This window comes from Micromys minutus, assembly GCF_963924665.1.
Source record: "Micromys minutus genome assembly, chromosome: 3".
NCBI lineage: Eukaryota > Metazoa > Chordata > Mammalia > Rodentia > Muridae > Micromys > Micromys minutus.
The window spans coordinates 80,445,778-80,516,940 of NC_137972.1; the positions used below are offsets into that span (position 1 = coordinate 80,445,778).

General features: G+C 45.4%; 3 protein-coding genes across 6 annotated transcripts in view; 1 reads left to right on the plus strand and 2 right to left on the minus strand.

Annotated features, from left to right (window-relative positions):
* Nucleotides 1-3,757: 3,757 nt before the first annotated feature.
* Nucleotides 3,758-42,449, plus strand: TICRR (TOPBP1 interacting checkpoint and replication regulator; the record flags this gene model as incomplete). Its single annotated transcript, XM_080914288.1, has 22 exons — nt 3,758-4,420; nt 7,880-8,156; nt 10,323-10,561; nt 11,682-11,916; nt 14,199-14,328; nt 18,419-18,558; nt 19,893-20,111; nt 21,676-21,827; nt 24,254-24,354; nt 24,892-24,985; nt 25,073-25,152; nt 25,321-25,548; nt 26,010-26,106; nt 30,810-30,867; nt 32,492-32,653; nt 35,122-35,212; nt 36,616-36,674; nt 37,222-37,353; nt 37,477-37,634; nt 39,342-41,454; nt 41,567-41,689; nt 42,340-42,449. The coding sequence occupies 22 exons, from the start codon at nt 3,758-3,760 to the stop codon at nt 42,447-42,449; spliced, it is 5,661 nt and encodes a 1,886-aa protein (XP_080770414.1).
* A 1,548-nt stretch (nt 42,450-43,997) lies between these two features.
* KIF7 (kinesin family member 7) lies at nt 43,998-58,271 on the minus strand (the record flags this gene model as incomplete). 3 transcript variants are annotated; one of them, XM_080914954.1, is made up of 18 exons in its annotated part: nt 43,998-44,608; nt 44,853-44,999; nt 45,092-45,290; nt 45,899-46,105; nt 46,596-46,811; nt 47,373-47,549; nt 47,699-47,824; nt 48,013-48,210; nt 49,794-49,996; nt 51,307-51,456; nt 51,563-51,672; nt 52,066-52,205; nt 52,950-53,168; nt 53,669-53,785; nt 54,514-55,033; nt 55,176-55,569; nt 55,902-56,102; nt 57,944-58,271. In XM_080914954.1, 18 exons carry the CDS (start codon nt 58,269-58,271, stop codon nt 44,238-44,240), a joined length of 4,023 nt encoding a protein of 1,340 aa, XP_080771080.1. In that variant the 3' UTR covers nt 43,998-44,237. The 3 variants fall into 3 exon arrangements, with proteins under 3 accessions (XP_080771080.1, XP_080771079.1, XP_080771078.1); XM_080914953.1 differs by having other exon boundaries at nt 47,373-47,546; nt 51,307-51,462; nt 52,066-52,208; XM_080914952.1 differs by having other exon boundaries at nt 51,307-51,462; nt 52,066-52,208.
* A 7,085-nt stretch (nt 58,272-65,356) lies between these two features.
* PLIN1 (perilipin 1) overlaps nt 65,357-71,163 on the minus strand; it is a 12,161-nt gene continuing 6,354 nt past the window's right edge. For both annotated transcript variants that reach the window (XM_080915028.1, XM_080915029.1), the window contains exons 5-9: nt 70,851-71,115; nt 70,112-70,284; nt 68,190-68,393; nt 67,493-67,738; nt 65,357-66,800 (exon numbers count right to left, since the gene is read on the minus strand). In XM_080915028.1, the coding sequence (XP_080771154.1) occupies nt 66,462-66,800; nt 67,493-67,738; nt 68,190-68,393; nt 70,112-70,284; nt 70,851-71,115 (1,227 nt within the window). In that variant the 3' untranslated portion in view covers nt 65,357-66,461. The remainder of the gene's footprint in view (nt 66,801-67,492; nt 67,739-68,189; nt 68,394-70,111; nt 70,285-70,850; nt 71,116-71,163) is intronic.

Consider the following 71,163-nt stretch of genomic DNA (forward strand, 5'->3'; position numbering starts at 1 on the left):
AGAAGTTATCACTGTATTCTGCAATCTGTTGGCAAGTGCTGTCAGCTCCACACCTGGAATATATTCTTGGATCGCCATGGCTGACACCAACCATGGGTCACTCTAGTAGCTATTCCTGGTTGTCAACTTGACTATATCTGGAATTAACTAGCAAATGCTACATCCTTGGACTTCCATTCACAGCTGCTGCTGACCATTATTGGGGAGCTGAACTACAGACTGTAAGTCATCAACAAATTCTCCTACTATATAGAGACAACACATAAGTTCTGTGACTCTAGAGAACCCTAATACAGTCACAACTCCCACCATAGGTCCAAAGCCACTGCCATAAAGTGTGGTCCAGTAGTCTCCACATTTACTTGAAATTTCCCCTTAAGAACACAGACTTAGGGGCTGAAGAGATGGCTTGGTGGTTAAGAGCACTGACTGATCTTCTGGAGGTCCTGAGTTCAATTCCCAGCAACCACATAGTGGCTGTAATGGGATCATGTGCTCTCTTCTGGTGTATCTGACGACAGGTATAATGTACTCATATACATAAATCTAAAAAAAACCCCACAGACTTATATTTTATATAATTTAAAGTGCATATAGAGGGGCTGAAGAGATGACTCTATGGTTAAGAGCACTTGTTATTCTCCAGAGAACCAGAGCTTGATTTCCAGCACAATATCAGACAGCTCACAACTGTAGTTCCCAGCTCCAGGGGATCTGAAGCCTCTAGACTCCGTGGGCACCTACACTCATGTGCATACACCCACAGGCAAGCATACACACCTACTTGTGATTAAACATAATAAAATAGATCTTTAAAAAACACATACAGAAAGGTGTTAAACCTGAATTCCCCCCCCCAAAATGAATACTTCACCAGCAAATTATGTATAGTTACTTTAAAAATATTTCATGTATACAAATTCTTCATACACATATGTATATGCACCCCACACATGCCTGGTACTGAGGTCAGAAAATGGCATCAGACTTTCTGGAATTGTAGTTGTGGTTGATTGTGAGCCACCAATGGGTACGAGGAACAACTGATCTTAACCACTGAATCATCTCTCCAGCCCCACCACCCACCTTTTTGAGACAGTCTCACTGTGTAGCCCTGGATGGCCTGGCACTCACTGTGTAGACCTAGTTCGCTTTGAACTCACAGAGATCTGCCTGTCTCTGCCTCTTGAGTGCTGGGATTAAAGGCAAAGAACAACATGCCCAGTTCTTTTCCATTACTACTTGCACATTTAGCTAAGTAAAAAAGAGGAACTTAGAGACAATGACTTAAACAGGTAGTAAGAAGGTTTCCAATGCTTAACTAATTGTTACTTTTTTTTTTTTTAAAGGCACAGTTTTGCAATGTGGCTCAAGAACTGTGGGCCCTCCTGTCTTGGACCGACTCATATGAACATCCCAATGTGACCAGCTTTTATATTATCACTTAAGCTAATATTTAAAGTACAACACACATTTAGGTTAAGGTCCATGGTCTTTATCCTTATTTTTTAAAAAAAATCTGTTTCAAATAACCTCGCCTGGCATGGTGGCACATGCTGTAATCCCAACACTTTAAAGTTTGAGGCAGGAGGACCTAGGAGAGTTTGAGACCAATCTGGGAAACATATTAAGGCTCTGTATTAAAACTAAAACAATGACAGAAATCTAATAATTCTCATTAATTTCAAGATTTATCCAGACAACTTAAGTATAAGATTTGGTCAAAGTGTTCTTTTTATTTCAAAATATGGCTAACAAGGGATCATCCTAGAAATAGTGTCATCTTCCTTATTTTTATGTGTTATTTGTGATTACATTATTAACATTAATAATATGTCACCTTATTACAGGTATTTTGTAAGGCCCCATGCCCCCCCTTTTTTAAAAGATTTATTTATTATATATAAGTACAATACACTGTAGCTGTCTTCAAACACACCACAAGAGGGCATCATATCTTATGACAGATGGCTGTGAGCCTCCATGTGGTTTCTGGGATTTGAACTCAGGACTTCTGGAAGAGCAGTCAGTGCTCTTAACTACTGAGCCATCTCTCCAGCCCACCACATGCCCTTTTTAAAAAGTCACTTAAATTAAAACTCAATCAGATAATCCAAAATCCCCTTAAGCCGGTTCAAATAAGAAACACATATGAGGAGCTGAAGAGATGGCTCAGTGGCTTAAAGCACTTGTTCCCCTTGCTGAAGATCTGGGTTCAATTCCCATGATCCAGTGCTGCAACTCCAGTTCCAGGGGATCCAACACCCTGTTGTGATCTCTGAGCACAGGCATGCACATTTGTGCAAAACACTCATACACACAAACTTAAAAAAAAATCCACTGGTCAGAGATGTGACTAAGAGGAAGCATGCTTGCCAAGAACATGCTAGGCTGGGAGTTCCATCCCCAGCAACACCTCCTCGACCCCACATACAATAAAGTTAAAAAGAAAGCCGTGAGGGGGAAAGGGGGGGGGGGTACATGAGTGTTGAAGTTGTTGGTTCAGTGCTTTGTTGTCCAGCATTCAGGAAGCCTTGGGCTCGATCCTCAACACCCCCATAAACCGGGTTGGGGGGAGTGGGCATGTCTACAGTCCCAGCACTACGGAGATGAAATCAAGGTGATCAGAAGTTCAAGATACAGTTTGAGACCAATTGGAATATAAGAGGAAGTCACAAAACAAACGTGCAACGAAAACAAGTTAAAAAGAAAAGTCATAAAACACCAAGCTGTAAGAAGGCAGGTGCTGGGAATCAGACGCTCTAGTGTAATTTTTTTGCACCATTGAACTGGCTTGGGAACTCTCTGGTGTGTTCCTTCCTTAGTTTGTAAAACAGCCTCCCAGGTGCTCTCACTGCTTCTGTTTTGACTTCTTTAGGTATCTTTAACATTACATTTTCCCCACCTAGGACCCACAGCGCTCTTCTTAAAACAAGAGATCTGTTACTTCCCCCTTTCCCCCTAAAACACGTCCATGCCTTCTGGTCCTTTACAATAGAATATCCGAGGTTCTTGCACTGTCTCCTGACTTGCTAAGTAGCCCCGGCTGGCCTGGAACCCGCGACCCTCACCTCTGCCTCACGAGTTTGGGGATTATGAAATGTTCTTTTCGATTTACAGGGGGGGGGGAATTAAGCCTTCTGTCATAGGACTCTGTTCCCTAAAAGGCTTAAGAGTAGTCTAAAGAGAGTTTGACTCAACCATCCCAAACCCCTTCCTGTGCACGTCCCAGGCTTCAGGGTTCTAGTAAGCGCCCTCCGGCAGGCGACATATACTCACCTACACCCCCCCCCCCCCCACACACACACCGGCTCATCCGCATACACCCCCATTCACACACTCATACTAGTCTCAGCATAGTCGCGTAAACACTGCCTTCTACGCCCACCGCCACGCCCCCGAAGTACCGCCTCTTTAAATTTTAAAACGAAGGCTCAGGCCAATGAGAACTAAATTTCTCCCGGAACTCAGTGCCCCGCCCACCGTCACACCCTCCACCAATCAAGAGGAGGTTTTCCACACGCCTTCCAGTTAGGGTTAAAATTGGAAGTGCTTACGTAACTTACGTTCAGCCCGTAGCCAATAGGAGCCGAGATTGGGAACCAGCTCCTCCAATAGCAGCAGCTGTCTGAGAGCGCGGGAGCCTTCGGAGCAGGGCCACAGAGAAGCGGGCAATGGCGTCGGTTCTCTGAAGAGAGTGCTTTACCCCAAGAAGGGCAACGCGCGGCCGGGCTGAGGGAGTCCCGTGGCGGCCAAGATGGCCTGCTGTCACAAAGTGATGCTGCTGGTGGACACTGCGGGCGACGCTGCTCGCCACAGCCCGGCCCGGCGCGCCGCCCTCCGTCTCCTCACTTACCTGAGCTGCCGCTTCGGCCTGGCCAGGGTCCATTGGACCTTCAAGTTCTTCGACTCTCAGGGGGCACGAAGCCGGCCCTCCCGCGTATCCGACTTCCGAGAACTGGGGAGCCGCTCCTGGGAGGACTTCGAGGAGGAGCTGGAGGCCAGGCTCGGGGATCGCCCTGCCGGAGCCCACCTGCCCGGCCCGACGCCCAGGGCCACCCACACGCACGGTGCCCTGATGGAGACGCTGCTCGACTACCAGTGGGACCGGCCGGAGATCACGTCGCCCACCAAGCCGATCTTACGGAGTAGCGGGAGGAGGCTGCTAGACGCCGACAGCGAGGCCAAGGAGGCCCAGGCCGCGCTCGGGGGCTTTGGGAACGCCGTCTTCCTCCTGGCGCCCTGTCCGCACTCGCAGAGGGAGCTGCTTCAGTTCGTGTCGGGGTGCGAGGCCCAGGCTCAACGCGTGCCGCTCTCCCCCAAGCAGCTGATGGAGAAGGTGTTGCCCAAGAGAGTCCAGGAGGTCATGATCGCCCGAAATATAACCTTGTACTGGGTGGATACCACAGAGCGATCTAAGGTATGGTGAGAGTAGTCTGGATCCTCCAGAGAACTTGTCAGGTTCTGTGAAGTGCCATAAACCCAGAATGAACCGCGAATGCCTTCCGAAGGAGAAGGGTCACAAAGATGGACAGATTTTCCCCCGCCAAAATGGGTAGATTCTGGGTATCCACGAAATATAAGTGTGGAAGAGCTTCTATGCCTTGGTACCTGTGTGTTTTTGCGTTCTTAGCTTTGCTACACAGCACTTGTATTCATTCCAGAATGTGGGATGAAGTCCTAGTTGAACCAGGCTACACGGTTTTGTATTGTGCTGCAGTGTCTTCCTAGATCTCTAATCCTCGCTCTAAAGCAGTAGAAACCTCTCTTAGCTGTTGGCCCGCCCTGATCTTTAATCCCAGCACTCAGGAGGCAGAGAGAGGCAGGTATATCTCTCTAGTTTGAGCCCCCAGGTCTGTGCAGAGAGACCCTGTCTCTAAAACAAAAACCAACCCCCTTTGTTGTTGTGGCACACGCTCTTTATTATGTTCCAGTTGGTCACACCTGTCATTTTCCATTTATTCTATAAATACCACCTCAGTGATGGTGGACCATGGAAAGCCGAGGCAGAAGGATTGCCACAGTTCAAGACTAGCTAGGACTGCTAGATCTTGTCTCAATAAAAGCAAACAACAAAAAGCATCTCAAAGCCGGTTTACCAGGTCTTAACTCTGTTTTGTATTTCCTCACAACTGAACATTAACTTAACTGGGAGACATCCCTCCAGCTCTAATAAAATACAATGTTAAAGCTGGTTGTATGATCCAGGTTTATAATCCCAGCATTTAGGCAGAAACCAGTGGATCTCGAGTTCAAGGCCAGCCTGATCTACATATTGAGTTCCAGGACAGTGAGACCCTGACTTGAAAAAAACAAACTTTAGATACTTAGTATTAAGTGTTAGGGCTGGAGAGATGGGTAAGGTTAGAAGCACTGATTGCTCTTCCAGAAGTCCTGGATTCAATTCCTAGCACCAATGTGGTGGCTTACAACCTTTTGTAAATTCTGGGGGATTGACACCCTCTTTTGGCCTCCAAGGACATCAGACAAGCAAGTGGCACACAGCCCTATAGGAAAAACACATAATAAGTTTTATACACACATATAAAATAAAGATTTCGGATATAAATTGGGTATGGTGGAGTGCTTAGGAGAATTGTGTACAAGTAAAAAGTCCTTTATTAAGTTTTGCTTTTCATCAATAGCCCTATCCTACCCTTCCAAGCTGCTCTTCTGGCTGAATCAGTTTCAATAGATTCCTTTCTAGTGACATCTGAGCTAGTTTACTGTTCTTCCATATAGCAGTGAGCTACCTAGATGATAACAGGTTAAATGATTAGTTAATTATTTAGTTACAGCACTTCAAAAGTTCCAAGATTGCTGTACATGACTTCAGAATAATACATCCTGGTTTTTTGTTTTGTTTTTGTTTTTAAAGACAATGCCTGTGGTATAGCTCAGGTGGTGGTATATCCTGGAATTCGGTCCTACTGCTTTAGCCTCCCAAGTCCGGTGGCATTTAATCAATCCATCAGAGTTCGTGAAAGTGTCATTGTCTTACTGTATTTGTGGCCAAATCCTTGCTCCTCTTTGAACTTGAATATAATGGATAGTTGGGGGCTGACCTGGATAGTCTTGAAGACCCTTCCAGTTTTTATTCCTTATATTTGTATGGCAATTTATAGTTTAAAGTCACTAACCGTGATATAGGATCATTAACCTGATTTCATATTCCCATGGTATTGTCGTGTTATATATAATGCTGTCAAATAGTTTATATTGTTGCTGTTTAATTCCACCTCTATTTTTTTCTTCTATTTTATGTGTATGAGAATTCTATCTGCATTTGTGTTTGTGCATTACTTCTGTGCTTGGTGCCCTTGGAGGTCAGCAAAAGGTGGAACTGGAGCTACAGACAGCTGTTAGGCTGCCATGTGGGTGTTGGGAATTGAATCTGAATCCTCTGGAAGAGCAGACAGTGCTCTTAAGCATTGAGCCATCTCTCCAGCCCCAAGTTCACCAGTCTTAAGGGAACTGGAAGACACTGTGTCTCAACCATTCTTTGTCACATTGAGGTGACACAATAGAAGTTTTGTTGAAAAATGTTGCTTGAATATCAGCATTCTATAAGTGAAGCAAAGAGCCAATGTTTTGATAGAGAAGTATAAGAAGTACCCAGTTGGTGAAGAGGCACAGGTGGTACAATTGGGAAGACACTTCCATGTTATACATTTCCATAATATAAAATGTGACATGCTTAAGACGCAAAGCTTTACTGTGCCTAGAAGGTGGGGATGGCTGATGGAGAAGTTGCTGAGTTTGGTTTTAAGGGCTTTATGGCAGTGCTAGAGTTACTTCATTCCCAGAGCAGGAAGCATAAAGGCTAGCTTGAGATCTCTGATCTGCATGAACACATTAAGTCATAGCGGCAGGAGTTGGAGTCAGGACACAGTCTTGGTAATCTTTGTAAGAGTTCGTTAAGCCCAGATATGCTCTTAATCCCAACACTTGGGAAACTGAGGCAGGAGGACCTCAAGTTTAGACCCTTTAGGATTATAAGAAGAGACCCTGAGTTGAATTAGCCTAAATAAATTAATATTTATTAATTTAAAAGAGTTTAGTTGGGCCTAATGGTGGAGGCCTGTAGTGTAGGCTGTTTTGGGGGCAGATGGATGGAAAGTTCAGATTCTTCCTGCTTAATATAGTGAGTTCAAGTCTAGCCTGGGTAACTTGATAAGACCCTGTTTAAATGAAAAGCAGTTGGGCTGGAGAGATGGCTGAGGTTAAGAATGTTGTTCTTCCCTGAGTTCAGGTCCCACATCCATGTTAGGCATTTAATAACTGTATGTAATACTAGCTGGCCTCTGAGGACACCCACCGCATACAGGTATTACATATAAATAAAAATGAAGTCTCTTTGGAATATGAAAAGCAGTAGAAAGAGGGCTAATTTTTAAAAAGCCAAGTCTTTTTTTTTTTAATGTATATGTGCATACTTATTTGTGTATCATGTGTATAGGAGGGCAGAAAAAAAACAGGGTGTTTGTTCCTCAAGTGGAACTCACCAAGTAGGGTAGTTAGCCAGCCAGAGCATATTAAGGATACATCTGTCTCTGTTTCTCAGTGCTAGAATTATAAACATGTGTCCCTGTGCTTGGCTTTTATACATGGGTTCTAGGGTTCTAGGACCTTGCTTGTAAGCAGGTCCTGAGCTTACAAGCAAGCACTTGATTGATGGTCATCTCCCTAGTACTCCAGTTTCTTGAAGGTATAGTGTGTGGTGATTATGTTCTTGAGCTATGTAGTAATAGATACTCAGTCAACAGATACATTAATTGTATAATTGACCCTTTAATAATTTTTTTCTATTTCCCCTAGTTTATTCATAAATGCTTAAATAACTAATAACTAATCTGTTTCTCTGTCATGTTTATTTTAGTTGTGGGATTCCCCAGACCATATTGGATACTGGACAGTTTGTGAATTGCTCCACCATGGAGGAGGCACCATCTTGCCTGCTGAAACTTGGAGCCTGGGTTTTACTAAAGCCAGGGAAACAGTGCTGCCATGTGGTGGTGAGCTGTCACATGAACCTCACCTCTCCCCATGGATCTCAGCTCTGCCGATAGATGCCACTGTAAACTGTTTGCTGTATAATTCTGAGTATGAAGCCTCATTTCCACCAACTGAAGGAACATTATTTCTCCCTGTTAAAGGTAAGCAAATGAAGTTTTTTTTAAATCTTACATTTTTCTTTAAGGCATACTTCCAATTTCTGTAGCATTTCCTATAGCCTGATACCCAATTAATGGTTATAATTGAAAGGATTAAAAGATCTGTAAGTAAAATTGGATACCACAGGAAGCCTGTACTGTGGTGCAGCTGCCAGTGCCCTCCTTAAAGAATGGGAGGGGGTAATTACAGAGGATTTTCAGTCCTTCCAAAAGAAGGGTAATACAGATACCCAAGCACATGGGTATTAATTAGAATATCATTGCTGTGTAGAAGAAATTGATAAATTAGAGATCATATTTACAAAAGAGATTTACAAAAGAAAGAAATTATAAAGCCCTCAAATGATACTTGTTACCAGGAAAAGCCAACATCTTCACAGATTTGTTTGTCATGATTGCTACATGGTGAAGCTCATTTCTGAGTGTACTATATTCACATGGAAATACTGTATAGAGATGTATACTTTAAACTATGTTGTAATCATGGGCATCTTAAGGACTTTTAGGTTTGGTGTTTTCTGTTTTGTTTTTAAAGTAAGGTCTCAAGCTGGTTTTAGATTCACTAGCTTTGAACTTCTTTTGGTCATATTGCCTCCACCTCCCAAGTAATGGGCTCACAGGTGTTTGATCCAAGACTTGTCCAGTTTAAGAGTATTTTAGGGCCTGGTCTTAACTCTTCCAGAGATCCTGAGTTCAATTCCCAGCAACCACATGGTGGCTCATGATCATCTTCTGAGATACATGCAGACAGAGCACTCATACATTTTAAAAAAGGAAAACAAAACCAAAAACCCCTCCAGTTCCAGGAGATCCAGTGTCTTCCTTCTGACCTTCAAGGGCATTAAGCACTCATGTGCATATACATACACATAACGTATATAAACGCTCATACACATAAAAGGAAAAAGTATTTTTTAAGATTTATTTATTTAATATATATGAGCACACCATTGCTCTCTTCAAACACACCAGAAGAGGGCATCAGATCCCATTACAAATGGTTGTAAACCACCATGTGGTTGCTGGGAATTGAACTTGACCTCTAGAAGAATAGTCAGTACTTTAACCACTGACCCATCTCTCCAGCCCAGAAAAAAATTTTAAGAGTTTTGCTTAATAATTTTCCATTCATCTTTAGACTATAACCTTATAATATATAATACACTGTCTTTTATAGGATTATTTTTCTCATGGGTACCTTGGTATTTAACTCAGAGCCTCTATATTAGACAGTTACCTACCACTGAACCATCCCAAATCTTGCCAAAGTAGGTATTATTTCAGTTTTGCTTTTGAGTCTTTTCTGAGACAGGACCTCAGTATGTAGCCCAGATTGACCTGGGCCACTCTTGTCTTCCCACCTAGGCACCTGAGTGCTATGACTGTGTGTAGATTTATGTTAAGTCAGTACGTGGTTGGACAGTGGAGAGGTAGGTGGAGAAAAGGTGGGAAAACGGAAGAAAGACAGGGATTAAAAAAATCAAGATGGAGCCGGGGAAAGCAGACTTAGATCCTGGTGGCTATAGTCAGACATAGGTAGATATAAATATTTAAAGGGATTCTATAGGTCTTTATCTCATCTGGAAAGACAGCTTGTATCTTTATCTAGTGGATGTAATCTTATTGTATAGTGGGTTTGTGAATTGAGGATCTGTTATATAAACCCGTTTGAAAGTTACCGGGCTTTGAAGTGATGTTTGTGACGGGCAGTGGAGGAAAGAAGACGCCCGGGGTGTTAATTCCACCTGGGAGGGAGGGAGGCAGTAGGGCTGGCGGAGGGAACCGTCTAGGAAGGGAAGGGAATCGTGTGGAGTGACACCGCAGATAAAGGGATAAGCCTTTTCATCATTAGTATTTACTGCAACAATTGGGCATTTACCACCACATCAATCAGAGACTCTTGTTTTTTGTTAGTACTACTTGAGTGCATATTTCCAAATCATAATTGAGAAGTTCTGGTAGCATACCCATTTGTATAGTGCCTGATGAATCTTCTTTGATAGCTTTCAGACAACAGGCTGAGGGTTGATATGAATTGAGTGACAGTACCCACTGTCTGAACTGGAAATCTTGTTTCTTTCATTCTTACTCTGACATCTCTTTTAGAAACTTTCATGTTAGAATTTTAATACTCTTTTTTTCTTACAGGCAAAGAAATTCAAGAAACATGGGCAATCTCCCTGCAGCCTTTAGCCATGCATCAGAGACATTTTCAAAAGCCAGTCAGAATTTTCCTAAGAGGCTCAATGGCACAGTGGTCTCTCCCAATGAGTAGTGCTTTAGGCACTGACAACTGGATGCTACAAAGTCCAGAGGAACACAAGTCAACTCAGAGGCTGCTGTTTCAGGAGCTGGTAAGCAGGCTGACGGCTGAAGAATTCCATCTGGTAAGTGTTCTCTGCTTGTATAACATGATGGGTGCTTTCTCACTATTTAATAAATACTTTGATTTTAATGTATTTAAGAAAAAGCTGCTGCAGTGTAAAAATAGCATAATAGCATAAGAATAGTTACTCAGACTTGGAACTGTCTTCTGAAAAGAAACACAGTACACCCAGCTTTAACCTTAAAGTGATGGCTTGCTTGTTTGAGACAGGGTCTCAGCCCTAGCTGGCCTGGAACTTGCTTTGTAGACAAGGCTGGCCCTGAATTCACAGGCCTGCCTTCCTCTGCCCTTCCAGTGCTGGGATAAATAATGTATAGGTACCACCCCTAGTTATGATGGCTATTTTTAAATTCCTTACCTTTCTTTGCCTTGGTAATCTCAGAAAGTATCTTTATTCTGAATTCTATGGTAAAAGAGTCCAGAGGAAGATTTTTGGTGTTGTCTAGAAACTGTCCTAAGACTTACACACTCCTGTGAAAAGAACACCCCATTGCACTATTACTAATATAATACAAACCTTGCTTTTACTAGGTAGACAAGGTCGGGGACTCAGGCCATCTAATTAGGTCTTAGCTCTAGTGCACAGATGTGAGCTGGCTAAATCCCTTCAGTGGTTTTATTGTCTCACAGTTAAGTACATTTGTTCTAAAGTCAGATGTATCTAGTAACTTCCTCTTACACCAACAGGTGCTCTGGAACACCAGAGCTTTTTCCTCAGTCTCACTCCATCTCTATGAAGTGGAAGTAATAATCATTTTAAACTGAGTGTTGTAAGATTCAGCAAATGTCTAATGGGTATATAGCTGTGCTTGCTTGAGTTGCCATGTACTTGAGTTGGAAAAAGGTGGGCATGGATCTTTATTCTTTTTCCCACTTGAAAATCTTGTTTTTCTGCTTTTCCACTTTTAAAACAAATGCGATTGCAAAGATGCAGGGACAGAAAGCACATAGTAGGTATCACCAACAGTGTAAGCTTTTTCTATAGGTGGGAGCTTAGGGACTATGATTAATAAATTCTCTCCTGCCTCTGAGAGACAACTATTACTCAGTCTTCTGGTAGGCCACATTCTTTTAGGTATTTTGACAATAATATTTCCAACTAATTAGCTTTTTTTTTGTAGGTTGCAAGTGTGGATCCTGGTGAAGGCTGGCCCCCCGTCACTGGAATTATTTCCCCATTCTCTGCCAATGCCATGATTCTTACAGTGTTCCGAGCCAAAGAAGCTGAATTTCAAAGACATTTTCTCCAGACAGCTGTGACCGAAGGTTCCCAGGATATAACTTTCCCTTTCTCAGATGTTGTAGACAGTGTACTGAATCAGGTTCATAATTTATTTGAAGATCCTGCTGCTTCTGGTAAGATTTCCCACCAGCACAGGGCGGTTTGCAGTCTCTTCTAGCCTTTCCATCATGTGTTTACTACAATGCCAGGATGTTGTTAGTCAAATGCAAGTGAGCTCTAGTAGAAGCTATAGAAGTTTAGGTTGCTAGTTTTAGAAATCCTGAAGGTCTTTGACTAAAGGCACTATGGAACATTTTGAAATTATTGGTAAGATGAAGCCCGGCTCCTAATATAGTGTATGATTATACATGTAGATGGATAGAACCTAAAAGTAGAAGGGGAATTTAAACAAAATAGAAAAAGAGCTTTAAAGAGAAGACATGGGTAATAACTGTACTAGGAAAGGAATCAAGGAATCAAAATATTCATATTTCTCTCATGTGGGATCTTTCTGTATACATACATACATATGCACATGTGACATCCAAGCAGGAGAACTGTTTGAAGGTGGAAAGGAAAACAACAAAATTGGGACAGTTTAAGAAGGGGTGATAAATATGAACAGAGCTCAGTGATACACATATACAAGTGTCATAATGAAAACATTTTAAAAACTGAATGAAAATACAATGAAATCCATATTTTATACACTGAAAAATTATTTCTTTTTAAGGAAGAGTTTCCTTTTGTATCCCTGGCTATCCTGGAACTCACTCTGTAGACCAGGATGGCCTCAAACTCACAGAGATCCACCTGCCTCTGCCTTTTGAGTGCCAGTACTAAAGGTATACACTACCACTGCTGGGCTTGAAATTTTAATTTTAAAGCTTGGGGTGGAAAAGACTGCATGAGGACTGGAGGGATATCTCAGTGCTTACTTAAGAGCACTGCCTGCCCTTCTAGAAGACCTGGGTTTAATTCCTAGCACCCATATGGTTGCTCACAAATATATGTAACTCTAGTTCCAGGGGATGCAACACCCTTTTCCTGCATTTCCAGATACTACATGGAAGTGGTGCACAGGTGCAGTGCAGCAAAAAAGGAACTTCAGGGGTATGGACATCAGAGGTGTAAGGATGCTTTCTGCCAAATTATTAAGTTCATAAGTAAACTGCTTAATACATGAATATTCTTAAACAGGAGGTGAAGAAGCTGTAATGGAAGTGAAAGCAAAGGTTGAGATTAAAGGTTAATATAGAGATATAGGCGAATGACAAGAAAAAGAATGTTATCAAACAGGCAAGAGTATGGGCAGGAAGAGTGTAGTGAATAAATGCTTTGTTCTCTTGTTTTCACATTAATTTGCTTCAAATGTTACTGTTGCTTCTGGGGTAGGATTAAGTATTAGCATTTTAAAAACAATCACACATTAATGTATTATCTTATTTGTCAGTTGTGTACAGGCTATTTGTAAAGTTTCAGAAACAAGTCAGAAAACTTGTAGTACTGTAAAACAGCACGGAGTATTCTGCCAGTGTTTCATGCTCTAGTGTGGCTTGGTTTCTTGGAATAGTAAATCAGTTGATGACTTAATCCATACAGATGAAGTTCTACTGCAGCTTATTCTGGTGCTACAAACACACACACACTCTTTTTTAAAAAAGATTTATTTATTATATATAAGTACACTGTAGCTGTCTTCAGACACACCAGAGAGGGCATTGGATCTCACTACAGATGGTGTGAGCCACCATGTGGTTGCTGGGATTTAAACTCAGGACCTCTGGAAGAGCAGTCAGTGCTCTTAACCTCTGAGCCATCTCTCCACCCTTAACAGGCTTGTTCTTACAGCGCCTATACATCTATAACTCAAGGTCGCATCTTACTGGCTCCGATTTACCAACTTGATGCAGGATGGTGGATCTACTCTGTTTTAGGCTGCTTTTATGTTAGCACATTGTTTAGTCTTGTAGTAACTTTCTGAGAGGAGAAAATTAGCATAGATTTAGCCAGGTGGTGGTGGTGAATGTTACTTCCACCATTCAGGAGTCAGAGGTAGGTGGATCTTTATGAAGTTCCAGAGCAGGTTGTAGGATACCCCGGGCTACACAGAGAAACCCTGTCTTGAAAGAAAAAAAGAAAAACAGAAATAGCATAATTTTAAATGCATTTAGAAGAATGTTTCAAAAGTAAGATGAAGGATTATGTTAGTAATAGGAGCAAAGAGCTCCAAATTATTTTTATATTCCCACCCTCCACTCTTAAACTCAGACAAGATGGACCTGGAGGAGTTGGAAATGCAGAATGGCAGATATTGTAACAATGAGCATTTGGAGAGAGGGAGTCATTGTGGGAGGAAAACATAAGCGTGGATTCTCTGCTTGGCTCTTATGTCTTCTGTTTTCTGTTCCTTTAGCCCCCTGCATTCCAGAGTGGGTCCAGCAGGAGCTTAGTCGTACCAGTCCCTGGAGTCCAGCTCTTGTGGAAAAGTGGTTTCCTTTCTCCAACGTCTGTGGTGCCACTTCAGACTTGATGGAGTCATTTTGGTAAAGCTTTATACGTCCCTTTTTATATTGGTCTTTGAAGTCAATGGTCAGATGTAAACAGGCTTGCTGTAAAGGAGCAGGCCTATCCTATAACTCAGTGTCATGTCTAACGCTGCAGATTTACCACCTTGCTGCAGTGTGATGGGACTGCATCTTTCGGCTACTCTAACACTACTGCGTTATTTTCTTCTACTAAAATGCACTTTTAAAATGAAGTAGATTTCTGAGAATAGAGAAACATATCTTAAATGTATTTAGAGGATTGTCTCAATCAAATGTAAATAAACACTCACATAGTATATAAACACACATCTTTCAGCTACTATTCTTTTGCTGTGAAGACATACCATGATCAAGCCAACTTATAAAAGAAAGCAAAGTTTTAAGAGTTAGTTCATGATCACCATAGTCTGGGAGTATGGTGGCAGGGAGTCAGGCAGGATAGCTCAAGAGTAGTAGCTAAGAGCTTACTTGGAGGCAGATCAAGAGAGAGATGAGACCTGGTGTTGGCTTTTAAAGCCTCAAAGCCTACCCTTAGTGACACATCTTCTCCAACAAATCCATACCTAATCCTTCCTTAAAAATCCACCAACTGAGTACCGAGCATACAAATATATGAACTTATGGGAACCATTCTCATTGAAACTACCACACTATTTATCTATCTATATAAACTATATGAGAATCAGGAAATATTTAGAACTAATTATCAATTACAACAGAAATTAAGTAAACTTGGATTGGTGAGATGGCTCAATGGGTAGTTACCAGCTGCCAAGCCTGATGACTTGAATTTAATCTCTTGAATCTACATGGTTGAAGAAATGGATAACTTCTACAGGTTATCATATGTGTGCTGTGGCACATGTGTGTACATACACATACAACACACAAATAAATAAATGCAAAGAAACTATCAAACTGTAATATGGGTATGGTGGTTTGACTAACATGGGCACTACTTGAGAGGAATGAGGAGGTTGGCCTTATTGGAGGACGTGTGTTCCTGGAGGTGGGCTTTGGGGTTTCAAAAGCCCAAGCGAGTTGCGGTGTCTTTTTCTTCCTGTGGCGTGTGGATCTGGATCTGGAACATTCCGCTGTCATGTCTGCCTGTGTGCAGTCATGCTCCTCACCATAATGAAAACCTCTAAACTAAGCCAGCCCCAATTAAATGCTGTCCTTTATAAGAGTTGCCATGGTCATGTCTCTTCACAGCAAAAGAACAGTAGTTAAGGCAATAGATTAAATTATGCTGAAAGAAATATTTATAAATTCACTGGTTATTTCTCTAAAGAGAAAACTAAGAGCCAATTAATAAGAATCAAGTACAGGTCCCTCCTCTCCCCATTCCCTTCCCCCCTCTCCACATGCTCATGGATGGCCTCTGCTTCTCTACCCTGCCCCCCTTCCCCCCACCTCTGCTTCCCTCTTAACTCCCCTCCCTATGCCCTGAATAAAATCTATTCTGTACAAAAAAAAAAAACCGAATCAAGTACAAGCAGGGGGAAGAACCAGGGATGGTGGTGCTTTCCTGTAATCTCAGCACTTGGTGAAATGAAGAGTTAGTGGCCAGTCTGGGCAGCCTAGCAGGACTTGTACAGAGCAAAGAAAAAGTTAAAACTACCTCCTACCTCAAATGTAGGAAGGGACTAATAGTGATAAGAACAGGTATAAATTACATAGAAAATAAACGACAACACAAGTGATCAACAGACTCAAGTTGGTCATTAGAAAAATGTCAGGTAAGGGCCAGCGAGGTGGCTCAGCAGGCGGAGGTGCTGGCTGCACAGACCTTATATTTGAGGTCACTCCTTGGAACTTGTGGAAAGACAGAACTGACTCCATAAAGTGTCATCTGACCTCCACACAAATCATGCACCCATGTCTGCATACACACTCAGACAAACAAAAAGTCAAAGTAAGCCTTAACACTAGACAACTGAAAACAAGAAAGAACCCAAATATACGGTTATAGAAATGTAGAAGATACAGTAGAAATTCCAATTATTATTAAAAGGAAAATTGAGGTATTTTGTTCTATCATGTAGTTATCCATTTGTTCCAAAGTCATTTGCTAGAAGAATTCTCTTCCAGCTGAATTCCTTTCAGTTAGTTGAACACCATTGTTCAGATACTTTCTAGACTGAAAGTCCAGAAACTGTTACACCAAGATATCTGAAACATTGTGCTGATACCATATACTGTAGCTTTATAGCCTAGGTCTCTAAATCAGATAGGTTAAATAGTCTCACTTTATTTTCTACTTACTTTGGTTTCAGGTTTCTGGCTGTCTATATGAAGTTTAGAGTCTGTCTATTAGGGTTAGAGAAATGGCTCAGTGAATAAGAGCACTTGCTATGAGAGTAAGAAGACCTGAGTTCAAATCCCCAGCACCACGTAAAGCCAGGCATGGCCACACACGGCACTGTTTTAATACAATAAGGTGTAGAGCAATAGATAAAGACACCCAGCATTCTCCTCTGGTCCCCACATGCATGCACACAGGTATACATTCCATCACACACACTCTCAAATACTCTCAAAATACTAATACAAAGAATCTCCTTAGTAATTTTTCTCAAAGTGCCTGTTGGAATTTTGGTGGAGTATGTATAGACTCCTAGCTAAGTTTGGGAAGAACTGGCTGTTTGGTCTTTGATCTATAAACTTATGTCCATCTGTTTAAATCTTTAATTTTCCATGGTATTTTGTATTTTTCATTGTACAAATTTGCTCTGCATTATTTCTGAAAAGTATCTAAGTATTGAATATACAAGTATTGTCATAAATAATCTAAAACATTTTACAGGTAAATGATGAAACTTACGAGAATACAGCAGTGTTGCTGCATACAGAATCAATGTATAAAGTTAATTGTATGCCCATCGCAAACAGAAACTATCATTTATAAACTATAGACTTAATCCCTTAAGACTATGGTCTTAAAAACTATAATACAAGTCATTAAGAAGACTTAGGGTAGAGATCACAGGTAGAGTGCTTGCCCTGCCTCCAGTTTGACACCTAGCCCTGGAAAAAACACTAAAGTGCTTAGGAATAAATGTAAGAGAAGATGGATAGAAATAAGTCTAAGATCACAACACAAGTTCCTCTCATGACATGCAGATTTTTGTAAAGCTACAGTACATAAGGCAGTGTGGCATCAGTGGGAGAATGTAGAGAGCCTACAAAGTGACTCTTGCACGTAAGGGGATGTGGCATATAATGAACAAGGGTGGCAGTGTGAGCCCCCAGGGAAAACATTCAGTTTAATGAGTAATCATGTGACAGTTAGCTACCCAAAAGATAAAAATTATATTTTAATCTTTCAGAAAACACAATAAGAAATTTCTTGTAGATTAAATAAGAAAAGCCCTTTAAAATTATTAGAAAGATATAACCCAGTGTGTGTATGTGCATATGGCTATGTCACATAATGCATATGCCCTAGTGGGTAGGAGTTGTCCCCTGAAACTGGAGATAGGGATGGTTTAAGCTACCGTGTAGGAATCAAACCTGGGTCCTCTGAAAGAGCAGTAAGCTCTTAATTGAGCCATCTCTCTAACCCTCATATATACTTCTGTTAAAACTAGTAAAGATGAATAAGTAAAGCTATTTACATACTAATGAAAAATATGCTGAGTGTGAGCAGTTGTAAAAGGTAAAATTGTGATATCATTTATATAAAATTTACAGAGTGAAATAGAAATCATGTTTGTATTTTATACATAAAAGGCAAATATAAATCTAAACTACCTGTGAGGGGGTGGGTGGGAAAAGATGGAATGGGGCTTTAACTGTGTCTGCAATGTCTGATTTCTTTTAGATGTTGAAGCAGCTATAGCTATTAACAAGAATTTAATTTTGATTCTTTTCTAGTTGAAAAGTTAATATTTTCAAATTAACAACAAAACTTTAGAAAGAAAAAAACGGGGGTGGAGGGGCAAGCCTTCTCTATCACCCAACTCCCATGGCATAAGGTGTCTGCTAAAGTCTAGACTGTACATACGGCACATAGCCCTGTGCATGCTCTGACTCTCCTGTCTGCAGAGTTGGAATTGGGCCTTATACCATGCATCTTGTCTTACAGGTTGTTACATGCTGCCTCACCTGATAATAACGAATCCTCCAAAACTGAAAGTGAACTAACACACTGCCTGTCTGAGCTTTACCAGAGAAGATCTCACGAAGAGTCTACTGTAGTTAATCAAGAACGCAGCAGAAAGAAACGTATGCACAAAGAAAGCCTGTTTTCTGTGGCAGTCTTGTCTTTCTTCTGAGACTATACATTTTATTTATTTATTTATTTATTTATTTATTTATTTATTTATTTTGTTTTGTTTTTGTTTTTCAAGATAGGGTTTTCTGTGTGGAGCTCTGGTTGTCCCCTAGACTCACTTTGTAGACCAGGCTGCCCTTGGACTCACAAAGATCCACCTACTTCTGCCTTCTCAGTGCCAGGATTAATTTATGCACCTAACCTGGCCAGGAATGTATATTTTAAAAGACTATTATTCTTTCTAAAAAAGAAACAGAAGCTTGAATAAGATTGAAATGGAAACTAAAGGCAAATTTTCATATTTCATATCTTTAAATAATTATATTAGTTCAATATGGATTAAATCACTGATGTTCTTCCTAATGAATTGAGCATTCTCATTTTGATTATAATAAGGGTATCAATACAGCTTTAAAAAAATATATTAACAAATATTTGCTCAAAAGTTTCTTTGCCTCCCCAACTCCCGTGCCAGGAACCTAACCCAGAGCATCAGACATGTTAGTCACTGCTTTGCTCCTGAACAGTATCCCCAGCCAGACTGTAATCATTCTGCTTCACTCGTGTTGAACATGGAGTGTTTTCAATTTCTGTCACTACAATACTGCAGTATGTACCATGAGTAATGATGATACACACTGCAGTATATGAGTACATACATACATGTATATGAGGAAATCTGAGATTTCCTTCATAAGGTTTCTGTGTTAAAGAGTATGAAAATTGGCTTTTGAGTAGATTGCTAAATTGTTTGAAAAAAGGCATGAACCTAGTATGCATGAACTATGAGCTCTGTCCCTAGCACTGCAAAGAAGAAAAGTCTCACCACTCTTGACTACTGGGCAACACTAAATTGAGTGTCTTCGGTATTGGCTTTGTGTAAAAATCATTGAGATGGGACTGGAGAGACAGCTCAGCAGCTAAGAGTGCTAGTTGCTTTTGCAGAGGACCCAGGATTACTTCCCAGCACCCACATAGCGGCACACAGGCATCTATAACTCTAGTTCCAGGGAATCCAGTGCCCTCCTCTTATCTCCCTGGGTATCATTAAAAAAAAAAAAAAAAAAAAAAAAAAGATTGTTGAGATATTTAGTTCTAAGCTTCAGTAAAAGGAGCCTGTTTACTACTCTGTATTGTAGGTTGAAACAGACAAAAGAACTACCTGCTTTAGATAATCTCTGAAAGAAGATATTTCTTTCCAGTATTCTTTCATAGTATTTGGAAACTGTAGTTCTTGATTCCATAGAAGTGCAACTTGACTTTTCTTTCCATGCTGTTTTGGTAGGTGGTATCCCTCGAACTCCAGTGAGACAGAAGATGAATACCATGTCCCGCTCCTTAAAGATGCTGAATGTGGCGAGGCTAAATGTAAAGGCTCAGAAGTTATATCCAGATGGTAGTCCAGACATGGCTGTGGAAAAAGGGCTCCAAAAGACTGTCATTGGCAGAACAGCAGACAAATTGGAAGACAGGGGAAGAATATTAAGAAGCTCTAAACTTAAAGGTATTCATTCATCCTCGAGCATTTGGTGTCTGTGTTATTATATAAGAGGGCTGGAGGCTGGGGAATCTATCCCAGTTGATAGAGTGCTTGCCTAGCATTCATGAAATCCTTGGGTTGATTCCCCAGAACCACATAAAACTTAGCATGATGGTTCACACACATGATCTTAGCACTAGGAGACAGAGGCAAGAGGATCAGAATTTTGGTGTCATCACATCTATGTAATAAGTTTGAGGCCAGCTGGGCTATATGAAACCTCATGTAAATAAATGTACAAATAAATACAATGAAATATGGGGAGGAGAGAGGAAAAATAGATTGAGATTTTTGAGAAGTTGAAGACTAGATTTCAACCTGAGTTGTTGTTCCTTAAGAGCCATTCACCTTTAAATTTTTTTAATTTAATTAATTTATTTTATTGAACTAAGGTCTCATGTAGTCCAAGCTGTCTTCAAACTGTCTATGTAGCTGGCTTTGAACTCCTAACCCTACTGCCTCCACCTCCCTAGTGCTAGGATTTCAGACATGTGTTACCGTGCCCAGTAGAATCTTTCATTGCACTGGAGCTTGCTGAGAGAGTAGGCTGGCTGGCTAGTGAGCCCTAAGGATCTGCCTGTCCACTCCCCAATAACTGGATTAGAAGTGTGGTCCACTACATCTGGCTTTTTAAAATGCTGGTGCTGGGAGATCGGGTCCCCATAGCTTGCAATTGAGCCATGCTATTGAGTTTTAAGTAATTTCCCGCTCCCCCCCTTTTTTAAAATAATTTTTTACAATATTTTTATTTTGTATTTATATGTGCACATACATATGTACATGTTAATGGTGTTCACATAGAGGTCAGAGGACAGCTCATGGGAGCTCGTCCTCTCTATCCACCTTGTGGGTCCTAGAGATCATACTTAGGTTGGAAGCAGGCACGCTTAGCTGTGGATCCTCTTACTAGCCTGTTACTGAGTTTAAGAACATTTTGTACATTTTGGATAATGGGACTTTATCTGCCATCCATTGTAAATATTTTTTCTCCAAATCTATGGCTTATCTTTTATACTTTTGTCAGTATATTGGTAGAACATTAGAACTTAATTTATTTTTAGTTGGTTAGGTGTTTGAGGTTTTGTTTGTTTGTTTGCTTGTTTTAAATCTTAGGTAGATTTAATCTCAAGCCTATTATGTGGCTGAGTCTTGCCTTCAACTTGTATCCCTCCTTTCTCCAGAACACCTAGATTTCTTTGTTATTTTATTGTAGTCTGAGACCTTTTCTTTTCAAATTGTGACTGACTCATGTTGATTAATCTGGAGCATAACAGGTTGTGTCTGAAGCTAATATCCCATTTGTGTGTTCAGTTCTAGCACCATTCGTTGCTCTTATTCAGTGTATCACCTTTGTTCTTTGTTAAAGGTCAGGTGACTGCTAGGCCCTGTGGAATGTTTACATCATCTGACATGTATACACTACATGCCTAGTGTCAGCCATGGCCATCCAGTCATAATTAGATTTATCCTTATATGATGCATGGAGTTGATCTGAATATGATAACCAAATATTATTTTTTCCCTACAGAATTTAAAACTGAAGAGGAGCTTCTGGCTTACATACATGACAACTACCAAAAGACTGTGGCTACAGGAGAAATCACATTGTATTCATGTGCTCAAAATATGGTCTCAACCATTAAAATTTTCCTAAAGTCAAAGGATACCAAGGAATTAGAAGTAAGAAAGTCTAAATAATACTGCTGTAGATGTAGTGTATGTTGGTGGGTTTAGTGCACATACTTTAAAGAATTTCCATTACACTGCACATGATTGAAAAATGATGAATAGGCTGGAGAGATGGCTCTGGTTAAAAGCACTGCTTTCTAGAGGACCCAGAAGTGCTGAGTAGAGGATTGGGTACAATGTTAGGTTTTGGAATGTGAACCTGATAAACTGAAGGCCAGAAATTCAAATGGACTCTGTCCTAATGAGATTGCTGTCATTTGTGTTGTGTGTTAGCTATATGAATTAAACTAATGGTTTTAACTCTAGCTGCTCTTCAGAATGACTTTGCTATTGTTGATTTTGTTTATCTGTTTATTTTTGTGTATGTGAGTATTTTGTCTACATGTATGTCTGCGTATTATGTGCACTGAGTCCCCTGGAACTAGAGTTACAGACATTTATTTGTTAACTACTGTGTGGTTGCTGGGAATCAAACCTGGGTCCTCTGGAAGAGCAGAAAGTGCTCTTCATTGCCAAGCCCTGTTGGTTTTTGTTGTTATTTTATTTCTAAAGATTTATTTATTTATTTATTTATTTATTTATTTATTTATTTAATATAAGTACACTGTTGCTGTCTTCAGACACACCAAAAGGGATATCAGATCCCATTACAGATGGTTGTGAGCCACCATGTTGTTGCTGGGGATTGAACTCAGAACCTCTGGCAGAACAGTCAGTGCTCTTAACTGCTGAACCATTTCTCCAGACCCCTGTTGTTTTGTTTGTAATGCTAGTGTTTGGTCCTTCTATACTGACAGACTAACTCTAGGTCTGTTTGTATTTGGGACTTGGACATATATTTGTTTTTAAAGTGCCTACATAACTTTAACTGTTTTGCAAACCACTGTTTTAGAATACCTTATTGCCTTTATTCATATTTAATGGCAAAAGTTGGGCTCTTTCTCTATAGTGGACCAGAGATGTTTACAGTTATCACTATTTTGTGGACTTTCTATTTTAAAAGTAAGTGTATATAGCTGGGTGTGGTGGCGCACTCCTTGCACTCCTTTTAATTCCTGCGCTTGGGAGACAGATTGGGTGGGTCCTTTGTGAGTTGTTCAAGGCCAGCACGATCTACAAGTTAAGTTCCAGGTTATCCAGGGTGAGACAGAGAGAAGTATGTGGTACATACATATGTGTGTGAGTGCTTGCAGAGTCCAGAAGAAGGTGTCCTCAAGAGCTGAATTACAAATGGTTGTGAGGACACATGCTTCACTATGTTCATAGCAGCCTTATTTATAATAGCCAGGAGCTGGAAAGAACCCAGATGTCCTTTAACAGAGAAATAGATACAGAAATCATGGTACACACATGGAATACTACTCAGCTCTTAAAAACAATGACTTCATGAAGTTCTTAGGTAAATGGATAGATCTAGAAAATATCCTTAGTGAGGTGGTTACCCATCACAAAAGTACACCCATGGTATGTACTCACTGGTAAGTGGATATTAGCCCAAAAGCTTGGAATACCCAAGATAAAAAATTCACAGACCACATGAAACTCAAAAAGAAGGATGACCAAAGTGCGGATGCTTCAGTCCTTCTTAGAAGGGGGAACAAAAATTTTCTCAGGAGGAAATATGGAGACAAAGCTTGGATCAGCGACTGAAGGAAAGGCTGTCCAGAGACTGCCCCACCTGGGGGATCCAGCCCATATTCAGCCACCAAACCCAAACAGTATTGCTGATGCCAAGACGTGTATGCTGACAGGAGCCTGATACAGCTGTCTCCTAAGAGGCTCTGCCAGAGCATAACAAATACAGAGGTGGATGCTTACAGCCAACCATAGAACTGAGAACGGGGTTCTTAATGGAGGAAGAATTGAAGAAGTTGAAGGGGTTTGCAACCCCACAAGAACAACAGTACCAACCAACCAGAGCTCCCAGATATTAAACCACTATCCAAAGAGTACACATGGACGGACCCATGGCTGCAGCTGCACATGTAGCAGAGGATGGCCTTGTTGGGAATCTATGGGAGGAGAGGCCCTTGGTCCTGCTAAGGCTTGATGCTGCAGTTTAGGGGAATGTCAAGGCGGGGAGGGGGAAGGGTGGAGTGGGTGGGTGAACACCCTCATAGAAGCAGGGGGAGAGTGATGGGATAGGGAATATGGAGGGGAATCCAAGAAAGGGGGTAACATTTGAAATGCAAATAAAATATATCCAATTTAAAAAAATGGTTGTGAGCAGTCTAACAGTGCTGCCAGCAATATCTGCTCTTAACCCTAACCACTGAGCCATCTGTACAGCTCAAGTAACCTTCCCTTAACAGTCAAGTATAAAGGCTTGCTTGTCTACTTCTTTAAAACCATGTTCTCTTTAAGATATCAAAGGAAAACATAAGTAAGTTTTCTACTTAATTACTTTGTATTTGCAGGTGAACTGCCTGAATCATATGAACAGTAACCTCTTAAAAACCAGCAAGACCCTCCGACAAAACCTAAGGGGAAAGATGGATAAAGAAGACAAAGTCAGAGAGTAAGAAACCACTTTGTTTATTCTCACTATTAATCTTTTGTCATGATCTTTATGGAGTTCTGAGGCGCAGTTGGAGTCACCTGTATTTAGAGAAAGCATTGAATTCTACTGGACTCATTTCCCTTTATCCCTTCCTTCCTTTTTTTTTTTTTTTTTTTTTTAAGAAAAAAAAGACTATTATAGAGCTCAGCTGGTCTCAGACTTGCTATTTAACTGAGGTTGGTCTTGAATTCCTTATCCCCTACATCTTCCTCATCTGTATTGTGATTCACCATTCTCAGTTAATTTAGTGCTGGGAATCAAATGCACAGCCTCAGGCATGCTAGGCAAGCCCTTCACCAACTGAGTTATTTTTTTCCTCTTTTTCAGTACTGGAGATTGAATCCAGGGCTTTTCATATGGTTGGCATATGCTTTAACATTGATTTACATTTTCAGTTCTTTGTCATTGTTTTTTATATTAATGGATCTTTGCTCTAAGAAAGAGTTTGACTAATACTAGTCACAGGAGATGTGACAGATGCTTTGTTTCCTCCAGATGCCAGCTTCAGGTATTTCTTCGGCTGGAGATGTGTGAGCAGTGCCCCTCAGTACTGGAACGTACAGATGAGGTGGAGCAGGTGGTGGAGGAGGTAAGCCCGTGGCTGCTGCCCTGAGCATTCGCTCCTGCTCTCAGCTTTCCAGCAGAGCTTCTGGTAACTTTCTGCAATCGCTTTCAGGTGACAGATTTGCTTCGTATGGTGTGTCTCACTAAGGACTCAGCATACCTGTCAGAGTTTCTGGAGGAGATTTTGAGATTGTAAGTACTGGCTTAGTTTTAAAAACTTGTTTGCTTTTGTTTTTTAACAACTATACATGGTGTTATCTTAGAATTATAAGGTTATAAGGGTGTTTTTTTTTCATGCTGGGTGCAGGGATAGAGGGATGATATAGTAACTCAGTTCTGTCTATCCAATATATTCCACAGGTATATTGACTCCATCCCCGGGACAATTGGACAACTTTACCATAGCCTGGGGTTAAAGATTCCTCAGAAGCTGGCTGCAGTCCTTCCTACAGAATTCTTTAGTGATGATTCTATGACTCAAGAGAGCATGTCACCACCTCCCTCATCAAGCACTCACAGATCAGTGTCGGCCATTACGGAGTCTGAGCAGCTGGAGGAGCTTCGTACCAGATCAGCCAAGAAGAGAAGGTAGGAGGCGAGGTACCGGAGTCAAGTTCAGAGTAGTAAGTTTGAACAGTCTTGTCTTTGTCCATCGAATGTACTAAGTCAGAATCAAGGCAAAAACTCTCTGGAGTTCCCTCCAAGTAGCATTATACACTTTATATTTTTTCCTTGAGGAATATGTGGTATTTACTTTGGTTTACAAAAAACCCTCTATTGTCTACAAAGGTTGTCTAAGAGCCAGGAACCTGTTGTGAGATAAGATTAGGGCTTTGGTTACTTAGAACATTTCCTTTGCTGCCTTTTATTGCTTATTAACTAGCTGAGTCTGTAGCCATGTTTTGTAACTCAGGACTTCTTATAAATATAGGCCAAGCTCAAGATAACTAACTAGCATTTATTAAATGACGTATTTAGATGCTGATTTCACTCAAACCTAACTACATATTTACTCTGTTGGTATGTTCTCTATTTTCTATTTTTAAAAGGAAAAATGCACTAATAAGACATAAAAGTATTGCAGAGATTTCCCAGACTCTTCGACAAATTGAAGTCCCCAAAGTATCCAAGAGAGCTGCTAGAAATGTAAGTAGTCACCCATAGACCGGGGGTTAACTGTTACTCCTGTTAACTGGGGTTGACAGTGCAGAGGGACAGTGATGTTTCCTGTTAGGAAGTCACCTTATCTCAAATGGCATTTCAGAGTTTTTGGATTTTGGAGTATTTATATATATAGAGTATTGACAATAAAAATCAAAAACAAAAGCAATCTTTGGGGGTTAGAGAGATGGCTCAGTGGTTAGGAGTACTGGCTGCTCTTCCAGAGGTCCTGAGTTCAATTCTCGGCAACCACGTGGAACTCAAGAACATCTATAAAGGGATCTGATGCCCTCTTCTGGCTTGTGGGTATACATGAAGACTGCATACTCTACATTAAAAAGATAATGTAGAAGTATTTAAATGTTTAATGAGATTGTTGAGATGGCTTATATCAGCTGCTCTTTCAAAGGAACCAGACTTGATTCCTAGCACCCACATGGCAAGTCACAACTGTCTGACTAGATTCAGGGGATTCAACACCTTCACACAGACATACTTGCAGACAAAGCACTAATACACATAAAATAAATCATTTTTTAAAAAAGACTGGTTTGATGGTACACACCTTTAATCCTGGCACTTGGGTGACAGGTACCGGAAGATTGTTGTGTCTGAGCCATTCTAATCTATAGAACAAATTCCAGGATAGCCATGGCTATGCAGGCTAATCCTGTATCCAAAAAGCCAGGGATTGGGGACATGTTTAGTTGGTGTTTGCCATGCATATAAAACACCTAGCATGGTAGCACATACTTGTGATCTACCACTGGGGAGACAGAGTTCTTCTCTTCTTCCTTAGGTTTGCTGGACAGCTACTTCAGATCAGTAAGAGACCCTATCTCAAAAACAAATGTCACCAGGTGCTGATGGTGCGTGCCTTTAATCCCAGTATTTAGGTGGCAGAAGCAGGCAAATCTCTGAGTTTGAGGCCAGCCTGGTGTACAGAACAAGTTCCAGAACATCCAGGACTACACAGAGAAACCCTGTCTGGAAAACAAAAATGTGGATGGCACTTAAAAGAATGATACCTTAAGTTATTCTCTGGTGCTCACATACACACATGTGGACCTGTCCCTACACAAATACACATATCTGTGAGCAAACAAACACTAAGACTATGATATTCATAGTAAAGTAAAAGCTAGGAATGGGGGCTAGAGGTAGATGGCTCAGAGGTAGGAGTACTTACTTTCAGTGGCTCCAGTGGTTGCTTTCACAACCACACTTGGACACTGGGAAAGCTCACAGCCACCTGTAACTCCAGCACCGGTATCACAGTCTTCAGTCTCTAAGGGCATCTGCACTTGTATGCACTATCTCCCACAAAGATACTTTTCAATATGTTACATTTCATTTCAGTAGCAAGTTGGGGGGGGGGGCTGGCCATTGACATGAAGCCTGGTGGTAATTGGTTTTTTTGTGGCAGCACATGATATTCCTGTGCAGGGAAACAAAGCAGTGTACCTCGAGTCTGCTAAGTAAGTGTAAGTAACATCATGCTGAGGAAAGATAGGAGACTCAAGATGCAGTGACACTTTGGAACATGAACAGTTTGAGGAGAGGCCAAGTCTGAGCTGGAGCTGGCTTCAGCAGCATCCTCACTGTGGTGGTGGCTGCTCCTGTTTAGACTTCACTTAGCATGGGAGGCAGCTTTCTTTTAGAGGTCACAGTATTTACTTTCTTACCACACTTTACCTGAATAAAATAAGATGCCAGTCTTATAGACCTTGCAGTCATGACTAAAGGACAGGAAATCCAAAAGCAGAGGAACAGAAGCTGGGAGAACTCTGCTATCACCAGGTTTTATAGTGATTTACACTTTCTAGCCGTCTTTGAATATTTATTTATTTATTTTAGATTTTCCAAGGCAGACATGGTTTAGAATGTGATGACACATTTCTTTAGATCCAGCACTCAGGAGACAGAGGATCTCTGAGCTTAAGGATGGCCTGACCCACATAATAATTTCCAGAACAGCCAAGACTACATAGTATGACCCAACAACAAAACCAGAGCAGACTTATGGGGATGAGGATCTGATTTTGATTAAAGGCTATATCTCATGCTAGTTGGTAGCATAAATAATGACAGTTGTTGAATTGAAGGGTTAGATACTAAATTTGTATATAAGAAATTTGAGAGATTTTATTTTTTTGAGAGTTTCTTTATGTAGCTCTTACTGTCCTGCAGCTTTTTAGACCAGTTTTGGTTTTTCAAGACAGGCTTTCTCTGTGTGTTCTTGGCTGTCCTGGAACTTGATTTGTAGACCAGGCCCTGAACTTACAGAGATCCACCTGCCTCTGCCTCTGCCTCTGCCTTCTGAGTGCTATGATTAAAGTCAATTGCAACTGCCACTAGGCTGGGGTCTTTGAAAGGTCAGTATAGTTAAGGAAGCAGGGAATTGGTATTGTAAATGTAGCATTTGTTAATTATGTAAATCACATTCATGTATATTAATTTCTTTGCATATATTAATTTCTAAAGATTAGAATGATTGAAGAAAGGTTTGGATCCCATCCTAGTACCTTCTACATACAATCTCTTGGGTTTTTGTTTTCTTCTTTCTTTCTTTCTTTCTTTCTTTCTTTCTTTCTTTCTTTCTTTCTTTCTTTCTTTCTTTTAAATGTGTATGGGTGTTTTGTCTGTGTGCATGGAAGTGTACCACGAGAATGCCTAGTGCTTATAAAGACCAGAAGAGGATATCATACTCTGGCACTAAAGTTATAGACACTTGTGAGTGGCATTATGGGAGATGATAATTGAACCTGAGTCCTCTCCAAGAGCAGCTAATAATGTTAGCCACTGAGCCAAAACTCTCCAGCCTCTGTTTACTTTGTTAAGTGGAAGACAGGGTTGGTAAATAAGGTTAACTGACAAAGGGTTGACTAAAAAGTTGATAATATGTATTTATACAGAAAAGGCAAGTCATGAATTATTTACTTGCTTGTTTGATTGCTTACTTAATGTGTACAGGTATTTTGCCTGCAAGTCTGTCTGCACATTTATTCCTGGTTCCCAAAGAGGACATTAGGTCTGTTAGGCCTGAAGTTAAAAACAGTTGTAAGTTGCTGGGTGGGTACTGGGAGTCAAACTCAGGACCTCTGGAAGAACAGTCAGTGTTCTTAACCACTGAGCCATCTCTCAGCCCATTCTGTTTTCTAAACAGGAGTTGATCCAGATTTTGTGTATTTTAGTCCCTCTTGTTGAACTCATTTTCATAGTTGTGATCGAGATCATTATAGAAAATGTTACTAATAAATATAACTAATGACTACTATATGTAGTCTTCCAGAAAGACAAGTTTTTCTCTGATGCAGGCCTCTAATCCCAGGACAGGGAGCACTGAGGCAGGTGGAATGCAAATTCAAAGCTTTCCGAATGTGTTCACAAGACTAACCCGAGCAACCTAGTGAGACTCAGTCTCAAAGTAAGACCTAACAGGGCTAGGGTGTTACTCAGTAGAGGAGTCCTTGCCTACCATGTTTCAGGACCCTGGGTTCAATTCCCAGTGCTATTTATATTTAAAAAAAAAAAAAAAATATTATGAGAAATGGCATGATTGTAATAGCAACAGACTAACTGGAGAGATGGCTCAGTGGTTAGGAGCTATGTAGGACCTGGGTTCAATTCCCAGCACCCACATGGTAGCTCAGAGCTGTTCATGATTCCAGTTCCAGGGGGATTCAGTGCCTTCTGACCTCTGAGCATGTACCTGGTACACATACAAACATGCAGGCAAAACACTCATACACACATAAATAAATAAATCTTAAGAAAAAAAAGCAAATTGAGAAAAATCCTGAAAAATGATTCCCTTATTTATATGCATATGGAATTTACTCTCTTGATTCCTTTACTAGGCTAATAAGCCAAAAGTAGTTTGATGCAGAAGCATTAAAAAACCCAGTGTCCTAATCAATCTTTCCCCTTTTAATGGCTATAGAATATATGTGTGGTCATCACCAAAATGTTGAAACCATGTTACTCAAACAGTGTCTCTTCTCTATACTAGTTATATATATATTCTGTTGTATATAATCCTAGACCCTTTTCTGTGTATTTCTAAAATGGACATCAACAGCTTGTTTATAATGTACCCACATTTATGTATGTAGCCAGCCCGGACTACATAGAGAATCTCTTGTTTTTAATGAAAGAAAACAAAAGATTTAAGTTACTGTGCTTACTCTTCTGAATTTTACGTGAACGCACACACAGGTCACATATCTCTATCTGGTGGTATACACTAGTGTTCTATCTGCTTTCATATTCTCTCTCTCTCTCTCTCTTTTTTTTTTTCTATTTATTTTATTTGAGTACACTGTTGCTGTGCTCAGACACACCAGAAGAGGGCATCAGATCTCATTTTAGATGGTTGTGAGCCACCATGTGGTTGCTGGGAATTGAACTCAGGACCTCTGGAAGAGCAGTCAGTGCTCTTAACCACTGAGCCATCTCTCCAGCCTCATATTCTCTTTGATTGGGTGATTTCCCTGTCTCACTTTTTATGTGCATTCCCAGTGCTTGTTACTCTGTAGAGGAAAGTCTTTGGAACCTGGCCTTCAGTGTATTTCACTGTGTGTGCTGTGCATCTCTCTGAATTGCCTCCCTATTCAGAGGGTCTCAGGTAGAACTGTTAGCTTTTTATCTTGAATGAGTACCTGTTGATCCTCATTTCTCATCTCCAGGAGAACTCCCACCCGGCTTCCGCACAGCTGCCGCTCCCAAGGAAAGACACGGTACAGGGTATGTTTTGTTTTCTCAACATCTAGTCTGGATGGACAAATTTATTATGATTGGATGTATTTAATGTTACAGCTCTGTATCATGATTGGTAAAAAAATACAAATTTAATGTTTTAGGGGACAAGATAGTTCATAAAGCCTCAAAATACTAGTAAATAACTGACCTAAAATATTTTAAAGTGTCATTATCATGGAATCTAAAATTAGAAAAATGACAAGGTAAAAAAAGAGAGAGGCAGTGGAGCTATTTTAGGCAAAAGGAGCTTAAGTATGTTGGCCAAAGTACATTTCTTAAGTTAACTTTTTCTTTCCTTTTTACAATTGAAGTGTAATTTTATCACTTTTCTCCTGCCTTTTCCACTCTATTCCTGATCATGAGCCCTCCCATCCCTTTGGAAGTCATGGTCTCTTTTTCTTTGTTATTGTTGCATTTGTGTGTGTGCAACACACATCTAAACATACACATACACAGTGTGTTTAGTTTTGCTTATATGCATATGGTTTCAGGACTGACCCCCTGGGATTAGGTAGCCAATGACGGGTTCATACCTGTGGGTGACTGGTCTCAAGTTCATAATGTATTTTCTGGGTTTGTTTGTTTTTTGGTTTTTGGGGTTTTTTTGCCACTAGAAATATTAAATTTATTTATTATACATTTATTTTGTTTTTATTGGCTATGCTTTGTTTACATTTTTAAATAGTTTTATTGGATATTCTCTGTATTTACATTTCAATTTTTTAAAAGATTTATATATTTATTACATAAGTACACTGTAGCTGTCTTCAGACACCAGAAGAGGGCATCAGATCCCATTACAGATGGTTGTGAGCCACCATGTGGTTGCTGGGATTTGAACTCAGGACCTCTGAAGAGCAGCCATTGCTCTTAAGCTCTGAGTCATCTCTCCAGCCCGTGTTTTGTTTTGTTTTAAGAGCAGCGTACATTATTTAGTTCTGGCTGCTTGGCACTATTATGTAAGCCAGGCTGTCCCTGGAGTCATGGGTATCTGTCCGTGTCTGCTCTGCTCAAGGATTAACAAATAGAAACATTTAATACATTTCTAGGGGAAAATATTAAATTCATTATTAGAAAAAATACTGCAAAAAAAAAATGTTGAAGTTTAGATGATGGCTTCACTGCTGAACTCTACCCAGCATTTAAACATAAACACGCCAGCGTGGATTGTTTCAGTTGATAATTCTGGACAGTTCATTGAGGAATTAATTACTTTGAACAATGATGTTGAGATAACTATATCCACAAGCAAAAAATGGTGGGGGGAGGGGGGCTGGAGGCTCACCACTGACTGCTCTTCCAGAGGTCCTGAATCCAATTTCTGTAACCACATGGTGACTCACAACCATCTGTAATGGGATTTGATGCCCTCTTCTGTGTCTGAGCACAGCTACAGTGTACTCATAAATCTTTAGAAGAATGATGCTGGGGCACTACCTCATTCTAAAGTCTATGTAAAAACTTTTAGAACCTGTAAGGTCAGTGGTTTTGAGGTCCCCGGGAATGTGCTACCAAGTGACTTTCCTAAGCAGCTCTGTTTGGGTCTGGCATACTCGGGTTGACACCAACATAAGATTTTTGTCTCCCATCTCTCCCTCTCTGCTTTCAGAAGTGACAAAAGTCCGAAGAAACCTCTTCAACCAGGAAATGCTTTCTCCTTCAAAGAGGGGGCTGAAAAAGGGGCTACCTCGAAGCCATTCTGTGTCAACTTTGGAGAGTCTAGACCATAAACAGGACAAGCTCAAGAAGACCAAAAGCAGTACATTTCAGGGTAACTATACAAAAGAGTTTGTAACAAATCTGCTGGTGGCATTGTGCCCATTTCTATCCTCAAATTAGTAATTGAGTCTTTCTGATTTTTCTTGACTGGTTTAGCTAAAGGTTTGCAAATCTTATTGATCATTTGAGAAAAGTTGAACTTTTTCCCCATTGACATTTGGACCTCACTTTCCTTCTCTCTCTACTTACTTTGGGTTTTAGTTTGTTTGCTTTTCTTTTTTAAACATTTTTTATTTATTATTACTATTTTTTTTCTGTTGGTTTTATTTGGTGTGGACAGTAAGGTATTTCATTATGGATCTCTTTGGGGTCATCTTTCTTGGAGTCCATTAAACTTGAGTGGTTAGGTCCATGTCTTTCATCTGATTAAGGAAGTTTCTTCAGTAATGTTTTCTGTCTCTTTGTCTTTTCACCTAGAATTCCCATGAGGCACGTGGTAGTATGCATGCTGCTGTAATGGACCACATGCCTCAGTCTCGCTTCAGTTTTTGTTTTGTTTTGTTTTGTTTTTTTCCCCTTTTTTCTGGTCAGGCAGTTTAATTTTGGATGACTTTTTTTGACATTCATTGATGTTCAGACCTATGATTAAATCCCTTAATATTGGATTTCTTGTTCCAGCTGTATTTTTGTTTTTGTTGTTCTAAGTAAGTCTCATTTAGCCTAGGCTAACCACAGGTTTGCTATATGACCTTTGATTTCTTTCTCTCTTCTTTTCCTTCTTTTTCAAATTATTTTTATCTTTTGGAATTTTTTAATTAAAATATAGTTACATCATTTTCTCCTCCCTTTCTTCCCTCCAGCCCCTCCCATATTCCCCCCTCACTCCCTCTCAGATTCATGGTCTCCATTTCTTTAGTTATTATCATTACATATGTGTAGATACATATGCACATAAATATAAATACAACTTGATGAGTTTGTTTAGTGTTGCTTGTTGTGAGTTTAGGGCTGAACACTTGGTATCAGATAGCCAGCTCTGAGGCAACTAACTCCCTGGTGGAGACTTAAGTCTCTCTCTCAGCGGTCATTAGTTGCCAGTAGTACTAGGCCTCTCTAGGGCTGCGAGATTTCCCCTTCTGTGTTAGCATGTCTGTTGATATTGTCATTATTCGGGATTTTTCATGCATCCATATGGCTGGCTGCCTTCCTTCCCTCCTTCCCTCCTTCCTTCCCTTCCTTCCCTCCTCCCTCCCTCCCTCCTTCCCTCCTCCCTCCCTCCCTCCTTCCCTCCTCCCTCCCTCCCTCCCTTCCTTCCCTCCTCCCTTCCTCCCTCCCTTCCTTCCCTCCTCCCTCCCTCCCTCCCTTCCTTCCCTCCTCCCTCCCTCCCTCCCTCCTCCCTCCCTCCCTCCCTCCCTCCCTTCCTTCCCTCCCTCCCTCCTCCCTCCCTCCCTCCCTTCCTTCCCTCCTTCCTTTCTTTCTTAAAGCAAACTTGCTTGTAGACCAGACTGGTCTTAAGTAAGACCATGTTTGGCCCCTTAAATTTTTTTTTTTTTAATCTATGGGTTTATAAGCTCATTGAGCATATTTAGACAACTTGTTAAAACATTTCTATAATTTCAGGGTCTAAGCTATTTTGGGGCTGGTTTCTGCTAGTTTTTTTTTCTTTTCTTTTCTTTTTTTGTTGTTGTTTTTTCTTTTTTCTGTTAATGGGAAATTAACATCCTATATTGTTTGCACCCTTTTGGTTTTTGTTATGAGCTAGCTATTGACAATTAATAATGAAGTAGCTGTGTTGACTGGACTCCAGCCCTCAGAGGTTACTGACACTTGCTTTTGGAGATATGTAGCGATCTACTTGTAGTTTTTTCCAACCTACTATTTTGTAAAACATTCCCTGTTGTGTGTAACACTGAAATTTTTATCTTTTATCATTGTGTACCAGCAATTCATAAATGTCTGGGTTCAAAACGGATTAGAAAAAGCTGCACCTAACCCTTTAAGTCTACTGATAGGGTGCTAAAGAGATAGCCCAGTGCTTTAGAGCACTTCTTGCTTTTCCAGAGGACCTGCTCCCATGTTGAGTGGCTTACTACCATCTCTTACCCCAGCTCCTGGGAGATCTGATGCCTCTAGACACCACCAGCAACAGTACTCACATGCACACAAGCACTGAAAAATTAACAATCAATCTACTGATAGATGCTGTGAATCAAAGCCATTGCTGTTTGAAGGCTGAAGCTGATCCAGTGTCTAGCCATCTCACAGGGATTTTTAAAATATTGACATTGACTTATGTCTGAGATCCACCTCTGTCTAAGACATTCATCAGGCAGGCTTGTGTCATTTTTTATCAGGCTGATGAACTGCTGTATTCTGTTGAGCCCTAAAGGCTTAGAATCTAGCTTAGAGTTTAGCATCCTCTCTAGCTAGGTAATAAGCCTCATATAAGCTCAGATACTACCCTTTCCCTTGCTATTGCCTGAGAAGGTTGAGTGAGTCAACACTGTCTTTGCATCTTAGGTTATCACAAACTGCTGACTAAGAGTGTGGCCGAGACCCCAGTCCACAAGCAAATCTCCAGGAGGCTACTCCACAGACAAATCAAGGGCAGGTGAGGAACAGCCCTAGCAAATCTCTTCATACTTCCAGGCTACCCTCTGCACCCTCTCACAGGCATCTCTGTGCCTTCTCTTGAATGTCTTGGCTAATTCTTAACCTGTTGCTTATATTTTATTGACAGTCAAACAGTATACACTATTCCACTATTTCATTAGGCATAATTATTTTAAGACTTATGCATGTTGCCAATGTCAATCCACTACTTTTTATTATTGATCAGTATTTCATTAAATAGATCTTCTGCATTCTCCTGTTGGCAGGAAAGGTGAGTCCTTTTTCCTGACAGGGAAGGTTGGAGATCCAGCTAACCTTTGATAGAGGTACAGATGTAGTTTGTTTTTCTGTAGCACTAGTTGGACTAGGCTAATTTCTGTTCCTTTCCCATCTCTCTGGGAGTAAATGTTGTCTTAACCTTTTGGTATCTGTGGTGTCAGCTTCTCCAGCACCCAATCTAAGATGTAAGCAGCAAAAACAAAACCCAGGCAGCTCAGGTCCTCAGTTGGACTGTCTTTCTTTCCACGTCTCAATACAAATGGGGGAAATGCATCTACTATATATTGTCACAAGTCCACCTGGTAATGGAGATTTTACACACTTGTGAACGTTACAGGATAATTGTGAGAAGTGAAAGTGTCAGTCAGAAGTCCTTGACAAGCTGACAGACATTGAAGCTTTCGACAGAAGTGTAACCATTACTGCTGGAACCTTTTTTTTTTTAATGCAATAATGGACAAAAAAAAAAAAAAACACTTCTACTTTAAGTTAATTTTGATATCATCAAAATACTTTGTACAATAAAAGCATTCTAAGCTGGTTAAGAGCATAGTCTATTACAGAGGACCTGAGTTCAGTTTCAACGATCCAGTACCCATGTAGAGTAATTCATACCAGCCTTTAAATCTAATATTAAAAAGTTTTAACCCTCTTACTCTCCATAATTCTATATATTTAGAGCATAGCTTGGTGATAGTGTACAGTCTTAGCTTGTGCAAAATTCGTGGTTCAGTTCCCATTATTCACACACAAAAGTCACAATAATTGTGGATGTAAGGACTTACCAATGCCAATATTGTCACATCCAGATACTTTCATAATCTTGTTAGTTGAGATATTTTTTATCTTTAATGTGTTTTGTTGTTGCCTTTTATATTTTAATATTTTAAGAGAGGGAGAGAGAAAGAGAGAGAGAGAGAGAGAGAGAGAGAGAGAGAGAGAGAGAAAGAGAGAAAGTACTTGCGTCACAGTGTATGTGGAGATTGTCATGTGGGTCTGGAGATAGAACTCAGGTTGTTGGGCTTAGCACAAGCACCTTACTCCCTGAGCCAGACCACCCAGTCATGTCTTTAGTGTGTGAGTAATGAGTGCATTCACTATGTTCTGGTTGCTCTTTTTAAGGTCCTCTGATCCTGGTCCTGATATCCGTGTAGTTGAAGAGTCTCCTGAGAAAGAGGATGGTGAGTGCATCCTTTTGCTGTATTTGATCTAGTTTCTCCAAAAGTGTTCCTGTGTTTGTCACACAGCATATTTTCAAATGGTTTGCAGAAATATGCTTATAGAAAACCTAGTTGCACTGGGCATGGTAGCACTGCCTTAATCCCAGCTCCAGCACTTTGGAGAGGCATTTGCAGGTGGCTCTCTGTGAGTCCAAGGCAAGCCTGGTCTACATAGAAAGTCCCAGAGCAAGCATAGGTAGAGAGGAGAGAGAACCTGTCAAAGCAAACAAACAAACCTAGAGTTCTGTTTTGTATGAAAATCACACTATTTGTACTTTTTTGTTCTCTCTGTCATGCTTCAAGGTGACCATTTATGAAACTTGTAAAACAAACAAGCTCATGGGTTGGTCTTTTATCCTGGTGGGACTGTATGTCAGTCTCTTGTAGATTCTTCAGAAACACTTCAGATTGTTGAGTCTGGTCACAGAACAATGCCTGCTTAGGCACCATGGGAAGATGCTAAGTCTGAAGGTGCTCCTCTTTAACTGCTCTGCTTCTGGTTTTGCAGAAATGAATTTGAGAAGAAGTCCTCGAATCAAGCAATTGTCATTTAGCAGAACAAATTCTGGTTCCTTCTATTCTGTATCTCAGCCAAAGTCTCGAAGTGTGCAAAGAATCCACTCATTCCAGCAGAAGTCAGGTAATGAGGCCTGGCTGTCAAGCACGGGTCTGTTGACTTGGTGGAATGTTTTTAGGAAAAAGAAGTATACCATTTGGGAGTGCAAGTCTTGAGGAAGAATTAAATGTTGTTTTTGACTTGCAGACCAAAGAGAAAATTTTCCAGTTCAAAGTATTCGGTCTCCTAAAACACTTCTGTTTGGAGCATTGTCTGAGGTACCCAGCTCCTCCAAGAAGGGTTCAGACCGAATTAAGAGGTCCTCAAGAAGCATGTTGGATTCTGAAATATCTACAGCTTATGAGGTATAAAAGGCTTTTATGTTTAAAATGGTGCAGTGTTGGGGAACATAGAAACATGGCTGAGGAATCAAGTGTCCAGTAGAAAATGAAAACCGGGGATCTGTAGAGAATAAAAGGTCAGGGGTACGGTGGCGTGGGACACACCTTTAATCCTAGTACTTGAGGCAGAGGCAGGAAAATCTCTAATTGTGAGCCCAGCCTGGTCTATATAGTGAATTCCCTGACAGCCAGGCTACACAGAGAAAACCTATCTCAAAAGAAACCAAAAAAGCCTGGGTGGCCATATGAGTGGTTACTGGGAACGTGGGAGCTTAAAGCAGCAAGCAGGCTTGGCTGAGGTCAAGGCAGCAGGGAAGAGATAGAGGTGTTCTTGACTTCCATGGTTGCATCTACCATGTGTGATCACTGCAGAGGCTTTTCTAGTTTGTACCTTCCATCCAATCTCATTTGACTGCCCATCACTGTTCAAAACCTGGTAGTTGCTCTTTGTGTCTCTTTCAGGACAAAGCCACTGAGTGAATTCCAGCCTGTCTTATTTACAGACTTGTGCTCACCACACTAGTCCCAGCCCCACTTAGTTCTACCTAGAATGTTTTATCAGCCATCCTTAATTTGGATCAAACTGGTCTTTCTGAAAGGTCCATCTGCCATCTAGCCTTGCTAAAGCAAAGTTTGTGTTCAGAAATGATTATCTTGGTTTGAAAGTACTGAAACTGCTTCATTGTTAGAGGATGCCACAGAGCTACATGACCAAGGCCAGTCTCCCTAGGGCAGTCTTCCATGTTCTCAGGGGTTCCCCAAGTTCATGTGCTTGCCTGAGGCTTCCCCACTTGATAAAATCCCCTCTGCCCCACTTTTCTAGTTTACTTTCTTCCCTTACAGATGCCCATTCTTTTTTTCTATTAGTACTTATTAATTCTCGTGTGTGTGTGTGTGTGTGTGTGTGTGTGTGTGTGTGTGTGTGTGTGTGTGACATATGCATATGTCATAGCACACATGTGTGTGTCAGAGGGGAGTTCTGTGGAGTTAGTCTTTTGTTGCTACCTTTATGAGGGATCCAGGGATCAAACTTAAGTTGCCAGTCTTACATGGGAAGCCCTTTTGTCTACTGAGCTATTCTGTTGGCCCCAGAATGGCATCCATTCTTTTTTGTATTTTTTTTTTTTTTTGCATCCATTCTTTATGCCTGGTTCATAAGTCATTTTTTCCTTGTCCCTCAGTTGGGTTCACAGCCTCCTTTGCTCCTGTGTGCTATACCTCACTGAACACAAAAACCTATTAGACTGGGCTTCCCTTGAGACCGGTAGTCTAGTAGTGTTATAGAAACATAGGTATTTGACTTCCCCATTTCGTAGAGGTTTTAGCTACATTGTTAATAAAAAGGAGGGGAATTTTTGGTTTGGGAGTGGCCTTTCTAAGTTGTTGTTGTTGTTGTTATGCCTATGTATATGCCTTTGTATATTTTGTATATTCTGCTCTTGCCTCCCAACCCCACCCCTTTTGATCCTAGGAAAAGTGTACCAGTAAAATCTGAGTATGTTTCGGAGAGGGACCAGGTCACTCTTCTAGTTTTCAACTTAGAATTATTCTTTCAGCTGACTTTAAATCTCCTGTTTGGTTTTCTAATGGTCTTAAACTTTAAGACAATCAGTAGAGAATATGGATTATAATAGTCAAGCTCTGAAATAAGCTCTTTTTTTTTCTTTTCAGACTCCCAAAAAGAGTAACCAAAAATCTCCAAGCTTTTCTAAAACGACACCAAGAAGGTTCCCTCGTACAGCACAGACCTTACTGTACACTCCAGAAAGACCACAAAACTCCTCTACAGAAATAGCATCAGCTGAGGGGCCCATTTCTGAAGCAGTCATAAAAACCCCCTCCTCACACAGTTACAACTCACCATTTGCCTCAAAAGTCACTCCTCAAAAGAGAGCCTCCCCAGCAAAAGAAGAGACTTCTCCCCTCACAAAGCAACCCAGCATATCTAGAGAGTCGGGTGTCCAACAGCCTCAATGCTTGTCAGACTGTGCCTGGCTACACTCAGTGCATTCCAGTCCAGAAGGTCCTTATTGCCCGGCAACCCCACCTTCTTTGGCTGTCCAGGCCAGGAGTCAGTGTCTGACCCCTGTAAGGTACTCCTTCATAACCCCTCCACGCACAGCTCTTGCTGGCACATCCAAACATCTGGAGCACCAACAGGTCCCTCTCCCCAGAGCCTCTCAGGCACAAGAACCTCCTCAGAAACTGGAGGAGAAAGCTCTCAAAATCCCAAAGAAACCAGCAGACAAAAGTACTTTACCTCTTTCTCCAAAGGAACATTTTATTTCTCCTAGATGTGATGTCTCCCCGCATCAGCCTAGGAACTCTTTGTCAGCCTCCCCTTCTCCTGGAGAACTGAATTGGAAAGAACACCAGACATCACCCAGTGTAACTACATCTGTCTCTTGTTCTGTTCCTTCAACTCCTCCCAGAACCCCACAGAGAACGATCTGCCCCATACTCCCTTCTCCACCATTTAAGCTTCGGAGACTATGGAGAAAGAAGTCCTGTCCTCCTCAGGACTTTCCAGAGTGCCAGCATGGAGACTCTGCAGCTCCAGTGCTTGACACAGCTACCAGCCCAGGGTCTGTCACAGGCTCTAGAGAGGAGCAGTCTCAATCTTCTGAAGGGCAGAGTTACCTGGGCACTGATTTCAAGAGTGACTGGCATGTATCCTCTCCTGTGTTCATTGCAAGTGACACAGAGTACCTTCCTCTGATTGATGAAGCCCAACTCCATAGGCTTGAAAGCCAAGAGGTAAAAAGTGGCATCTTGCCAGGGGAAGAAGGTGAGGAACCAGAGACCAGCACTGCTGACGAGCCTCCCTCTGTGTCTGACCCTGGGATTCTACCTGCTCCTTCCTCTGTGCCAAGCTCCCCTGCGCTGCTGTCCTACACCCTGTGCTGCACAGCAGACAGAAAGCAGAGGCAAGATGCTGCTCAGCAGGAGAGTCCCCGAGCCTCAGAGGCCACTGGCAGCCCTCAGAACTATGAAGTTGAGGTAGAGATGCAAGCTTCTGGCCTTCCCAAGCTCCGAATTAAAAAAATAGACCCTGGAGTTCTTTTGGAAGCTGAGGCCCCAGGAAAGGAAACCCTCCTGGGAGAGGAGGGTGCCCACCCTGCACTCTGCATGCCGAAGGCCAGTAAGCCCTCTGGTAGAACTGAGCACACTTACTTATCACCCCCTTGTCTCCGCCCCTCACACAGCACACCTGGCAAGAGTGGGGGTCAAACCTTCATCTGCCAGTCTTGTACTCCTTCCCGCTGCCCACCCAGTACCCCCTCTCCATTTCAAGCAGATGCTGGGGTTTCTTGGACACCATCCCCTAAGCAAAGTGGGAAGACAACTCCTGAAATTATCAAAGACTGGCCCCGAAGGAAGAGGGCAGTGGACTGCAGTGCTGGACCCTCAGCTGGGAGAGGCGAGGCCAGTGTGGACCTTCCTGGGTCTTCGTCACTGCTTGAGCCTGAGGGAAAAGAGGAAAGCCTTGAACAAGACCTCTCTAAGATTCTCGTCTTGGAGGATTTTGAACTAGAGGGGGTGTGTCAATTGCCAGACCAGTCACCTCCCAAGGACAGTGTGTCTATGGCCGAGGAAACCTGGGGACAGTTTGGATTAGGCAGAAAGAGATTCTTGTCTGCGAAGGAAGAATCTGAATACAAAGTCAAAAGGGCCTATGATTCCCTGAGTGAGGATCCCCAGGCTAGCAAGCATAAAGAGTGCTCTCCACGTTGGAGCACACCACCGGTCCCTTCTGTAGGGGACGATGAGGTGTTTGTTTCTGGTGAGTTTATTTTACAAACCAATGTGGTATGGCTTTTATTGGGTGAGGTGTTTGGAGCTTTGGGTGGCCTGGATCTTGTGGGACTACACTTAACCTCATGGCATCTCCTTAGGCTCCACCCCACCCTCTGGCTGTATTCGGAGCTGCCTCTCTGCCAGTGGTCTGCAGGCCCTGACCCAGTCGCCACTGCTGTTCCAGGGAAGAACGCCCTCCTCTCATAGCAAAGACAACAGAGGTAATCTGCCTGTTACCAGGGCTGAGCTCTCCTGTGGGTGACTCGCAGAATTCTCTTGAGAGTACAGAATGTTGGGAGATGTTTTTGACCGTGCAGTGTCATGTGCTCTTCCCAGAGAGGCTTTATGGTAGAACTTGGGCCATCTGAAAAGAAACCTGCAAAATCTTACCTTCCTAATTCAGATGATGGACGTGGTGTGCATGCTTTGACATTGGCAGCATGAGTGGATTTTCAGAGCCAGCCAACCACTTACTCACAGTAGGTTTACATCCACACCTATCACAACGGTTCTGTCATCTCTGCCATCAGACCCTAGGCTTCCCCATCTTCTGGCCCTTCCATAAAAAGCACAGGATCTGGCTGCTTATGACACTTGTTAGAAACATTTAAGGTGAGGGACTTGGGTGGTTCTCTTATCACAAAATCATTTCAGCCATGCAGAGTAACAAACCCCACTCACCCAAAAGAAAGCCTTTTGTGCAGACATACATTCAGGTACTTTGCTTTTCAGTTGCTTGTCACTGCCAGCACATAACCCTTTCAAGTGGAGGGTCTTACAACGAGTGGAGGTGACACACCTAATCCATTGTGTACCCCTCAGTGGTCATGCTGTCTTTCATTCAGACTGCACCTGTTGTGCTTTTTCCTAGATGAGGATGTGGATGTGTTTCCCTCCACTGCCGAAGTGTCTCCTTTCAGCCACACCTTCTCTCGGAAACGGCCTTTCAGAACTTACACGAGGAAGAAGCTTATTAGCTAGTCCTGGTAGAACATCGCTAGAGGACTCAAAAGGAAGATGCCTTGCACTCTGGAGATGTACTCCAAAGCAGCTTTCTCTGGGTGTAGTAACAATGCCAAGCTCATACCTTCAATCCTGCAATGTGCCTAGAACAAGAGTGGCTAGGACTTCATGGGACTGAGAAAGTTCACAAGTAAAGGTGACAGCAGCTAGGTCCCTGTGGACTTAAAGAAATTGGAGCCTATGGAGGGTATGGTAGTAAGCCCTAGCTAGCACTTGGGAGATGGAGACAACGCATCAGAAGTTTCTGACTATATAGCATGTACAAGGACAGCCTGGGCTATGAGACTCTGTCTCAAAAACAACAAAAGACATTAAGGACCTTAAGCCTTTTCTCCTAGTCATTGTTCAGATTTCCACTGGAATGCCTCATGGTCTTCAAACTCCCTCCCCCCCCCCCCCGTGGTCTTTATACGGGGCTAGGCCCTGACCCTTTTAGGGGAAGGTTGGAAATCTGGTGGGCAGCTGTTACTATATATAACTCTGACAGCCTTGGAGTATGATCCCAAGCAAAGATCCCATCCCAGGCCTTAGTGATTCAGAGGACCACTACCACACTGTGAAATGGGAAAAGGGAACCCTTGACATGGTCTCTTGAGGTGTTTGCCAAGGCTTGAGTTCTTCGACACAAGCGGTGCTTCATGAAGTAAGACCCATAAATGAAAGACTACAGCAAGAAACGAGGTAACAATAAAGTCATCCTGGCAAGTTAGCTTTTGGCATTTTTGCCTGGGATAACTGGCCATGGTCATATTGGAGTGTCTGCCCTGAGAGCCAGCCACCTCAGGACAGTCTTAGCCTGGTATGTGCTTGACACCTGTGTTGCCTTGTAATCAACTAAACCAAACTTGCTATGGAGTGTTGGCAAGAGCCTCATTTGCAGAGAGGGTTGATTTGGTACCTTCTCGGCCTTCCCAGAAGATTTAACCCTGTTGTGGTCCCAGGGCTATTCCTGTTGTCAGATTCCAAGTGAAAACTCCCATTTCTCCTTTCAGAGATGTGTTCACTTTGAGGTAAACCACTAAAAAGGAAGAAATGGCAGCCCTGAAGTGCTCGCATGAGTTGATTCCGAGTACCACTGATGTGTAAGGAAGAAAGGGCTTCAAGTTGGCTCTAAGTTCATCGTTATTTGTCCTGAGTTGGAGCCTGTGCACAGGCAGTGGGGGGAGCAAGGAAGTAGAGAGGAGAGCAGGATTCCAATATGCCCTTCAAGGATGTTCTCCAATAACCTAACCCCCACCAGACCTCAACTCTGATAGGCTCCACTACCCCTCAGCTGAGGACCAGCCTTCAGGAATCCTTGGGTGACACATTTAAGATGTAAGCCATAATGAGATTATTCCTGTTTATTATTAAATGATATTTTTAAAAAATTCTAAAAATGCTAATAACTTTCTCATGTATAAGACCATTGAAACCGTAACCCCATTGCCATTGACCTTTTTGTGACAAGCCTTGGACTATCAGAACTCTGGGCACACAGGTTTTAAGCCAGAACTGTCCCACAAATGAAAAGATAGCAGTCAGGTACTACAGCTTAAAGGAAGGGATTTTAAAAAAAAGAAAGACTGCTAAGTACCGTAGCAGGGAAAATCTAGTTCTTTTGGGTGTGGCCCATATTTGCAGACTCCAATTGTGGTAAAGATGAGACTCTGGATATAGTGTGAGGTAAGGACTGTCCTTCATTGAAGCAGAACAGGCAGTCTCCTCTCAGCAGGACTGGAATCTGAGACAGGGTCTGACCAAGGCCTACAAGGGGTTTTTCCTCACGTCGATGATCATCCCTGGGCTGGTTCTTCGGGGTTCCCGCCGGGGCTTAGGCAAGGGTCCAAAGTTCCAGGAGAGGCCCACTTCACCCATAGGTAGCACCCGCCCTACTGGGGGTTCAGTTGTTTCCCGGACCCTAGGCTCCTCAGAGGAGCCCTGCTCACTGCACACGCTTGAGCGTTTCCATGTTAGGGGTAGTGGAGCATGGACCAAGTCCCGGGACTCATCCCACACGCGGGGCGTCCCCTCCAAAAGGGAGGACTGCCAGAGAGATTCCGGAGCTGCTAGGTGGAGCCCATCTTCATTTCCAAGGCCTTGTCTATTTTCCAGGCAGAGGCTTCTCCTCTCACAACCTGTCACAACAGCATCTTTGTCAGACAGTAGACAGAGCTATCCCCTAACCCAGCTTCCCAAAGCCCCTGAACTTAAGCAACTTGAAACAAGCCAATAGAAGCACACATGAGGCATCTGGGTGTGACAGCACCCGGCCTGTAAATCCAGAGCCAAGAACTCAAGATCATCTGGCTAAGTAGGACTTTGAGGCTTCTTCCTCTGACTTCCCAGTAGTGCAGACCCAAATTAGATGCCAGTGTTTACCTCGGCTCTGGCCTGCAGTGTTTCCTCCGCTGAGCTTTTGCTTCAGCTCCTGGTTTATCCACATGTGTCGACCTAGTTCCTTCTCCAGAGCTTGAATCCGGGCCTCATATTGCCTCTTGCTGTCTGCTAACCCCTCGCCAAGGTGGTCTGGTATGGAAAGACGGATTGGTGAGGGGCTGTGGGCAGGGCAGACAGCATGGTCACTGGGCCGGGGGCAGCCAACATGCCCAGCCCCTCACCTCGACCCTGCTGAAGGAGCAGCTGCACATTCTGCTCGTGCTCCTTCTGCTGCAGGGTCAGCTGGCGGTCCATCTCCAAGCGCTGCCTCTCCAGGGCCACCTCCAGCCAATACACCAGCCGCTGCTGCTCCTCCAGCTGCATCTCCAGCTCCGAGAAGGCAATCTGTTGTTGGTGTTGCTCCTCTCGGAGTGTCACCACCTGTCCCAAGATCAGCCAGGCTCAGTTACCACATCAGTGACTTTCCCTGAGTAATCCTTAGCCAGTTGGTAAACACGGCAAGGGAATCACACCAGGTCTTTCCTGCCTCTGACCCAGGGCCCTAGAACAATCAGCATGTTCTCCAGGTGAAACTTAACACAAACCCTTTTCTACCACATAGTGCCAAGCTGCTAGACAGTGAAACTGGAATTGCACCTAGACCAGGCTTTTCAACCAAAGAACCAGGCATTTGGCATTTAACGCTGGGTCATTCCTGGTTATGGGACCTGTCTATTATAAAGTATTTGGCAGCATCCCTGGCCACTACCCCTAACACCATGGCAAACAAAAATACCTCCAGACATGTCCTAAGATGCAAAACCATCCCCTCTTGAAATCCCATTAATGTAAGTGAGGGCCTTCAGACAATAAGCTGGGGGAGACTGAATCTTAGCTTCCCTGAGATGGCTTCAAAGAGACTAGAAAGTAGAGCTGACCCTGACCCTGTCCCCTCATCTGGGAAAAAGGAACACACTTCTTGGAGATGCCAGCAGACCTTCCAACGAGCTAAACAAAGTGAAGGCAAGGAGTTTGTGCTGGTAATCCACCTTGTCAAAATACTTGCACAGCAGGGCTCTGGTCTCTGAGGAGGAAAGGTAGCTGAGCTTGGCCATGAGATTCATCTCACACTGGGACAGCAAGGAGGCCGAAGCCCGCAGCACCCGCTGGCGGCATGTGATGGCCTCATTCTTGTACTCAATGGCAGCGTCCAGGGCCTCGATGGCCTCATCCAGCTGGAAGAGTGTCCTCTCCTCCTGTAAGAACAGGCTCTCGTGAAGGAGGGGTACCAGACGTCCTGAACCACAGCCAGCACCCATACATAACAGCCTTTCGTGTCCCCTCAGCCTGACACAGTATGAAAAACAATGCTGCAAGGCTATGATCTCAGGTGCTTATCCACTTTGGGGTAAGCCTGGGGAGCTACAGAAAGCTGCGCTGGGCCTGCCTAAGACTCCAGACAACCAGGAGTAAGTTTCTGTAGTGCAGGCTTTTTGTTTTGGGGAAGAGCGCTTGCTTCGTATAAAGCTTGGGTATCTAGTTCCACTGGAAGGGAGCTGAAGTCCACACGGTCCCACATGCATCGAAGGGCAATCTCACTCTACGTTGCAAGGCTTACCACCCATCAGTCCCTTTGTTCTAAAGCAGCAAGGCCAGCACTGACGGAGAAACGGGGAAAGGGACAGAGGGGAGCAGGTCAAAGGGCTGAAGCATAGGGACAGAGCTGGTGGCCCCCAGTGGGCCTACCTCAGGTGACAGCAGGCTTCCCTGCCTCAGCTTGCTATCAATCTCCAGCCGTTGCTTCAGCAGCGAGTCCTTCTCCTGACGCAGGGTGTCTATCTCCCCTCGGATCTGCTGCTGGTTCTGGGCGCTGCCTTGCCGCAGCTGACCACTCTTCTCAGACAGCTCCTTCTCTAGGTGTTCTAGACGGCTGGACACGCGCACAATGTCTTCATTTAGGGCCTGAGGCAGCACAGCCAGTGTGTCAGACAAGGAGCAGGTACTGTCCTCAGGACACAGAAGGGGCTTCTACTGCTCCCTGGATGCTAAGGAGAATGTGGGTCTACATGCAATCCAGATGCTTGTTAGGGATTGGGGTCCTTTAAAGGACCAAAACATCTGCGAAGGAGATCGCCCAGAGGAGGCTCTAACGTTAAGAAGGGATGATGGGCCGAGACAGCTGGTGTGTGGTACGCTCAGTACGGAGACTTGGCTGGAGAGTAATTAGACCATGGGAAAGTCCGGCCCTTCCTAGAGGCCAGTTTGGAAGGAAGCAAGGGTTCTATGTCCAAGGGATATTATAGGTGACCTAGTGACTCAGAGCTCTTGCGCTCTATGATGGCAGTGACAGGGATCCTGGTCTGAGTGTCCACAACCCTTTAGGAATCTGGCTCAAGCACCTGCATAGAAACAGTCCTGGGTTTGGGTGTGATCTGGCAAAAACATCACTTCAAAGAACCTCACCTATCTACACCCTGCCCTGCAGGGCCTCCCTTGGCTAGAAATCTTCTGATGGGGACTCACCTGACTGGACCTCAGGCGCTTGCTCTCTAGCCCCGTCTTCTCCTGCATCAGGGCTTCCTTCTTGGCCAGAATGACCTCCCGCTTCCGGAGCTCCTCTCCCAGTTCCTCCAGCGCCCGCCGCTGCTGCAACACCTTTTCCATCTCCTGGTCCAGCCACTTCTTCTGCTCCTCAATCTTCTAAGGGACAGTGGAGGAAGCAGTGACCTCAGTGCCTGCCTCTAGCCGGAGCTACCCAAGGTCCCAAGGACAGCAGCAGATCCCCCCAGGCAATAAACAGGTCATCCAGCTGCCAAGCTCACTGGGATGCAGGCTCAGCCTGGCCGCACCTGCTGCTGCTCCAGGCTCACCACAGAGCCATTGCTGCCACTGCGCCTCTTCCGCTGGAAGGCTGCGATCTCTTCTGTCTTGATTTTCAGGATCTTCTGCTGTTGCTCATGCTTCAGCTCCAGCTCCTGGGGGAAGAGGCTCAGTGAGAGGGGAAAGAAGGAGAAAGCCTGGGGGACAAGGCCCTGGCATGCACCCATAGCCTCAAGTTTCCTATAAGTTCTTGATAGTGAGAAGTAACCTGTTTCCAAGATCACGCAGCTATATGAGTAGTGGGAACAAGACAGACCCCTGGTCTGGCTAGCCAGAGCCTGACCTTGACACGATGCTGCCTCTTGTTCATCTCCGTCTCGAGACGCCGCTTTTGCTCTGTCTCCTCACGGAGCCGCCTCTGCAGCTGCCCCTGCTGTCGCCTCATGAGCTGCACATTCCGCTCCAGCTCCTGTAGCCGAGTCTCACTTTGAGCCGACAGTGACACCAGCCGCTCTGTTGCCTGCTTCTTCTCCTTCAGTACCTGGGACCCACACAGCAAACACAGGCTACGCACAGGGGTATAGGAGCCTGGCAGAGTCCCTGGCACTTATCAAGGGTGGGTAGGGCCAACAAGGGAAGGGAAGAAGGTAGGTGGATATAGGCTAATAACACCACCAACAACAGTACCTACATAACTCTTAGTTCATGGTGGAATTATGCTACATGCTTTCTATATAGCAAATGATCTAACAAATCCATGAAACAGTCTGCCTACTGGGCTGGCAAAATGTGTAAATGTTTACATCTTTCAGTGTGTAAAGATGCTTGCTCCCAAGTCCATTGATTGACTTGGGTTTGATCCCTGGGATCCACATGGTAGAAGGAGGGAACCAACTCCAAAAGGTATCCTCTGACCTACATTTACACACACACACACACACACACACACACTCACACACACTCACAAATACACTGTGGCACCCTTACACATAGACACACACAAAATAAGAGAAGTGTGATAAAAAATTAGAATGACTACAATTCTCACATTACAGATTAGGAAACAGGCACAGAGGGGCTATGCAGATTGACTAAGAACCCACAGCTAGAGGCTGGAGAGATGGCTCCATGGTTAAGAGCACTTGCTGCTCTTTGTAGAGGATGGGGGTTGAGTTCCCAGCACCCACCTGGGCTCACAACTGTCAATAACTTCAGTTCCAGAGGATCCAATGCCCTTCTCTGGCTTCCACAGGTACACACGTATACACACACACACACACACACACACACACACACACACACACATGTATTTGGGCAAAACAATCATACACATAAAAATAATGTCTTAAGTAAAAAAAACTGGATTTTCCAGTCAGGCTGCACTGCCTGTATTCTCAACCATTCTAACAGGTCCTCTCAGACAGGCAGCTGGGGGTCATCTGAGGTAAAAGCCAGGATGGCCAGGGCTACAGGCAGAACTGCCTTCCCCCACACTAATCCTGCACCTGAATGTGACTTCATTTAGAGACAGAGTGGCCTTTAAGCTGCTGTGAGGTCCTTGATGGTGACCCTGACCTGTGCACAGGAAAGGCAGACATGCAGACAGAGGGACGACAGCCATCCACAGCCTCAGGAGGCCTCAGGAACGGTCAGACCTGTGGGCATCGTGAGCTTGCCCCTCCAGCCTCCTGTGTGAGCGGAGGTGCTGTGCCCCGCCCCTCCCACCTGTGGTACCCTGCTCTAGCAGCACTAGCAGACTAATATGAGCTGCTCACGGACGGAAGGAAGGTGGGCACGCACAGCCACGTGTTAGAAGACTAAACCAGGCCTTGGGGACCGTGTTTCTCCCAGAACCAAAAGGAAAGCAAGCTAAATGAATGAGGGGTCAGGTGGAGAGACAGGAGAATGAAGCACGGCTGAGACCATGGATGAGTGTGTGGAGTGGAGATTTTCTTTAGATGTCCACCTCCCTTGGTCAGCAGGCAGCAGCCACCTCTATTCCTGCTGTGTTGAAAGCTAAGCTGATCCTAGCTTATCTAAGCTGATCCTAGATGGCAGTTAGAAGGAATGACTGCCACCACAATTCTGTTCCCAGGGACCCCAGCTGAGAACCCCAACACTGACCTGCACCTGGCTTTGGGCTGCAGCTACCCTTTTACGGAATTCCTGAAGCCTGGACCTCTCGCTGGCATCCTGGGGCTCCCTGCTCTCCAGCTCGCGAAGCTGCCTCTGCCCCTCACACAGCTCCGCCCGCACTCGCTCAGCCTCCTGCTCCAGCTCCCGGATGCGCTGGCTGTGCTGGCGGTTCAGAGCCTGGGCCGCCTTCCCTGGAAGAACGTGGAGCCACAGTGACACAGGCAGACCCCCTCCCAGATTAAGGCCACCGTCCCTCCCCTCGGAGTTCTGTTTCCCAGGCCCTATCAGTCTGGGACATTACATGGTTCCTCAACCTCTCACCATCATCTTAAATCTACTCAAACACCCCCCACCTCAGCCCATCTTTCTTCTAGTCCTGGCTGACCAGGATTCATGGTCCTCGAGGGACAGTGCCTAGGCTCTGGGTACTAAGAACACAGGAGTCTGCAGACTGACCCCCAGCACTGACCAAAATAGAACAAGCCAGTACATGTCCCTGCAATCCCAGTACTTGGGAAGCGAAGGCAGAAGGATCAGGAGTCCGTGGCCAGTGCTGGCTACACATCTCCTTTTTCAAACCAGCCTGGGCCGCATGAAACCATCTCAAACAAGTCAGGAAGACACCAAGGGCAAGGCCTGATGGGTAGCAGGGAAAGGTCCGAGTTGTTTGTTTGCTTTTTGAGAAGCCATTACAGGTCGAAGGATACAGTGGCTGGGATTTGCTTCAAAATATAGTAGCAAGGAGAAATGGGCAGAGATCAGGGTGGGCACTGTGCAAAGTCTGGCTAATGACCTCTGTGCCAATCTTTCCCTTTAACCATCTACTTCAAAGTCTGACAAATGAACTGGTAATAAATTCACAACTCTTAAAAACATGCAAACAGGCAGGCAAGATAGCTTAGTAGATAAAGGCACCTGCGGCCAAGCCTAATGACCTAAGTTCGATCCCCAAGCTCCTTGGTAGAGAAAACCGACTCCTGTAAGTTACCTTCTGACCTCTACATGTGCACTGTGTCATGCACACATCATGTGCAGAGAGAGAGAGAATGTATTTTTTAAATGTTTTTGAAAACCTATCAGATGGCCACCACTTAAAGTTGTCCCCAAGTCCCCTGTTAATCACCGGTATCAGATGTGGCATACTCTGGGAAAATTGCTTTCTCATTTACACTGTGACTAGGACTGAGGACTGAGTGTGACTGGTCCCCAACATGATACCTCCAAAGTAAGAGTCAGTAGATAAGAAGCTCTGTTTGCTGAGGAATATTCCAAGCACGCCACCGGAATTAACTAATTCATTTAACCTTCACAGCCATCCTATGGAATAGGTACAAGTACTATTCCCTTCAAAGAAGAGAAAACAAGACAGCCGGAAGAGGCCAAGCTAGGTCCTGACCCAGGCCCTGAGGCCTGTGCTGTTAAGCAGTACACTGCTGAACCTTCTCCAAAGCAGCATAGGAAGAAGGCCGAGCAGGAGACCCACCCCAGTGCCTCCACTGACCTGTACGGACCAGCTCACCAATGAGCTCCTCCTTCATTCGGATGTTGATGGCCAGTTCCCGGATCTTCTGCTGGGCCTGGGCCAGCCGCCACTCTGAGGCCACGGCAGCTGGAGCCTGGCGGGTCTGAACTGGGTTCTTGCCACCACCGACTGCGACTGCTACAACACGCAGATTGTCAGGATTGTCCTGACTGAGCAAGGAGGAGGCTGTGGGGTGGGCTAGAGGGGTACCTTCCGTGCTCCCCACACAGCCTACCTTGCAGTGCTGGGATGGCAGAAGCTGGCTCTTCTGGGCAGACCTCTGGGCCCTTCCTGTCAGTTGGGCTCCTGGGACGAACCCCTGCCCTCTGACTCCAGATCCCATTTCTTGAGGGCAGAAGCAAGAGTCAATACCATCCGCCAGTCCCTGATCTAGCCTAGCCACCTCTTAGGTCTGGAGGGAAGAAGAGAGGCCTTGGGACCCTCCAACCCCCAGGATCAATGTCACTCAAGATAGAGAGGGGGCAGAGCTTAGAAGATGATCAAAAGTGCAGGAACCACGAGTCACCTTGGAAACTGAGCATCAGGAAGGAAGTCTGGGTACTTCCTATCACAGCCACCCACTGAAACCTTCCCACCCTGAGCTCACAGACCTTCCAGGGAGGCAGTGCAAGAGCCGAGAGAGGCCTCCATAGGACTGCTGAGAGGATGACCAGGAGTCTCCTACCGCCCAGAGCAACCCAGAGCTGACCCGAGTCCAACACACTGACTCTTCCTCACCTGCGCAGGTGTAAGGTCCGCCTGGGTGGCTCCTCCTCCTCCTCCTCCTCCTCCTCTTCCTCTGATGTAGTGGAGGAGCTACTTCCCAGCTTGTTCACCTGGGCCAACACGTCCGCCTTGACTTCCTTGCCATTTGTCACCTGCTATTAGGGCTCACAATGAGAATGCTTGCAGGGTACCCTCTGAGCTGTTCCCAAGGCCGATGCTCAAGCGTGCCCCGCCCTGCCACTGTCCTCTCTTCAACTCCCTCTACCGTCTTCGCCCTCAAGCTCTGTAAAGGGACTCACTGGGAAGTGTTCCCACCCTTGGCCCTCGGGGATGTCATCTCCTGACAGCTGGTTCTCCTCGAATGACAAGCTGCCCTTTCTAGTTGCTCGTGTGCACCTTTCTCACCACTGACACCCTGACAGAATGACGGGTACACGACACACTCCCATCTAACCCAAGCCCTCGGCAACTACACAGCTGAGGGGACCTCGAGTTCAGAAGCGACACAGGACTCAACGTTGTCTAAAAAGACCCCAAGCTGTAGAACCTACAGGCAGGGGGGGGCAGGCCTTGGGGAGACAAAGTGGAGCTTGTGGAAGAGTGAGTCTGCAAGGAGCCACCCCCAGAACGTGTGTAAGGAGCTCCATCCCCAGGTGTGCAAGGGTGTTACCTCGTCATCGCTGATATCCTCACTCTAAACAATCTCCAGCTGCCTCAAGATGCTCACTGGCCCTGGTCACTTCTGAGAGGCCCCACAGTCTCTCACACTTGGTCCCTTTCTCTAGGGACACCTGAAATAGGAATCTTCTATCTCACAGCCGGTGCCATGGAGACACAAACAAGGGGCACGTGCCCCAGTGCTGCCCTGACCTATCAAGCCTCACCAGCCTCCTTACCTGCTCAGAGCTAACTTCTTCTCCAGGAAGACATGTCCGGGGCACCATGCCCATCGTGTGAGTGCGGGAACCCCCCAGGGGGGCTGTGTGAGGCCGGGGCACAAAGGAGCCTGATGGCAAGCCCTGCAGGAGCCCCGGTGCTCCCCAGCCAGGCTGTGCCAGCTCTAGGCGCAGCCGGAGTTCCACCATCTCCTCCTGTTGCTCCCGCAGGCGGTCGCTCTGCAAGACAGTCCAGGAGCGGATGGGGACTCAGATGCCAAGGGTGGCCATGTGTGCTGAGCAGCCTAAGTACAAGACACTGAAGAAGGAATCAGGACATCCCACCTGGGATGAAACTGGAAACCACAGACCCATTTCTGTCTGAATAGCACACACCACACTGGTTCCCACCCAAGCTTTCACCCTACCCTGCCCAATGCTCATCACATTCCTGCACACCTGCGTACCACCCCATCCCCGACACCAGCCGGGCACAATGCTGATCTTGTCAGCAGGCTCCCACATGGTATCCTGCTGCCCCCAGATGCCAGCTCCAGCCAAAAAGCGCCAGGCATGGCTGTCGGAGCACTTCCTTCACTGTCCGTTGCCACGGTGAGGCACCACACATCTCTACACAGCCCTCCACCAGCTGCCCTAGGTCCAGCTCTCCATTCAAACTCTTCCTTCCATTCTGGAGAAAGCCCACCTCCTCCAGGAAGCCTTCCTGGTGTGCATCCTACCTGCAGTTTGTACTGTTCCATGGCGTCCTCCAAAGCCGCCAGGAAGTCTCGATTCTCCTCCTCTAGCCGGGCCACCTGGCTCTGCAGGGTCAACAGCTGCTGGGCCCCCTCATCTCCCTATGGGCCAAGGAGAAAGGGTTTAGGGGTGGTGCCTGGCAAGGTGCTGGAACACCCTAACTTTCTCTGTCTTGACCCTAGTTCTCCCAGCCCTATCTATACTTTCTTCCAAGATCTTTTGCAACCTTGGTTTTCCTGGCCTGTCTAGCCTTAGGTTCCTTCTCCAAGCCATTTGGGTCATCTCCCATCATTATTGGTGATGTTTTAATAAGACTTATCACTAATATTATTTTTGTTTTGAGTTAAGGTATTGCTATGTAGCCAAGGCTAGCCTAGAACTCATGGTCTTCATGTTTCCACCTTCCCCGAGTTGGAACTATGGATGCGGCCACTATTCCCACGGATCTCGGTTGTTTGCTTCCTTGCTTATTCAGGTTCTTCAAGACAGGGCTTCCGTGTAGCCCTGGCTGTCCTGGAACTCTCGATCTGTAGACCACCCTGGCCTTAAACTCCACCCACCTCTGCCTTCCAAGTGCTGGGGTTAAAGGCGTGCCCTATCAGGCACGACGTGTTTCTTATTAATGTTACTATTATCAAGAACACCTCAGTCTTTGTCATTGTGCTTGACTTCTATTACTGCTTCTGATCTTACAAAAATCCGTACTTAACAGACCCAGAGGCTAAGCAAAGTTAAGTTAGTGACATTAGTCACTAGAAGTGACCCAGCATGATAGCCTGGCTTAAACCCTCTTCCCTCGATCCCTACCAGGGGCCCACCCCAAGGCCACCTTTCTCCCGCTGGTCCCCTGTGCCGCCTGGTCTTCAGCTGGAGCGCTTTCGATGCCGCTGTCGGGTCCCGAGGCAGAGCTCAGGGCGCTGCGCTCACCCTCCACCGCGCACAGCCAGTCCCGCACTTTGCGGGCAGCAGCGCCGGGCAGCCCAGGCTCGGCCTGCAGCTCTCGCAGGAAGCTGTAGGCGGCGCTGGTGCGGGCCCGGCAGCGCGCGCACTCGGCGCCCAGGCCCGCAGCGACTACAGCGGAGCCCACGGCGGGGCAGGGCACGCGCCGGCCCCGGTGGATGATGCGCGTCTCGGAGCGGTGTCGCGGCGGCCCGCGCGCACCTGCCGCCTGTTCCTCGGGGATGCGCTCGGCCTCTGGACGCCAGTTGACTGTGGCGCGATTGCGGATGTTCTGGGCACGGCTGGCGTAATTTAGGGTGTTGAGGGTTTCATCGAAGTCAGAGGAGGAGGGGCTGACGCAGGCGATCATCACTGTCTTGGCGTTCCCTCCCAGAGAGTCTTTGAGGATCCTAAGAGCGCAAGGATGATACGCGTTAATGCATTGACTCTTGTGAGTACTGACCTAGGACCACCGGTCTAGGTTCAAAGCACCTTTCCTGGGGAAGGGGTGTCCATGATCCCACCCGAACCCAGAGAGATGGGCCATCTCACCGGGTGATCTTGGAATCACGGTAAGGGATGTGGCTGCCTCGGCGCTGGGGGTCCCCCAGAGCGCTAATGACATTTCCCAGCGCCAGCAGGGTGCTGTTAATCTGGATGCTCTCTTTCAGGCGTTCACCGGTGCTGCCAGTCTTCAGAACCCTCTCAGAGCCTGCCAGGTCCACGAAGTGGAATTTGGAGACCAGCAGGTGGCCAGCGGCGGGTCGAGGCAAGCGGCTAGGAGCCCGTCCCCGCTGCTCCAGGGTCACAGTAAAGACTGTGTGTGAGCGGCTGGAGAGGCGGTTGAAGTGTGTGGCGCCTGTGTGCCGCGCAGCGCTGCCCATCTCCAGGAGGCTCAGCACCTCGTCCAGGCCTTCCACGTCCACTTCTTTCACCCCACAGAGCACTGTGGAAACAGAAGACTGTGAGCAGCTCCCCTACAGACAGCCAGAAGACAAGCAAAACCAGTCCAGGACTTCTACCTGCTCTTCCTCACCCAGACCACCCACTCATGCCACGAGTACCAGCTTTCCCAAACTTACCTTAATGTTTCCCATTCTCGACACAGAAGCATGTACTGAACAGCAAACAAAAACCACCATCCAGGGCCTGGATTTCCCTTGCCGGAAGTGTCTCTCTTTCCCAGACAGGTTAAGCCAGCCCACCCTCAGAGCACACGGGCAGGCTTTCCTTGCCAAAGGCCTCACTAGTCATTAGAGGATTCCGGAGACTTCTCACCAACATTTCCCCGGTCATCCTCCCGAAGCTGGATGTCCCGGCTGGCAGTGCCCACTTCTAGCAGATCTCGGAACTCCTCCTTGTATAGTTCCAGGTAGGAGACATGTACCAGGCAGTCTAGCAGGTCATTCTCATCAATGAGCTTGAAGGCCTCGGCCATGGCCCTTGGGATGATACCTTGTTCATCTTCATGCAGGGAGGCTGGGGAGATACCACAGAGTTGCCAGCTGCCATGCCCCCTGCTGGACCTGGCTCAAGTATCCAACACCAGCAGCAGCAGCTAGAGAATGGGACTGTTAGCCTGAAGACAATGAGAGAGGCCAAGGAGAGACAGCCTCTGCTAGGCTGTGCTCCAGGATAGTGAAGCAGAATTAGAGCCTTCAAGCAACCTCTCATGGATTAATGAAGTGTGCTTTCCTGATGCACCCTCCTTCCACCATTCCCAACAGATTATCAGATACCCTAGACTTGATTACTCCCAGGGACAGGAAAGTCACTACCACGGCCCAAGCACAGCTATCTAATGAGCCTCTTAATTTTCTTCAAAGAAGTAGAGTGTTCATCCTAAGACCCCAGAGGAAGTTTGCTTAAATATATTTGCAACAGAATGCCAGGAAATTATCAAATAAAAAGACTGAAAGACTAGGGGTATAAGTTCTTGGAAGAGCACTTGCCTAACATATGAGCCCCGAGTTCAGTACACAGCAACACATAGGACTGGAGAATACTTAATGATAAATTTTCCTTACCATGCATATCACATACATGGTCTTTATCACCATCCCCAACTCAAAATAGATGGCTCCACATATTAGGTCAAGAACTAAAATAATATTTTATGGCCAGAAAACTCAGATGCTTCCAGGTATAGTGGTTCATAGACCAGGAAAGTTACAATTAAATATTGTTCGTTCGTGTCTGTCTGTGTGGGTGTGTGTATGTGTGGATGGGGGTCGGGAAGGGGTCACTGAGGATCAAACTCGTGGCCTTAAGTGAGACAGCGACTCTACCAATGAGCAACGAACAACCCTGGCCACATGGCATATTATTGAGAAAACACAGCAGGATGGAAAAGAGTGGTTATCAACTAATGCCTTGTCTAACCAGGCACGCCTTTGATCCCAGAGGACAGAGGCAGACAGATCTCTGACACCGGCCTGGTCTACAGAGTGAGTTCCAGGACAGCCAGGACTACACCGGGAAATCCTGTCTCAAAAGATAGAGGCATTTAAAAAAAAAAAAGTCATGCTTGAGGTATAAAGTATAATCCTCTTCACAGCGAAACTGGAATGCTCCGGAAGGTGATCATCAAGCCTGCCCTTCTGTGCATGTACCCTCCTGCATTTTCTTAATTTTCTACAACAATTATGCCTCTGTAATTGCTATGATCTGTGTATGTCTCCCCAAAACTCATGCATTAAAATCCTTACTCCTACTGTGAGGATATTAGGAAACAGGGTGACTAATTCATGAGTTGGAGCCCTCGTGAATCAAATGAGTATAAGAGAGAGAAGGAAGAGGAAAAAAAAAAGCAAAAGGAAACAAAAACACCTCTGTGGAGCTGGAGAGGTTGCTGAGGGGTTAAGACCACTTACTGCTAAATAAAAGGCTTGAGCTGGGTATGGCACTGCATGTCTACTATACTAGCATGGGGCGGGGAAGACACTGAAAGAGACAACTGAAGCTTTGAAGTCCACTGGACTACACAGTGAATTTCAGGCAGCCTCAGGCAAAACTCTGCCACCAAAAACAAAAGGCTACCTTGTAAGGTTATATGGAAACTATTGCTCTTTTGTTGACACCTTGACCTTGTCTTTGGAGCCCCCAGAATCAAAGACAGCCATTCACCCACAAACCCCACTTCCTGCCTTTCCCAGCCAGCTGACATGGTGGGTCCCACCATGGAGTGCTGATCTCTGACTAGGAAATTCCCCACTCTGTCCTCAGCATCCTTGCTTTGGAGTGGGGTTGGGGGTGCAGAAATTCAGGAAAACCTTGAGGCCTCTCAAAGTGGTCCAAGGAACATGATTAGGATCACTCACCCACACTGGCCTCCCCCATGGTATACGTCTTCCCAGAGCCTGTCTGACCATAGGCAAAGACGGTGGCATTGAAGCCCTCAAAGAAAGCCTCAAGGAGGGGCTGCACGCAAGCCTGGTACACAGCCTCTTGCCCAGAGTCCTCTCCCAGTACCACATGGAAGCCAAAGTGGCGGTCACGCCCCAGGGTGATTCGACCATGCTCAGGCTCCACCTGCAGGCAACTCTGATGACCGTGGAGCAGCTCCTTGGGCAGCAATGGGCGAACTCGAAGAGCCACCCTCACTGGAGCCTCCTCAGCCCCAGTCAGCCTCTGGGCCTCCAGCCCCATGTTGAAGGACAGCAGCTCCGGGATCTGCAGAGAAACGAGAAGGACCTTACCATCGATCTGTACCACAGGGGCCCGACCACACAGCTCTAGACTTTGGGGAGACTGAGGGAGGGGTAGTCAAAGTTCAGAGCATCTACCCAACCAGGTACCAAACTGACACAAACCATAAAACCACAGTAACTTCTCCTGACTTCCTCCCCTGGTCCCTCTCCAAAAAGAGCGCCCCAGCAATTGATAGCCCAGGTTTTGTGTTCCAGCTGGCCCCTTTCCCTGTCACCCCATCAAGAACCACACACAGGAACTCTTTCCCCACATACCCACCAGGTTTCTCACAGTCTCTACCACTGCCCATCCCTGAAACCGCTTAACACCTGCCCATCTCCTTCAAAGAAGCCAACGGATCCTTCAAGACCAAGTTCCCATTGCTAAATTCTGCCAGCTCCGTCTCCTAAATATCTCCTAAATACACTCCTTATCCTGTTGCCAAAACCAGTCTTGCTACTGATATTCTGAAGGGATAACTTTTGCCAGCCGCCTTTCCGAGTATCAATCTCCCCGCCCTCTCCAACCCTACAGTCTGTGACATCTTTCAAAAACACAGTAGTGACATTCTCCTTATTACACCCCAACAATAAGGGAAGCGTAGAACAGACACAAAGACACACACACACACACACACACACACACACTCCCTTCCCCATCCCCCGAACACCAGGCCTTTCCTCCCGTTTCAGGTCACCAACCTGTGTTACCATCTTCATCTACCCACGCTTGGGCTGGTCCCAACTTCCCCACAGGGGCAGGGAAGCTGCTCTGCTCTGTCCCACCATCACTACAGACAGCCCTTTGTGCTGCCCACATCAGACACTGACCACACAGATGCCACAGCCAGATTCTCTCTCCCGATGGAAAGCAAGAACCCTCTTTGTCTATTTCGAACTCTATCGTCAGCACCCAGCACAGGGTACGCTATCTAGTAATCCGCGATGACCACCCCCGCCCCCAATCTCGCATCCTCCTTTCTCACTACATTCCTCAACCCCAGTATCCCACGCCACACTTTGTTGTTTTAGTATTTACTGTTAAGCATCTCCTCTGCGTGTATAACTGCTCATTCATTCGGTTCTGGTTAGGTGCCGGAGCCTGGGTACACAGAGGTAACAGTGCCTGGCGGCACTCCAATCCCCAGGTAGACTCTGGAGCTGTGTGTGGTCCCGGCTTCTCCTTCCCCGCAATCAATGCTCCGAGCCTCAAAGGCGCCCTGACAACTCCACCCGCGCGATCCGCCGCTGGGAACAGGCCCTCCGGAAAGTTTGCAAAAGTGATTACAAACGTGGACCCTCGCAGGCTGCTGCTCCTGGCCTGGCCTGCCCAATGAGGGAACTCACAGTAGGCTGAGGGGCACTGATGAGGGGTTTCACAGACGCCTCCCGAGTAAGCCCGGGCTCTCCCTCCATCCCCTCCTGACCCACACCCACCTGCCAGGGTGCAAGCTCAGTCCCGGGACGCGCAGGCGAGCTCGGCGCCCCGACGCGGCGCGCTCCGATGCCGTCATCGGGACCCCCGCCCCCCAAACATCCCTCCCTTCACCCGCAACTCCGCCTGCCCTGGCGCTCGGGGGCGGAGGCGCAAGCAGGGCGCCTCCAAGTCGGTCCGCAGACGGGGCGGGGCGGGGCCTCCCGTGGGGGAGGGGCCGGCCTCTGCCCGAGGGGCGGGCCTGGAGAAGCAGCCAGTGGCGACTCTTCAGATCTTAGAAGTCTGCAAATTCACACCAGACATCTGTCCTCTCATAGACCCATTTCTTTCTTTCTGCTCCCAGGGGTAAGCCATAATCCTCATTAAAAACAAGACGTAACAACAAAACCACCTCCCCTCAATTCTAAAACTAACTTTATTGCATTTTAGGATTTCTGAGATTAAATTGTATTGTAGAGTCACCATCCAGGGAGGCAATGCAAACTGTCCGTCCCTTTGACCTCAAAGGGATTGTTCCCTCTGGAAACACCATGCACTGCTGAAGTTTTATTTCAAATCTGGAATCCAAGCTGGGATGAGTGGCCCGTGCCTGTAATCCCAGAGCTCAGCGGAATCCTTGCGCAGGGGAACAACGAGATCAACATCATCTTGGGCCACAGAGGTGTGGCCTCTGGACAAACACAAAAATAAAAAAATTCGGAAAGCAGACTGGGAGAGGAATAGTGGGGCATTTGTCCAGCATGAGGAAGGCCTTGGTTTCCATCCCAGGTACCACAGATAACCATCACCATCTCAGAATACAAATTTATCACTTAAAACACCACTAAAGAAAAACAAATTTTAATGTAGTATGTATTCACACGACTGCCTGTTATAGAGGCAACATAATTAAAGGCTGCAGAAACTTCCAGCTCTCCCAGATCTCTATGAGAAAACCTTCGGCCCCAAACAGTAGAAACACAGCCTGACGTGAGGCCAATAATGAAGTCATGTGGTATCTCACTAAGACAAGTGGGAAGGGGGTGTCCCAGACAGGCATATTCTTCCCCTTGGTGACAAAAAGATAGGCCAGATTTGACCAGATTAGAAGTAGATTCAGGCAGGTTTATTAGGAGGCAGATCTTGGGGGGGGGGGGGTGTCACCCATCCCACAGGTAAAGATTAGTGAAGTCACATACCTGGGTGAAAGCAAGGGGGTGTCTAGAGTTTAGGCAAGGAGGATGTGCCAGCAAGGAGCTTGGATGGTGTCCGTATATTGTCAAAAGCTGAGCCCCTGGATGGGCATTCTTGGGTGGGTTGCTGGAAATGGGGAGCCAAGAAGTGATGACACGTTAGCCTGACATTTTCTCTGAGGGCAGGGTTGGGGGAAAGGAGGGCAGACAGGGTTTCCCAGCTTGTGCAGGGCATGAGCAGAAGTTGCAGCCTAACAGTCCCCTGCAGGTTGAGGCAGGGGCGACAGTACCTGCTCTTCCACATGTATGATCTGTTGTCATCTACAGACACTAAGCCCCCAGAGGAATAAAGGAGCATCATGTGGTGTGGAGTGCTCTTGGGATCAAGTGATCTGTCCCTAAGTTCTTTCCTTCACTTCCTGTATGTCACATGGTTACGGCTGTTCATCCCCGAGCTAATCACTGGCAAGGTGACAACCCTACAGGGCCTCAGGATATAACATGGATACAGAGAAGCCACCCACAACCATATCCTAGACTTTTCAAATGGGAGCGGGTGGCCAGCTGACTCCTGTGTGAGGAAGTGCCACCAAGAGAACAGCAGACAGCTCTGTTACATGCACGGGAGCCAATGCATGGGAGCTGCTAGAAGCAGCAGCACCTCCTATAAAATACAGTTCAGTGAAGGAGATAAAGCAATAGGGAAATGTAGACCCTACTATGTTTACACTAGGGTGTTCTCTCGAATGCTGCGGGATTGCACTGTTGGTCCCAAAGATTCTCAATCAGCTGGAGAACTGAGCAGTAACGCAAAATGCAAAGCAGCCTGGCCCTGATTCAGAGACAGCCAAAGAGATTAATTTAGGCTGTGAATGTAAAGGAACCAGCCGCCACAGCTGCGTAAACATCACAGAAGGCAATGGATGGGACATCCCATTTTCCAGAGGAGTTATGATTATAATTAAGTAGCAATTACAGTAATTAGGTTTCAGAGAAAGTAACACTAAAGCCGTTAATATTACAGTAAAACTGTGGAATTCAGTGGCGTTAGACGTCACAGGAATTGTCCATACGAATTCATGACTTTGTAAAGAAATAACTTTACCAGTGGGCAGGAAGTGGTTTCCACCAATATCAGGTCAAGGACTGGAATACTTTGGGGAGGGGCGTCAGAAAATTTAGGTGTTGTTAGGTGTGGTGACATGCCTGTGACCCCAGAAGTGGAAGGTGGAGGCAAAAGAATATGAGTATGGGTTTCAGCTGGACGGCATGTGTGAGCTCAGCTTAGGCTACATGAGAACCGAGAAAGGGGACAGGGGAGGAGTGATGAGGGGGAAGGGAAGCGGGGGAGGAAAGAAACATCCAGATGCTTTGAAACTGATAGACCTAAAAGTCCAAAGGAGTCAGGCAAGCTGGTTTCATTACTGTGGTGGCTTGAATATGCTGGCGCAGAGAGTGGCACTATTTGGAGGTGTGGCCTCGTTGGAGTAGGTGTGGCCTTGTCAGAGGAAATGTCATTGTAGGCATGGGCCTTAAGACCCTCATCCTAGCTACCTGGAAATCAGTCTTCTGTTTGCCTTCAGAACAAGAGATGGAACCCTCAGCTCCTCCTGCACCATGCCTGCCTGGATGCTGCGATGCTCATGCCTTGATGATAATGGACTGAACCTCTGAACCTGTAAGCCTGTCCCCAGTTAAATGTTGTCCTTATAAGAGTCGCCTTGGTCATGGCGTCTGTTCACAGCAGCAAAACTTTACGACAATTACTTACATGAAAAAGCAAAGCGCGGGGAGTAGCAAGGACACTCCTGCCAACAGGCAGTGTGGGGAAGCCTAAGCAGGTATAAAAGCTGACATCATTGTGAGTCAGATACTCTGTCAGTCCTACGGAAATAAAACCCACTAGAAGCTAGACTTATATAACAGGACACTGATCAATGGCAGCAAATCAGGCTGCCCAAAACATCAGACAGAAGTCAGTCTATTGATTCCAACCAGGCACCAGACAGCACTAGGTCAGACATTTCCGGCTGACCTCTAAAAAGACTTAATTCTCCTGTAGAATTCAGCTGTAAAGATACTTCAGCGTGAAGCAACTGAAGAGCATATAGGTCTCCTGTGAGTTCTCCACAAGGATGGAAAAACCGAATCCCTGCTTAAAGAATATAAAAAAATGATCAAATGTAGAAAACATCATTAGAGACTATTTGGAGAAATACTTGTGACACTGTCCTGAGGTCTCCACCAGTGAAGACGCAGGTTTAAATCAATAGGAGTCTTTATTGGGCAGCCAATGACTACACTAGGTGTTCAGAACCTGGGTGCAGTCCTGAACCCTTCTCAAGACACACACACACACACACACACACACACACACTGGATTAACACAACTTACTGATCAATAGCAGCCAGACATAGAACTACAGAAGCCAAAAAGCAAGGTTGGGACATTTAGGGACTTTCCCAGAACTGCAGCATTTGATGGATTAGATATTTGTTCTCGTCTGGATATTGTCTACATAGAGGGTTACAAGGCCCATGATGGAGTGGCACTTCCTTCATGGTGTCATTGTCAGTTGTACTAAAGGCCTACTAAAGTCTGGGACCCTGTTACATTATCACAATGACTTTGTATTAAGGAATACTTTTAAAGTCATAACTAGGAATTAAAAGCTATAAAAGAAGAAAAAAATAATCATCGGACCAAATATAAATTAATTGTATTGAATCAATCAATTTAAATCAATCAATTCAATCATGTTGCTTTTGCAGAGGACCCTAGTTTGGTTCCTAGTCCCCACATTACTTAGCTCACAGTCAATTGTAAATTTAGGTCCACAGGATCAGATACCATCTTCTGGCTTCCTGTTCACGCGCACAAATCCACACAGACACACAAATGCATGCACATAATTCAAAATAAAACCTCTTTGAAAAGAACTCTTACTCATTAAAAAAAAAAAAAAAAAAAGTCATGCAGAAACAATGAGGCGTGAGTTGAGGGGCGGAAAAAGACACAGAACCTGCAAGCATGAATGCCGAACTAAGTTGCCAAGTGAAAAATACTTGAGCGTTTTGACAGTCACCTACAAAAGGGGAGACACAGGTGTTCAATAAATCCAGCAGGACTTTTGTGGTTTGCTTTGCCCTGTTGCAGTGTTGTAGATGGAATCTCAGAGTGGGTAGGGAGGTATCCAGGTTAGGTGGGGAGGTCCTGGGTGGGTAGGAATGCCAGCACAGACGGGGAGACCTAGATGAGTCTGCATTTCGGTCTGCACAACCAGCGCTGCCCATGGATAGGCTGCTTCTGCATAGCAATGTCTCCTGGTACCCCTCTTGCCAGGACAACACCCACTACAGTGCAGGAGCATTCACGAGTGTGGTGTGTACTCCGGAGGGGTATACCAGTCATGTTCACATGTGCATGACCCTGTCCACTCCTTGTCCCTATTTTTGGGGTCCTTCAACTCCAAAACCATGGATTAAGGTGTAAAACTCATTACAACAAAGATCTGCCAAAGCCCTGGGGTCAACGATAGTGTGCCACATAGCCGGGGCCAAGAAGGTACTCATGTGCCTGAGGGATTCTAACAGGGTCTGCTGTATGAGTGGGTATCTAAAGGCAGGTGCCTCCTGATGGTTTATGTACATTTCCATGGCAGCAGATGACAATAACTGAATAAAATAGACTTTTCTTTAAAAGATACCAGCAATCATCAGCATTGCAAATTAGATATTATTTCATCAAGAATGCCATGGTTACAGGTTACAGTTTACACACACACACATATCCATATATACACATAAGATTTTGTGTGTGTGTTACCCAGGGCTTTACACGTGGTAAGCAGATGTTCTACCAGACTTACTGCTGAGCTACTTCCCAGACTTACTCGTTACAGTAGGGGGGGGGGAGAAGTTTCCCCTTAAAGCTTCCCCTAAAAGTTTGTCCCTAGGAAAGTAGCTACACCAAGTTATCCATATTAAATTCACATTATGGATTACCATTCAAAAAAGCAAGCAGCGCTTCTGATACTGAAACAAAAGGATGGGTAAGAGCTTTAGTTGAGGAGCTGGAGAGGTGGCTCAGAGGTTAGGAGTGCTTGTTGCTCTTGCAGAGGACCAGAGCTTAATTCCCAGCACCCATAGAACAGGTAACAACCATATATAACCACAGTTCCTATGGGTCCAATGCCCTCTTCTAACCTTTGTGGGCATCAGGCACACACATGGTGCACAGACATGTATGTGAGCAAAACATTCTTGCATGTAAAGTAAAATAAATCTTTAAAAAAAAATAATGTAATAAACATTTTTTTAAAACGACGAATTGAACAGAGTGAAAAGAGTCAGGAAGGCCCCACTCAGAGCTTGAGTAAGCAAAGATAAGGGTTTACGCACATGTGCTAGCCCAAGCATAGCATATAGCCGCAAGAATACACTGAACCGTGCCTGTTTTTAATGGAAGAGAACTGAGAAATCCATAAAGAAAAAAACATACACACACGTTGTAATGTTTGAACGTTACAAGCATATATTATGAATTTTCTAGATTGACCAAGTATTAAGCAAAAGGTGGCCACTGCTGGTTCCCAGCATCTGGGGTATCAACCTTCCAGGGTGACCACACAGGCAGGAAAGATGGAAAAGTGGCTGTGAGAAAGCTGGTGCTAGAGAGGACAGGCCCGGGGCTCCACCTGTGCAGGGGAGAGAGAGTCAGAAACTGGAGCTGTTATGTAAGTAAACACACAAAGGCTTTGGCAACTCTGGGGTTCTTTTCAAAGCGGTGTGCTGAGAGCTGGGTAATCAGAGGGTCTCACAACTCAGTGCTAAAAATGCACTGAGAATTATTCCTGACATTCAAAGGGAGCTGGCGGGGGCGGGGGGGGGGGGTCACCTAGCACTGGGAATGCAGCCAGCCTAGACTATATAGGGAAACATTATTGAAAGAGGTAGAGGGGGAGGAGGAGAGAGAGGAGAGGAAGAGGAGGGAGAGAGAAAGGAGAGGAGGAAAGGAGGAGGGAAGGAGGAGGAACGAGGAATGGAGGGAAGAGAAGAGAAGAGAAGAGAAGAGAAGAGAAGAGAGAAGAGAAGAGAAAAAAATAAACTATCAACTGACCCACTACTTCTTTTTGGCAATAAATACATGTCCACGGAGAAGGAGTCTAAATTTTAGAACTAGTCAGGTGTTACTTGGTCACAAGTTTTGTTAAAGAACTGAGAAATCCAATCAAGCAATTGCTTTTATAGTTAAAAAAAAAAAAAGAAGAAGAAGAAGAAGCCACGAGAGATTCTGCCCACTAGATAGGAAAGAGTCGGTCGCTGCTCTGGTGCCCCTTAAAAACTGACTGTGATGGTCAAGCCCCAAAGGATGCTTTAGAAATGATGTGTGCCTCGAGAACATCGTGCAGTTGTGGCTCGGGCTTCCCGAGGCCACCCTGAAGGAGAGGGAGGCCCACTTGGAAGTGTGGTTTCTGTTTCCTTGGGGAGAGAAGCGACCTTCCCATGGGGTGGCGCCAGGGCGAGCAGGGGCGCCGGCTGCTCAGCTCTTCTTGCGCAGCTGGTTGTACTGTGCGCGGCCCAGGATGGGTTCCATGACGCTGGGCCGGAAGAAGCTGTCGCTGACTCTGCGCGCCGGCTTCTCTCTGGGCATAGCCAGGAAGCCGGGACGCGCTGACGTCTCGGTTTTGTCGTCCAGGCCCGGACAGGAGGGCGCGCTGAGACCCCGCACGCTGCGCAAGCTGCCACGGGGCTGGCCTGGGCGCGGCGTGGACTCTGGGCTGGCGGGCCGCGCCCCGGACCCTTTGCGCTCCGCCTCTGCTGGAGGGTTATCGATGTCTCGGAATTCGCTCTCGGGCTCCATCAGGGACAGCCTGGGAAGCTGACAGCCGGGCACCCTCGTTAGGGATATCCTCTCCTAGGAGTCTCTGCCCTTTCTGTGGCTTTTGGCCTAGTTTTCCCTGGGGCTGCCATCACAAGGACACAGACCGGGGTGTAGGACATTAGGATGGGGGTGGGGGGGGCATCCGGGAGACTCCTGGGGTTCTAAGGGCTCTGATACCCTCTGGTAGAGGGAGGAGTCTCCCTTCTTGAAGCGTGCCACCTCTCCCAGTTTCCACATGTTTGGGACCAAACCTGTAACTCCCATTGAGGGGGTCTCAAGGACTCCCAAAAGGACAGCATTAGTGTCCCTTGGCTTTTCTTTTCTTTGGTGACATAGGGCCAGCAGCTGTCCCCAGATGCAAAGCCTACTGTTCAAGGTGCTGTAAAAGCCTATTGGACAGTGGCATGTAAATCTATCAGGCTCTTCCTCCAGGATCTGAAGAGGGCAGAATGAGCCACTAGGAACGCTCAAATGATTCTATCAAGTGGGAGGCACAAGGCAGGGGCTGAGGAGGTGGGAGAGGGGAGGTCTGGGGTCAGGGCTGTGAACATTTATACTCTGGGGAAGATCAGACTCTGAGCGCTGAGGACTGGAGAAGGGTCTCTAGAAACTGAACAAAAGGAGGGTCTATATCTCCTTCAGTCAAATCTACCTTGGGAGTCAGAAGGTGGCCCTGGGGCAGGACTCACCGGCACATAGTGTACCACAGTGTCTACCACGTTATCCGTAACACCCTTCAGGGCATCGGATAGGGACATGGCCCTCCCTTTGGTGGAGGAGACAGCCGGGGCTGGTGTGAGGTGCAGGATCCTTCCCACCGTGCCCAGCACAGCGGCGGGTGCCCATGTCACTGCTGAGATGGTGCTCCGGAGAGTTTTCTGCATGGTGTGTACCACACCACCCAGGAGGCCTCTCGGGTTGGGCAGGGCTGATACCTGTGAGCCAGAGAAATGTTAGCCCCAGCCCTGCATCAGCTCCTCTGCCCCCTTTCTCTAACCACCAGCTCCAGCTAGAGAAGAAATGTGGACATAAAAGAAAGGAAGGAAGAGAGGGAGGGAGGAATGGAGGAAGAGAGGGAAGGAGGGAGGGAGGGATGGAGGAAGAGAGGGAAGGAGGGACAGAAGGGGGGATACAAAAGTCTAGGGCTGGGTCTGTACCTAGCTATGAGGAGTGGCCTCTGTCATGTCACTTGGAGCAACATCCCTGCCCTGCCTACGCTTATGGATGTTGTGAGGCCCACTGAATTGCACAGTGATACTCTGTTGGCTGTGGGTTTGGGGATGACCTGGGGACAAAGTCCTTTATTTTACCCCATTCCCCTCCTTCTCATCCCTCCCCCCCTCCGCCACGGGCTGTGAGGCCTTAGGCTTTCTCTCTCTTCATCACCTCTCTGAGCACGTTCTCCTCAGCTTCTGATTCCTCTTCCTCCTCCTCCTCATCCGTCTCCTCTCCCTCTGTGTCCGTCTGGTCATCATGGTTCTCATCCTGGGAGGCTGCCAGGTTGTGCAGCCAGGGCACCCGCACCTCACTCTGCCGCCGCTGGGACACCACCTGCATGGCTGCTGACGCACCCCACTGAGCCAGGCTGCTCTAAGGGGACAGCGGCAGACAGCGGCTCAGCAGACCCCTCGAGGGTGAAAAGCCCTTGACACAGGAGCAGGGTAGGGTGGTGGGCAGAGCCTGACCTCGAAGAGGGTTTTAAAATAATTTTTAATTCATTTTATGTGTGTGCATGTGTACCACATGGGTGCCTGGTGTGCACAAAAGTCAGAAGAGGGCATCAGATTCCCTTGGACTGGAGCTAATGGATGGTTGTGAAGAGGGCATCAGATTCCCTTGGACTGGAGCTAATGGATGGTTGTGAAGAGGGCATCAGATTCCCTTGGACTGGAGTTAATGGATGGTTGTGAGCCATCATGTCTGGGAACTGAACCTGGGTTCTTTGCGAGAGCAACAAGTGTCCTTAACCACCGAGCCTCTCCCCCAGCATTTTAATTAGTAAAAGCTTACCACTGAAGGCATACACCATTAGCATAGATCTCTGTGAGTTCCTGTAAGCACACTCTATGTAACCATAGCAGATCAAGACAGAACTAGTTCCACACCACAAAAGACTCTCCTAAGTGTCTTCAGTCTGAGTTCCCGTCTGTGGCCCCCTTCTGACTTCTACAGCTGCACAATCGTTCTGGCTATTCTCTTCACAGGGCTGGGATGGAACCTAGGGTCCTTTCATGCAAAGCTGGAACTACACCCCCAACGTCAGTGCCCACTTATCTATTCACATCTATTTACAAGGTCTCACTATATAACCCTGGCTGGCTAGAGCTCACTATGTAGACCAGGCTGGGCCCTAAACTCGCAGCGATCCTCCTTGCTTCCTCGGAGAACCAACTCCTGAGCATTGTCATTTGACCTTGGCACCAGTGCTACCACGACATACATCCACCCATACGTAATGATAAATAAAGCAAAACCTGAAAAGGAGGCCCACTCACATCCGGATGTGATGGGAAACACTTATAATCCCAACACTTGAAAGGCTGAGGCTTGAGGCTAATCTCAAAAAAAAAAAAAAAAAAAAAAAAAAGCCCAAATAAATCAATGGCAGCTTAAAAGATATTTAAAGTGAAAAGACCTTTCTCGTAACTGTTGTCTTTTGAAATCCCTTACCATACAGCTCTGTGTGATTTAGAACTTGCTCTATAGACAAGACTGGTCTCAAATTTAAAATCCTCACACCTCTCTCTGCCTTCCACATGTGGAGATTATTAATATGTCCTAACATCTGACTTTAATGTTGATTTTCCCCCCTTGCTTTTTCTTTCCTTCTTTTTTTCAATTTAATTTCTCTGTAAGTTCCTTATTAAAAATAGAATCATCCTAACGATATCGAGAGGAACAGCTTTGCCTGGGTGTGCTGGGGAGGCCGAAACCCTAGAAGGGAAGCTGGGAAATCTGTAGTCGAAGACAGCTAGTGGGACTCTTGTCCACTGACCAGCCTTTATGTTTTTTGTTTGTTTGACTGGTTGGTTTTGGGTGACACTTCTACTGTTTTAATAACAAATGGGGGTGGGGAGGCCCACATAAGAGGCCCACGGTGGGTCAGAGAGACTCCGAGGGAGGGTGGTGGGGCAGGATCACCTCTCAAGTTTACATCCTGTTCTTTTTCTTCTTCCATGACCTGGACAACTAGCCCACCAGCCTCTTAGGACTCCTGGCTTTATGTCTAAAGTTACAGTCCAGCTTGAAGGATGTTTGCAAGACAGAGTGACCAGAAAACCCACCGAGAACTCGGAGCAGACACTCACCAAGGGTGCCACACCCGGGATCCACATGGCCAGGGAGTGACCCTGCTTCAGGGCCCATGCTGTGGTCTGCATTGTATGACGAGAAAGAGTGTTGGCCAGGGTACTGACCCTCCTCACAAGGCTTGGTTTGGCCTTGGGAGCCTTCTGCGTCCTCTGCCGTCCAGAAGAAGGGGCTAGAGAAAGATATGGGAGGAAACAGATCAAAGAGGGACTGAGAGGCCTGGAGAGGTTGCTAAGCACATGTCACTCTTGTAGAGGATTTGGGTTCAGTTCTCAGCACCAATATGGTGGCCCTTAACCATTTGTAACTCCAGTTCCGGGGGGATTCACTGCTCTCCTCTTGCTTTTTGCAGGCAGCAGTCTCTCTCACACACACACACACACGCACACGCACACACACACACACACGTAGTGTACACAGATACATGTAAGCAAAACATTCATACACATGGTATTTTGAAAAAAAACCAAACAAACAAAAAACAAAATAGGAAACGGACCTTGGGCAGGAAAACAGTTGCCTAATTTCTCCCATGACCCCACTGGTGATACCCAATGCCAAGCTCACTCTTTCTCTTACATTTGGGGTGGGGAAGCTAAAGGCCTGGAAATCCTCTGAAGATTCAGAGGGACATCTCCTATCCCAGAGCAGTACCAATAAGACCGGTAGCCTCCCACTGATCCTCAGGTGCTGAGTGGCCAGCGGGCTCCCAGGGTAGCCCGTCTGAGCGGCAGATACCTGACTCCACCTTGTCTGGAGGCAGGAGGAACTCTACCACCTTCTCGATGCTTCCCAGAGCCAGGTCAGCCCCTCCAGATGCCAGTCGGCCGACTCTGGTGTTGGCAGCATATTCCGCTGTCTCTTTGGCCATCCCCAAGGCAAGCTCACAGCCAGCCAGAGTGGCCCCCAGAACCTTGTCAGAAGTGCTTGCAATGGGCACGCTGATGCTGTTCCTGGCGCTTCGGAGGCGGGTAGAGATGGTGCCCTTCAGTTCAGAGGCGATCTGAGGAGTGTTGGGAGATAGTCAACTATGTGGAATCCCTCATAGGCC